We start from the raw sequence: 72,089 nt of genomic DNA on the forward strand, positions 1-72,089 counted from the left end.
CATGCGTCTTGACTTGATTACACTCACGTAACAGAGAAACACAAAAGCTTTTTTTTTTCTTCTAATTTTATAATAATAATGGGCATGAAAATAATGTGATTTGCTCTACTTTTTCTGTGCATCAATTTACTGTGACATTTTCAAAATGATATCACACATTAATGTATTTTTTTACATTCAAATAATCAATATGCACAGACAAGAGTCACAGCTGTGATCTTGAGTAAGATATTGTTTTCATATAATGATTAATATCATGTAGCTTGTGTTTCAAAATGTGACCAGGCTTGTTAATTTTTTTCTCCACCAAAGGAAAATAAATTAAAATAAAATCTCCATTGGGACCGCAATATTTAGTACAGCTTAAGACTAATCTAAAATGTATACAACATATACACTGATGATTTGTTTTGTAGTTTTTCCTCATTATATACTTTATATTCAATTCATACACAGAACTGCTGTGCATCCTCGGATATCCACTGATGTATTTCCATCGCAATGCTGCCCTCAACTGGATTGTAATTACACCTACAGCTCTAGCACTAAAACATCATTTGCAAATATTCTTATCAATCCTACAATAATACTATTATTCATTTTCGTTCGTTTAATTCCATAAACATAGATTCCATTAAATTTTTTAATGAATTTAAAGTTGCTGTTTTTTTTTTTGTTTTTGTTTTTTTTGATGAACTATGCACATTGACTTTATACATTTATTTAGTTTTTCTGCGTGCGTTTGTGCGTGGTTTGTGATTATAGAAGTGCTTCCTGATTGGACAGAAAGTGTCAATAAGTGTCACATCAATACTCTAACACATATCATTATTTATTAATTCGAGCAAAATCAGTCTGTCTCCATTTTCTATGAAAAATGTACATCTTAAAATGATTGTTTACATTAAAAGTTAGCAAAGAGGAAGTCGCAACAGGAAACAGAGAAACCATTTCAAACGGTCATAAAAATAAATAAATTGTGTGCCATTAGTCACGTAAAACACTTAGGGGAGAACGGGGTGGAAAGTAACGTGGGACGAAAGTAACAAAGCGATTTTCTCCGAGCCTATTACTACATTTGCATGCCAAGCTATGACAGCATGTTCAACACGCAACCCTTCAGAGAGGTGAGAAATATCACGTGATTTCGTCATCATTTCCCGCGGTTAGGTCCGTAAAACTGTTTTCGACAACAAAAAGTAAATTATTGAAGCGGTAATTTTTCTTAATTAGTTGTGTTGTTTTTCTTGTTTCATGTGTCACAGTAATGATCAATCTACAGGTTATTTAGTGCTTTAACACATCCTAAAGTTTGCATTATCAAAGTTTTTTTAGTAGCTATAAAAGTAAATCAGGTTTAAATGTCAGGAGTTTCTGGAGGGACGAAAGTAACAGTTGTTTAGAATTTATATAATGCTAATATAATTAAATTATTATATTGTTAATTCGAATGAAAAAATGTTTTATAAAAATACACAGAAAAAAAATCAAGTTTGTACAGCCGGGTTTTGAGACATTTGATGAAACTTAAATTTAAAATAAAAATATAAAAATGTAATTTAATATTTTTTTTGCAAAAATAAAGGTCAAAATATGTTTGAAGTTACATATTAACAGATTCAGATTCAGATTTATTCAGACATTTAAACATTTAACAAATAACATATTAACAAGGCCATAGTCAGGTTTACTTAATAAAAATAAGAGTAACAGAAAAAAATCTAGCTTATATTGTTGTCTTACTTTCGTCCCAACCGATGGGGTCGAAAGTAACAATGTGCAACGTATGTTCAAAGTGAAATTATACTGAAGTCTTTCTACACTTCAAGAAAATACTACCTGGTATTGTTAGACCACACTTATGAGTTACTGACCACAGCAGAAATATATCTCTGTCTACAACGTTATCTTTTAAAATTATGTTTTTCTGAAAAATGGTACTTTCGCCCCTGCTCTCCCCTAATCCTGTTTACCGTTTTCCAACTATAAAAGAGTCGATGGAGATGGACATCTTTTTGTTTGAGGAAAGCTCATGTTTGATTGAACATCAAAACATCAGCAAATATATAGAAATCTTAATATAACATAACATTTTACTTTGTTTTAGATTAGTGTTTTTGTCTCCAGAGTAAAAATAACTTGGGTCCTGGGTATATATTCTTTGAAATAAAAATAAGCTTCCGTTTCATAAACTGATAACAGCTTAACATTATTTACCTTGGCCTACATTTTGGGTCTTAGCCATTTTATTTTACTATCATTATACCTCCATTTTCTCACATTAATGATAGAATGACAATGACAGAATTTCTTACATTCACCGCATCCTCTTGAGTCAGGATGCGGTGAATGTGAGAAATTCTATCATTGGTGACACAAACTCACTTTACTAAGGTGCAGAACTCATCGCTGCAGTGACTAGAATTATAATATGCTTTCAGAGTCTCTGCTAATGAATCATCTCACCCATGACCAAATCTGGTTTTCATATGAATCTCACTGTTTCGACTCATGTCTGAATGTGACGACAAGGAACCAGCAGTTTAAGGCCCTGGAGAACTGGATATAACACAGTGTAATTAAAGCTTTTGTCTTCAAGAATCTCTGGAAGCATGACTCTGAAAAAGATCTTTCAAATTCAGTCCAAAGTTAAGCAGACTGTGTATCATGTTCCTCTCTTCTGCTGTGTGAGTGAGAATCAGTGTTATGCTTGTAAAGGGGAAGGAAACACTCCCATAATAAACACACTGTTTGTCTCCAAAAAAGATTAAAATTATTGTAACATTTGTGTGAGTTTTTTTTTTTAATTCAGTATAGATAGATGAACTACTAAAATGCGTTTAAAAATTAATCTTGAACAAACGAAATACTTCTGCTTGTTTTAGATTTACAATTATTCATTCAGCAGATGCTTTTATCCAAACTTACAAATGTGGATTTAAGTGACGTGTGCCCAAGTATGGTGTCCCATACTCAGAATTTGTGCTCTGCATTTAATCCATCAAACTGGACTCACACACACACACACACAGAGCAGCAGTTGGAGGTTCGGTGCCTTGCTCAATACCAGACAGCAAGCAGTTTTGGTCCAGATCCAGCCCACATTTGGCCTGGATGTAATCCGTGAAGGCCAGATGTGGGCTGGATCTGGGCCGAAACTGCTTGCTGTCTGGGATATGGTCTCATCTCAGTCGTGGAATTTAGGGTTGAGAGAACGCTGGTTATTAACTCCCCCACCTACAATCCCTGCCGGACCTGAGACTCGAACCTGCAACTTACAAGTCTGACTCTATCCATTAGGCCATGACTGCCCCTGATCTTGGAGAAATGGAGCAAAACTAACTTGGAAGTTTTTAGAATTGCATGGAAGTACAGTATGTCCAGCTATAGACAGGCTCTAAAAAATGCGAGGGCAGAGCATATCCACAAACTCATAGAAAATAACCAAAACAATCCAAGGTTTTTATTTAGCACAGTAGCTAAATTAACAAATTACCAGACGCCACCTGATTCAAATATTCCACCAACGTTAATTAGTAATGACTTTATGAATTTCTTCACTGATAAAATAGATAACATTAGAAATACAATAGCGAATGTAGATTCTACAGCGTCTAACACTTCAGTTTCATCCAAAGATAAACTGCAGTGCTTTACAAATATAGGACAGGAAGAGCTAAATAAACCTATCACTGTATCTAAACCAACAACATGTTTATTAGATCCTGTACACACTGAATTACTGAAAGAGTTGTTACCTGTAGCCGAAGAACCGCTTCTCAATATTATTAACTTGTCGTTATCTTTAGGTTACGTCCCAAAACCATTCAAGCTGGCGGTTATCAAGCCTCTTATTAAGAAACCAAAACTAGATCCTAGTGAACTGGCAAATTATAGGCCTATTTCAAATCTTCCATTTATGTCTAAAATTTTAGAAAAAGTTGTGTCTGCTCAATTGAGCAGCTTGCTGCATAAAAATGATCTGTATGAAGAATTTCAGTAAGGTTTCAGGCCCCACCATAGCACAGAAACAGCACTTGTTAAAATTACAAATGACCTGCTTCTTGCGTCAGAGCAAGGCTGCATCTCATTTCTAGTCTTACTTGATCTTAGTGCTGCGTTCGACACCATAGATCATGACATACTCATAGATCGATTACAAAACTATACAGGTATTCAAGGGCAGGCTCTAAGATGGTTTAGATCCTACCTGTCCGATCGCTACCATTTGGTTTACTTGAATGGGGAGTCATCTCATTAATCATCAGTAAAATATGGAGTGCCACAAGGATCCGTCCTAGGTCCCCTTCTATTTTCAATATACATGTTGCCCCTTGGTAATATTATTAGAAAATATGGAATTAGCTTCCACTGTTATGCTGATGACACTCAACTATATCTCAACAAGACCAGATGAAACTTCCCAATTATCTAAGCTAACAGAGTGTGTTAAAAATGTAAAAGATTGGATGACCAATAATTTTCTCCAATTAAATTCGGATAAGACGGAGATATTAATTATTGGGTGTTATATTAGACAGAAACTTGTCTTTTGAAAATCATATTTCCCATGTTACAAAAACGGCATTCTTCCATCTTAGAAACATTGCCAAGCTACGAAACATGTTATCTGTTTCTGATGCAGAAAAGCTAGTTCATGCATTCATGACCTCTAGACTGGACTATTGTAATGCACTTCTAGGTGGTTGTCCTGCTTCTTCAATAAACAAGCTACAGGTAGTCCAAAATGCAGCGGCTAGAGTCCTTACCAGGTCAAGAAAATATGATCATATTACCCCAATTTTACAGTCTCTGCACTGGCTACCTATTAAGTTCCGTATCAGTTACAAATTATCATTACTTACCTATAAGGCCCTAAATGGTTTAGCTCCTGCGTACCTAACTAGCCTTCTACCACGTTACAACCCATCACGCACCCTAAGGTCACAAAACGCTGGACTTTTGGTGGTTCCTAGGATAGCAAAGACCACTAAAGGAGGTAGAGCTTTTTCACATTTGGCTCCCAAACTCTGGAATAGCCTTCCTGATAATGTTCGGGGTTCAGACACACTCTCTCTGTTTAAATCTAGATTAAAAATCTCTTTCGCCAAGCATTCGAATAATGTATCTTAAATTGTGAGTATAGTTGTATCTGATCAAATGCACATTCTTATTCTTTAGTTTGGGTTAAACTGATTATTTTTACTTTGTTGGAACAGCAGCTATGCTAATCATGTCTCTATTTGTTTCTATGTTTTGCCACGGGATTTAGACAAGCTCCAGTCTGGATGCAGAAGACCTGAGAAGAGATGATGCTGACCCTCAGAGGACCTAACCCTGAATCAACAACAGAACTAACAAATATTGCTACAAGTGTGACTGCATCATTAATATTATCATCTGGCTGACTACGACTTGTATACATTTTTCTAAAAATCCTGTCATACGTGCACAAACTGACAGTCACCACTTACAAGCTACTACTAAATATTGTAGAAACATAATTTTCTGTAAAGTTGCTTTGTAACGATTTGTATTGTAAAAAGCGCTATACAAATAAACTTGATTGAATTGAATTGCATTGATCTTTTTAAGAATAGAGTATGCTCTGGGATGCAGTAATGCACATAAACAGTTCTCCTGAAAGTATTGAAGAGGAGGATATGTGAAAGCATGAGGTGTAACCTAGACGTCATGCTACATTCTTGCTAAATGACAAAGTCTGCACCCAGTTGCAGCAAACCCCTGAAGTTAAAAAGACCTTACGATTATAACTAAAGGGTTTCATCTTGCTAGCAGACCCTGGACCATAATGTGATTATTAAGACCGGAAGATGGTTATTTCAAAGGTTAACATATTTCACAGTGTGCCATAGCCAAGCCAGATATGGTTCCCAGTTGTGTGGTGATCTGAACCAACACCTCAGTACAGATAGTCATCAAGGACAAAGTTCTCTCTAAATCTAAAGCACTGACAAAACATAAAGTGTGAGTTTAGCCCATATGATCTAAGCCATGACATACAGGCCAAATGTAAAAGATATCTGTCACACTTGGCCCAACATTTCTTGTTATCTGGCAAGCCGCTGTCTTGCTAGTAATGTTTTGATGGATTAATCAAGTTAAAGTTGATTACAGTCAGGAGGATTCCTATATTAGGCATACACAAGTCTATTATCCTAGCAACAAACTAGGTGTGCACGCTCACTAATCTTTTTAAATTTTTTGAATGGACACATTATCTGTCCTGCAAGTGTTTTAGAATGGATGCTGGCAGAAGAAGATTGCTTTAGACTATGCAATGGTTAATGTATTTCTTTTCCCTTTCAAGGTTTTTGTTGTTGCATTATATAAATACATTGAGAATTGAGAAAACTTAAACCTTCATCCATATTTTAAAATTCATAAAAATGAGGTGTTGGAGGGTTGAATGACCAGGCACCATTGTGTTATGTTGTGTCAAATAGGAGGCCCACTATATTTGACTTTGAAAACCCCTTATATAGAAGAAAGACAAAGAGCAAAAAAAAAAAAAAAGTCATTAGCCTAAGAAGCTTTCTCTTCCTGACTCTGAGTGGAGGTTTTGTCAGTGTTGAGTTTTTCGCTGAAGTTTTCTTCACCAGAGCAAGCAGTAAATGATGTCATGCTGATGCACTTAGCAGCATTTACACTTTAAAGAGACATTAAAATAATGTAAATAATTAACTCATTCAATTTACTTTATCCTAACAGTGTGAATTCACATAGATTTGTAAATTTGTTTATTAAATAAAACTATCTAGGGAACCATCAATGTCTATTTTGAAGGTTTTAATCAGACCTGGATGTGTAAACTATAGCATGAGTCAGTGTTCTTGGAATTGATATGTATATTTTTTTAAAAGAGGGCTGGTCAAGACTCAGAATAAATCCTTTTCACTTCCTCTTTCACTCATATCACTCGTTCTTCTGTGGAGACTCACACGGCATCTCTGGACTTACAGATTTGGAACAGTGAACATGGTTAGTCAAATTAAAGACTTAAATTAAAGATTTAGACAGTGTTGTGAGACGTGCAGTTTTTGTGAAGGAGGTAGGAAGAGCTTTTCTGTTCTGATGAACTATGAATTAATTTGTTTCTGTGTGTGTGTGTGTTTTGTGATTTTAGAAGTTCGCAGTACTTCTGAGTGGACTCCTGCTGCTCTTTCTGCTTCCTAACTGGACAGAAAGTGTTGACACTGTGGACATCAGTATTCTCGCCCGTATTATAAACTTCTTTGAGCGGAAGTAAGCCTGTCTTCAGCACCTATTAAAAATTAAGAGTTTAAAGTACACTTTAAAACTTACATTACAAGTTAGGCAGTAGCTATTTGCACTAAATAATAAAATACAATAAAATACATTTTATTTACACTATGTAAAATAGCAGTAGTTTCTGCTATTTATACTACTTATTGCAAATAGTGGCAAAAATCTGCACCTTAGTATTTTAGTACATTATAAAACTGTACATAATAATAATGTAGCCATAACAATGAGTGTAAATTATAATTTTTATAAAAAAAAATTCAATGGATGCCACCGTATTGGGACAATAAAGCCTTCCATACACCTAGTCCTAACAATAACCATAGGTATTTTATTTTAAACTTTTCGATTATTTCCTTTATTTTTATTTAAATAAATGCCTTTCCGAAGTGATATGAGAAGTGAACAGGGAGAAGAACGAGTTCAGCAAAAGACAGATTCAAAGTTAGGTCGATCGCATCAAAAGAACTGCACTACACACTTAACAATCCACACCACTGGAGCTGTCTATGTTATCTAGCCCAACCACAAACCAAACGCCAGTAGGTAAAGTTAGTGTAAATAGACATTCAATAAAAGGGGGGCAATGTAAAAAAAATAGGAATAGAGCAATAAAAAGGAAGCAGAGAAATAAAAAGCCATTGGTCAAACTGTCATAGATTAATGGATGTGTGTCTTTAGCAATACTTGATCTTGTTTACTGTTTTCCAGCTATAAGAGAGTCGATGAAGATGGCCGTCCTCATCAGTATGCTGTAGCCATCAATGTGCCAAAGCGTCAATGTCGACAAAACTTCAAACCTGCACAGAACAACTTCCTGACTCGAGAGAATGCTACAATTGTGAAAAATAATATTAATAATGAAACAAACGGACTTTACCAAGGTGCAGAACTCATCGCTGCAGGACTTAGAAAGATTAAAAATAGTCAATTCTATTTGCACTCAGAGTTTCTCTTGCTGCATCGTCCTGGCAACTCACCCATGACCAATCTTTTGAAAAAACTAAAAAAAAACAGCTGCTCTATTTTCTACACGTTTAATTCTCCCTGTGTTGACTCATGTCTGAATGCGACAAGGAACCACAACATCTTAAATGCCCTCAGGATATGGCAAAAACATGATGGAATTAAAGCTTTTGTCTTTATGAATATCTGGAGGAATGACACTGGAAAAGATCTTCAGAATGAATTTAAGAAGATCGCGGCTCATGTTCCTCTCTACCGCTGTGTGAATGAGACTCAGTGTTACGCTTGTAACGGAGAAGGAAACACTTCCATAGATGCTCACTGTCTGCCTCCACCAGAAAACTAACATTTATGCAGTAAAATTCATTTGAAAAGAAATCTTGATTTCGAGTTGAACAAAAAAAATATTTCTGTCTGCTTTGCAAAATTTGTGTTTCGTTTTTATTTCAAGAACAAGCATTTACTGACTTTGATGATATTCTATATACCAAACCATTTAGCCAGCTGATAACGCTTAGCTGTGAGTGCTTGAGAGTGTTTTGGCAGCGCAGCATTTTTCTTTTCAGTTGAGATGCTTTGCTTGTTGTTATGTGGAATATCCGCGAAAGTGTTACTAGTTATCTCATTTCACAGATTGTTTGTTTCTGTGTTGTTTCTATACAAAATTGTCGATAGATTATAAAGTATTTGCTCTGGCTCTAGTTTAAAATTATTTTGTTCCATTATTATGTTTGTTGCTGTCATCTGTTGACTTTGTGCGAGCAGAGTGTGGCGGTTGTGTGTTATTAGTCCCGCGCCTCCTCAACTGTGATTGGACAGCTGGGTAAAAAGTGACAGTGATGAGCACTGCATTTGACCCAAAGTTGAACATTCTTCAACTCTTGGCGACCGGTAAAAAACCACGAATGCTCTTTGCATCAGCGTGAAAAAGAAACTCAGCTGCGTGTGCAAATATGCCAGTCGCGTGAAAAAATGCTTTTGTGGACACAGGTCCTTATTCATTGTAGAATCAAAAAGAATTTAAATATTAATAATGAGTGAGTGCGAGTACATTCATATAAAGCAAGAGCGTTGAAAATACTTTAGAAAGACAAACCTCTCTCACTCTTCTTTTCAAAACCTTGGAGTAGTCAAAGTTGTTTTGCCTCACTCTCCAACAGCATTCTGGACACTCATCTGAAAGATAGTCAATATAACATTGAAATAAGTATACCAATATACCAGTATAGACAATACCTAACTGTGATGGCAGAATCAATGTGTGGTTGATACATCATATCATTTTAAATAGAGAAAATGTACTTAACACTTTTTTTTTTGGCTTCATCTTGCTGGCTACCCTCTGTTGGACTGGATCTGTATTAAAAATACACAAGATACCAAATTTTATTAAACACTATTTCTGTCAAGGGCACTATCGTCAAATATGATTGACAGTTAGCATATAGTTTTGATTGGTGGTATGGTTCTGTTCTGGACAAGAACTCCCTACGCATACATGCAGCCTAGCATAGAATCATAAAAGCAGCAATAACCCCCCTTAGGGTAAACAAAACAGAACCAACATAAATGTATTGCAGATATCAGTAATTTATTTTAATGTACAATATATTTAAGAGAATTTAAGTCTGATTCAGGGGTAATCAGAATGCTATAATGACTGACGAGAGGTGGAGCTGGGGATGGAGCAGGATAATTCGCTCCTGAGAAACACGACAGCTGCTGATAATACTGAAGGAGCTTATATATGTACTGTATACAGTAATAGGCGTTGTATTCCTATGGGTAGACGTGGATCAGCTGATGCGAGCTTGACTAATGTGACCTGCCAGAACTGACGCTATGCTTAATATATAAATACAGTTATTACTAATTTAGAATGTACAATATCTGTCAAAGGTTTGGCAACGCTTTTCCATTCTCTTGGATGAGTAGGTGGGTTCAAACTTTTGACTGGTAGTGTATTAAAAAACATAGTTCTTTGATAACATACGTATTAACATAGTTCTAATAACACATTACTGACTATTAAAGAAATATCCTCCACTTTGTCTTTTTTAGCCTTCTGGCCCCGGGGTCTCAGTGGATCCTGGAGTGACGGTCTCAGTGGCTGAGTGTTGTGCAGGTAAACCTCACTTGAGATCGGGGAGTGAGGCTTTACCTGCACAGCACTACTCACTGGCCTCCGTTACACACACACACACACACACATATATATATATATATATAACAACAACAACAACAATAATAATAATAATTATTATTATTATTATTATTATTGTTGTTGTTTTATTTTTGGTTAATTCAATGCAGTCCTGTTTCTTTGTAAAAGAAAAAAAAAATGTCACTCTTTAGCGATCGCAGTGGACGTTTGTGTTTCAAAACTGTAGCAATACGTACCGGGTGGTACATATTTGTGGCGCTGCAAAGTGTGCAGAGGTACGTATTTCCCATGAGACCAGGTTGCACAAATACGATAGTCTTCTTTAGGCTATTAATTTATTTTATGTGACAAAGCAGTAGATTAGCTGATGCTAAGGATTAGACATAATACAAGGAATAAATACATTTATTTTATTTGTACAGATTGCAATGTAACTGTAAAAATAATGTAAACATGTAACTTCATAAGCGCTCATCTCGTTAAAGATCAATATAATTTATAAAGGTTTTTAAACGAAGAATCAGAATATCAGATAATTGACATGGTAAGCAAGTTTGTGTATATATTTTAATAAAAAATAAAAAATTAAAACGAATACCGATACATCTGTTAGTGACTACGGTATGTCACGTGACAATCATGATGCGTCGCCATGGAAACAAGGGGTCAATTAAAATATTTGTAATTTACGCGTGAAAGGGTTGATAAAAAAAACATTATATATATATATATATATATATATATATATATTCTAATTAAAAAACATTAGCCCAAGTTTAGTAAACATTTTTTTATTATATAAAAAATAATTCTGCATCTATTTTTAGGTGTGCCAGCTGCCACTGTGGTTGGCACAGGCACACCTTGGCACACCCGTGGCTACGCCACGCACGTATTGATTTTGCTGAGTTAGATGTGTTCCAGAGTCAACATATTTTGTTGACCCTGGAACAACATTTTACTCCAAAAATTTATTCTTGACCGTTTTCCTACACCTAAACCTAACCTTAACCATGAGTAATCCCTAAAATCAGAGGATATGATAGACTAATGACACTGATGTACAAGCACCAAACAGATTTTAAGCATAAACTTCACAAAATCTATAAACTGGTTCTTCAAATCTGATTGGTTAATCACAATGTTGTCCCAGGAACATGTCTCACTTGGTAAAATCAGGTTCTGCGCTACGCCACTGCATGAGGTGTGCGCTTATCTGCTCCGTCTAGCAGACAGAGGCGGGATCTAACAGATGTCAGCGTCACTAACACAACACACATGGATCAAGGAACGGGTCAGGGTTGCCAAGTCAGCAGTTTTACAACGGAACTGGTTTTACACTGTTGCCGCGGTTTTTTTATTTTATTATTATTAATATTTTTAATAGCAATTGGGCTGGTTTTGTTTCGCAACCCTGGCCCGCGCACAAAGCTCTGGTTATATTGTAGGCTACACACCTGCATATGAAGAGTAGTCTGTTAATCCAAACATAGTTTAATGATCAACTATTTTTAATATATACATACATATATATATATATATATAGACCAAACAAAATGCATGATGAATAATATTTAACTTAAATTAATGAGTGTGTGCACTGTTAACATGTAAAAAGCAAAACAACTTATCATGTTTAAGAAAGTGGATTGAAACTCAACTTAATTCATGCTTTATGTGGATTCAGTGGGAATAAATAGCTAATATATATTATATAATTATAAATAAATAACAGCACCACCTATCTTGTAGCCTAAATACTCTGTGTTTCTCATCACACTGTGATATTTTATTAGAAAGATATCAACTGCATAAAGCAGCATTATAGCAGAACTTTCAATTTAATTAGCTATATAGACCAAAATAATTTTTTTGAAACAGGCTGTAAACATTTAATTTCCTGCTGTACATTTGGGCATTTTAACATGGGGAGTCTATGGGATTGACTCCCTTTTGCAGTCAGCCTCAAGCGGCCAGTCGATGAATTGCAGTTTTGGTCACTTCCTTGTCGGCTTCAGGAGAGAGAGTGGGAGGTTGCCGCTTGGGGACTCACCTGATCTGTGGGTAGAGTTAACACTTTGGTTAGGTTAGGTAGGTGGAGAGTGTCTACGTTTCCACACAGACATTACTAACTACTAAAAAATATCCTACCTAATGAATCTTAATATTGATATTCCGTCTGGTGGTGCTGTTTACAGAACTGCTAAGGAGTGTAGCCGTAAATGTAGGAGAACTCTCGGACATCAGCATCCTTATTCTTGATTCACAGAAGACGATTCTGGAATTTACCACATATTAAATATTAAAAAAATTTGAAAGGCCATGGCAGACAATTTCCTTCTGTGGACTTAATTTGTGTTGACCACCCTGCAAGAAATTCCCCAAGGAAAGGGCTGTTTCTTGAAAGCATCTCTGTCTTAATAAAAGTAGTCTCACAAACGGTAGTTTAGACAGCTTGAAATCACTGCTTTTCTCAAGATAACAACAACATTTTAACATAAATTACACAATCTGATGACAATTACTGGCATTAAACAGAAAAGGAATAATCTCTAAAAATGCTGCAAGCAACTCATATACCCCCCCCCCCCAGAAGTTCCACATTTTTTGTAATTTTTTTTGTGAAAAATTAATGAGAAACATTTTATTAAAAACATCAATATCAAACACTGAGACTGACAAAAGTGATAAGAAATGACAGATGTCATATAATTTCAGTTTATTTCAGCAACAGGTTTTTTTCCCCAAAGTATCAGATGAGCTTCACATTCACAAAATAACAACAGATTGAAACATGCTACATAATCAGACGGAAAGCGTGCACTTATTGTCTAAACTGAACACAACAACAGGTAACAAGACAATTTCAGTACACGATAAAAATATTGCGGTTTACAAAGTAAGTGGAAACATTTTGTATGAAGGTGGCAAATTTGGCTGATGTGCCCTCAAAAGTATGTTTGTGTTTTTGAACATTTGACATTTGGGTGGAGGAGGATTGCTCATCTAAAGAGATGTTCAAACCCTGCCAAAGACTTCAGTGAAAGAGAGAGTGATCATGTAGCCTCCCTTGATCTTGTAAAGATGCTGATGACGAGGGCCAGGATATATATATATACTGTATAGCTTCTCCATCACTTCACATGCATCCTCACTCTTGCCTCTGAAGAAGACTCACACATCATCCCTAAACCTCCAAAATGGTAAGTAACTTTCATATGTTTTATATGTTTTTTTATTCGACTTACTATTTTAATTTGATTTGTTAGAAGTAGTCATTAACAGTTGCACTTTATTTTACAGTATGTGTAGTAAAATGTACTTATAGTGTACCTACAGTGTATTTATCTAAGAAAGTTCTGGTAATACAAGGCAGCTACATGGGGTAGGTTCAGGGTTAGTACCTAGTTAATATATAGTTATTGTAATTATTATAATATAAGTACATAGTATGTACATGAGGAACAGGACTGTAAAATAAAGTGCTACCTCATTAACTCTTTATTATTAAGGTTATTTATTGGCATTGATGGTTCCATGTAGATCTTTCTATTCAATGAAAGGCTCTTAAAAGCAAAAAAAAAAAAAAAAAAAAGTTAGGTTAGGAAAGGTTATAAAAATGTTCTTTACACTAAAAAACTTTGTCAAATGTCAAAGGTTATTAATAGTGTGTGTGTGCATGCTTTATCTCTTTAGAAGTGCATTGTGTTTCTGAATGGACTCGTGCCGCTCTTTCTGCTTCATCATTGGACAGAATGTATGGGAGAACCCAAGATGAACCTTACAACTCTTGCCCAAATAATAGACTTCTTTGAGCAAAAGTGAGTAAAGTGCATACATTTAAGGTTTTAAAAATAATATTTTACTATATGATACACAAAGAAGAAGTAAAGAAATAAAATGTCATTAGTAAACTGTGTTAATGCTGGTCATCACAAAACTTTTATTGTATTGCTCTATATTTGACAGCTATAATGACACCAGAGTGGACTCATATGCTGTAGCCATTAATGTACCGATGAATCAATGTCAAGGGAACTTTGATCCTTCAAATGAGCACTTCCTGGCTCTGAACAAGACTGCAACACATGTGAGAGATGCCATTTATATTAAACCAAATCGGTTTTACAAGGGTGAATACTTCATGGCATCAGGACTATGTAATTGCAAAACATCAGGAAATTGCACAAGTAAGTCAGTGTATGTCCTGCTCCAAAATGACTCATCCTTAACCTTTAAAAACTTCTTACAATGTAGAAAAAATGACAGCTGTGTTGTCATCTACACCGTCTACTCTCCCTGTCAAAATATATCAGACATTATACCAAACCTTGAAAACTTGAAAAATCATGCTGGAATTAAAGCTTTTGTCTTCAAAAAAAGTCTTGCTGAAAACTTTACAGAGATTGTGAGTCATGTTCCTCTCTATCACTTTGTGAATAACACTGTTATGCCTATAACAAATTAATGTTAACATGCACAACGGAAGAAAAACATTGTCAAGACTTCACGCTCCTGTCCCCATCAAGTATAATGGTCAAGTTCTCAAACATTTAATCAATTACTGTACTCTAAGTAAATGAAATGCAGCTCACTTTGGTTACTGTATTGTCTAACTTAGCTGAAGCCTGTCCTAGTGTTACAGGATGCAGAAATAAAGAAAAGAGAGAGGGTAAAATATTTAGAAAAGTTCTCAAAAGTCATTGTGCTTATACTGTATTCAGATGGCAGCTGTCTTGTATAATTACTGATATATTATGGCTTATTGCATGATCAAAAATAAACATTTGTTCAGCAATTCTTGTGTTTTGGTTTAATTTCAGAATAATTTATGCACAAATGCAAACACAAACCTTGAAGTGGGTAAATGCATTAAGTGTTAACTTAACAAAGTCTAACTTTGAGTTTTATTTCATTTTCTGTTCATTGTGGATAACTTACTTTTTCCACATATTACATATTCTACAAAGAACACAAAGTGACAACAGAGCAGCAAAGCATGCTGGATTTTCTGTGCTGCAAACTCAAATGAATATGTTAAATCATGCAATAATTTGATATGGCTGAAAATGTAATTGTCTTTATTATTGTATAAAAGTATTTACAGTTAATAATGTCTTATATTTCAGTCTCATGATTGTCATGCAAGAAAGGACATTAACTGAAATGAATTAAATTATATACAAAATGTCAAACAGTTTGTCAAACAGCCTTCTTTTGTTAAAGAGTATTTTTTTATCTATTTACTTATTTTTGCATATAGTTGATCCCAGAATTATCTTGGATCAAGTGGATCCGAAACATCATCTCTGAGGAGCTCAGAATTTCTGCCCATATCATCTGTGTATTAAAGGTCATTAGGAGACAGAGAACTTTTGATGACAAGTAAGTCATTATTTGCACAGTTTACAATAGGCTAAGTAAGTACAATCCTGAAATGTTAATTCTGAATATACAAAAGAGAGGGGAAAAAAGGTAATAACTCTGTGATTTGTCTTCTAGGTTAAAGCCAACATGATAAGACTTATTGGAATTCTGTACCATCAGGGTCCCATATCAACATTGCACAGATGAATTTAGTCTTGATTTGGTCTTTAACACAGACAAAGTATAAAATATATTTACAATTAATATATCTGCAAATACTATTTTAAAATACAGTATGCACACTTTAATTTGTATGCTCATTATTGTATGTATAATTCTGATTTAACCTTAATGCTGCTTACCAACCAAAAGTAAAAAGAAAATATCTTGCAGTGAAATGTGTTCAAGCTCTACTGTACTGTTGTATACTGCCTTGTGTGTTAACCATGGTATTACTTCCAGATGTATTTTTGTAACCAGCATACCTCATGTGAGCAAGGCTTGTGTTAATCAACCGAGAGTTCAGGTTATATGTGACGGTAAGTTCACCTTGCTTTCTGGAATACACCGCATCTAATGTCAAGCAAAGGTTAGCAAAAACAACTTCAGTGAAATGTGTGCTCTTCAGAAAACTGAAGGTAAATAAAGAGCTATAACATTCATCTTTGTGCTTATAGTCTCAAAGTCACATTCAGAGACAGGTTACATAAACTGCTTGACGAGCCTTAAAACTCAGGCAATTAAAAAAATAATCTTTAAGGCCTCACTGAGTCACAGATGAGTTGTGATAAACTAGAAACAAGGAAACTAAAACAAACTAGAAGTGCATGAATATTTTTAGCAGAACATAACTGTGACACACTGGACTAGTGTGACAATATGCATTCACTTAATGTCCAGCTCAACAATTATTCAAAATGTTAATTGCATATAAACAATTGTTTTTATTTTGCCTGTTAATGAATCCAAAATTAATTAAATAAAAAAATTTGCCCATTATGAGTTTCTCTCATATCATGAATTTTCCAGCTAGATGATATCCATCCATAAAAGGTACTCATTTATTTTATTTTATTTGTAATATAGTCATTATTTATTTATTAATCAATTCTATTATATTTTTATATCATACTTTAAATTTTTTTATATATATATATATATAATTCTTTCAGGTCTTTTTAGGTCTTGTTTAATGGCCCCATCATTTGATGAATAGACTATGTACAGTACTGTTTGTTCTAGTTACCACATTTTCCATGTTTACATTTATTCTACAGAATTTCCCGATATGGAAGATAATTCTGCTGGATTTCCCGATATGGAAGATAGGAATGTTGACAGATTCTATCTGGACCTTGTTATCGGATCTTAAACAAATGTGAGAAGCACACACACAAACACCCACAAATCCAATACACTCTAGTAAACACTAAGTGGGTTTGTAAATGATAAACCAGACAGGTATATGTCCCTTTTCCTATCAACCATCAAAATATCAAAAGAGAAAGAAAAGAACTTCAGCTCTGAAAATATAAGCATCTTCTTCATAATTCAAGCGGTCACAATGCTAAGTTTGAGTCAACTTTCTTTTCTGTTCTGTTTTCAACACTCTTGTCTTGTCCCTCATATGATCCCTTCATGAAGGTAACTCAAGTTTTCTGCTGAAATGAATGAAGTTTTCACTTTAGGCTTCACTGAAGTGTCTCATCGTCCTCTGCTTGCTTCATCTGTGTGTTCAAAACATTCAGGGGCAGGAGAACCCTGCTGTCCTTACTAAAATGATCCAATTTTTTGATAAAAAGTAAGTCAGTTTGTACAGATTTTAGTCAAATTAATTAATAATTCAGTTTTAAATTAGTAAAATTCATATAAATGTACATGCAGTTTGAATGTAAAAATGCACAAGGAATGTTTCTTGAGAATTGTTATAACCGTATGCACATTTTCTGTCTTCCAGTGTCCAGCCAAAGACCAAGACAGGAACTAATGCTCAGTATGCAATAGCAATCAGTGTCCTGTACTGACTAAGTCCTAAACGAAGTCTAGTAACGTTACTGGTTGCTAATAAAACGGATTAAGTTTAGACGTGTGCCCTTGCGTCCTCACACGATACAAACGGAGAATTCAGTTTGTTACTATTATCTAGCAGATTTATTTTCCTCCGTATACCATACAGCGGCAATATCTTGACTCATAATACATAACCAAAACAACAAACCGTATTCTTTCCTATCAAGGCAAGACACAAAAGCACAGTCGAAAACTGTTTGCTTCCCAAATCAGCAACACCTGTGTCTGCGTTTCCTCTGGGTTAAATGACATACCTGGCTGACCTAAGATCAGCTGGGCCACAAACACATCCAGCCCACTAGTGGCACAGGAATAAAACTACATACAATACCAAATTAATATGGCTCATACACTCCAGCCCCTAATTGCATCTGCCAGAGCAATTACACCAAATTCAAAAGAGCCATAAAACCCAAAAATATAGCTTATATGAATGGGAACCAATTACTCTTTAGCTTCATTAAGCAAGCATATCTTAGTTATGGGTCGTTCAATTATGTTTGTCCTGGTCTTCAAACGAACCACACGTACCAGACCTCTCTTATCAGGCAAAGTTTCCAAGACTCTTCCTAGCATCCATGACCCACGTGGTGCAGTGGAGTCTGCAACCATGACCAGGTCTCCAGGTACAAAATTCCTCTTCTCCTGGTTCCATTTTTGACGCTCCTGTAAAAGCGGTAAGTACTCGCGGATCCACCTCTTCCAAAAGAGATCAGAGATGTACTGGGTTTGTTTCCACCTTCTTCTTGCGTAAACATCCCTTTTGTCGAACAGTCCTGGTGGGAAAACTGGTTTTCCTTTAAGGAGGAGCAGATGATTTGGCGTCAAGGCTTCAAGATCGTTGGGATCATCTGACAGTCCTGTGATGGGGCGATCGTTGAGCATAGCTTCAGTTTCACAGAGCACGGTATGGAACCCTTCGTCATCCAAGGTTTGCTGACGGAGCACAGAGCACAAGATTTTCCTGATCATCCGTATCATACGCTCCCATGCGCCACCGTGATGTGATCCAGCTGGAGGGTTAAAGCTCCACTTGATTCCCTTCCTAGACAAGGCTCTATCAATTCGGTCATGATTCAAAGAGGCCAAGGCTTCTCGCAGCTCCCTTTCTGCACCCACAAAGTTGGTGCCATTGTCAGATCTCAAATGCGAGACTTGTCCTCTTCGACAGATGAACCGTCGCAAAGCATTGATGCATGAGTCGGTGTCAAGAGAATAGGCCACTTCCAGGTGCACAGCCCTGCTCGCCATGCAAGTGAATACTACTCCATATCTTTTCACGATGCTACGCCCTCTTTTAACATCAACTGGCCCAAAGTAATCTACACCAACATTAGTAAATGGCGGTAAATCAGGAACCACTCTCTCTTCTGGCAAGTCTGCCATTTTTTGCTCACCAGTTTTTCCACCATGGCGCTTACAAATGAGGCATCTTGATATGATCTTCCTTACTGCAGTAGGTCCACTTGTGATCCAGTATTTTCTCCTTGTAGCGGAAAGCAAATGATTTCTACCTGCATGTCCAAGCCGAAAATGGACATGACGAAGGATAAGATCGGAGATATGTTGGTCCTTTGACAAGATGAGGGGGTGTTTAATGTCCTCAGGGATTGCTGCCCTTTTCAGCCGTCCCCCAACTCGTAGAACTCCTCCTTCTAGAACCGGATCCAATTTGAGGATGCTGCTACTTCTTGGCACTTGTGCGTTGCCAGAGGTTAGTGCAGCAAATTCCGTAGGGAATCTCTCTTGCTGGCAAAAAGCGATTATGGAGGTCTCAGCCTCCAAGAGATCTTCCAGAGACACCTTCTGATTCCCAAGCGATCTTGAGAAAGCTTGCATCTCCTTTTGTACATCCAACCTTGCTGCTCCAATAGCACTGGTGTTTGCTTGCTCCAACTCTTTTCTTTTTTCTTTCAATTTGAGCAGAGTTCCTTTCAGCTTAATGAGCCACACAACTGCAACTTTCAATCTTTGCCAATCAGAGAAATGGGTCATCAGTTGAGATGTGGCGTTGGTGTCAACAAGTATCGCATTGACCGTCAGACATCTCTTTACTTCTGGATCATCAGCAGTGATACTTGTATCCCCAGGAAATGTTGGCCACTTTTCTTCTGGTTCCCATAAGAATTCCGGGCCTTCTATCCATCTTTGCTTTACAAGATTTTCTGCCTTCAATCCACGTGAAGCATCGTCAGCAGGGTTCAGGGATGTTGGAACGTATCTCCACTGCTCAATTTCCGAGTTTTCCCTGATGGTGGTTACCCTGTTTGCCACAAAAGTTTGAAATCTTCGGTTCTCATTCTTTATATACTTAAGAACTGATGTGCTATCAGTCCAAAAGCAAGTCTTCTTAAGTGGAAACTGGAGCTCCGATTGAAGCATCTTGTCCACTCGTACTGCAACAACGGCAGCGGTGAGCTCTAAACGGGGAATGGTGACAGTCTTTAGGGGGGCCACTCGGGCTTTACCAAATAAGAAAGTAACATGAACCCTCTCATCCATGTTCTGCAACCTCAGATAAGTAGCCATACCATAGCCGTTCTCGCTCCCATCGGCAAAGTGATGCAATTGGGCACTGATAGTCCTCCCAAATCCTGCAGGCTTCACACATCTGTGGACTTTGAAATATGCCACCTTTTCAAGATCTATCAGCCATTTGTTCCACTTCTGCTGAAAAGCTGGAGGTATTGGATCATCCCAATCACACTTCATCCTGCATAACCCCTGCAACAACAGCTTGGCAGGGAGTACTACGGGTGCGAGGAACCCCAATGGATCATAGACAGAACTGATGATGGATAACATGCCTCGTTTTGTTGCCGGCTTCTCCTTGACTTTCAGCTTGAATTTGAAAGTATCCGTCTCGATACACCACTGCAAACCCAAAGCTCTGTCCAACGGCAGCTTATCCCTGTCCAGATCAAGCTCATACAGGTTCTTGGACTTGAGATCCGCTGGAAGGCTTTGCAGTACTTTTCGACTATTACTAATCCATTGAGTGAGGGTAAACCCTCCTCTGCCGCAAATGGTTATAAGGTTTTTAACCATGGTGACTGCATCTTCTTCAGAGGGTAAACTCTTCAGTAAATCATCCATATAGAAGTTTCGGTTGACCGTTTCAATTACTTCTGTTGGAAAGTTGACCTGATTGTCTTCAGCAGTTTTTCTAAGAGCAAGGCAGGCAACACTGGGTGATGAAACAGCTCCAAATAAATGGACAGTCATGCGATGCTCTACAAGACCTTGCTCCAGGTTACCTTGTGGCCACCATAAAAATCTTAAGTAGTCCCTGTGTTTCTCTGCCACCTTAACCTGGTGGAACATAGCTTTTATATCCGCCATTATGGCCACCTGTTCCTGTCTAAACCTCATAAGAACTCCAACCAATGAGCTGGTGAGGTTTGGTCCTTGCAAGAGCTGACTGTTGAGCGAGATCCCTTTGTACTCTGCTCCACAGTCAAACACCACTCGTAACTTTCCTTTCCGTGGATGGTACACGCCGTGGTGCGGAATATACCACACCTTCCCTGTTGGCGTTTCCAACTGATGCTTCGGCACTTCTTCAGCATAGCCATTGCTAATGACATCAGCAAGAAAGTTGTTGTACTCTTCATGAAAGCCTGCGTCTTTCTGAAGTCTTCTTTTTAGACCACGAACACGTTGCATGGCAACACCAAGGTTGTTTGGCATCGAAACATCTTTCCCTTTGAAAGGCATTTGAAATGTGTAGTGTCCATTTTGAAGTTGAGCAGAGCTTTCCATTATCTTCACAAACTTCTTTTCTTCCCTTGACATTTCTTCCTGTTCTGCAGAAGCTTGCTCATTGAAATCATAGATGTACTGGTTAGTTAACAGTTCTTCGATTCTGTCAATGGCAATTCTGTTGGCACAAACTGAAGGGTGGTCACTTACACAGTCGCTACATCCCCGTAACGGACCATTTATCACCCATCCCAATAGGGTTCTGATCGCGTAGGGTCCTTCCCCTTCACAACTGTTAATCACCTCCCAAGGCTCCATCAACTTGGAGGCGTTTGTGCCAATTAACAGGTCAACATCAGCATTTATATGGGGAATTTTTACATCCTCTAAATAAGGCCATTTTCTCAGCTCCCTTTCACGGATTATGTTTGCTGTGGAGACAGGCATCTCTTTCTGGGTACACACTTTGGGAAGTGGATAGAAGCACTCACCAAAAAATCCAGAAATTTCCAAGCCATCAACAATGGAACTTTCTACTGCGTTATTATGGCCCAAGGTGCGAATATGAATCTTGCATTTGCGTCCTTCCATGTTTAACTTGTCAATGAGCTTCCTGGTGCAGAAAGTTCCTGTACTCCCTGGGTCCAGAAAAGCATAGGTTTCAATAACCTTGTTTCCCTTTAAGCACTTTACCTTAACAGGCAAAATGGGAAGAATTCCATTGCAGTGGCCAACCCCTGTAAGACAACAAGCAGAGGATGCTGTATAGCTGTCAGAAGTATTTGACTGCTCAGTAACTTTCTGCTCACCATCTTTCTGAACCTTTTGAATAAACCTTTCCTTCTCTCCTATGTGCAAAACACTGGGGTGCGTTCGGTTGCACTTGTTGCAAATGATGCGCCTGTCGCAATTCTTACTCAAGTGTCCTGTACACAAACAACTAAAACACAAACCTTTCTCCTTTAGGTAGTCCAGTTTCTCCCTGTGTGTCTTTCTTCCTAGTTTAAAACATTGTTCCAAAACATGATTACCAGCAGCACAATACAGACAGGAAATAGAATCAGTCTTGGTAAAAGATGTCACTTTGTTCTGAGCCTTTTCCTTCTTGTTACTATCTGGTTTGCTGTATCCATCTTCAATTACCACCTGTGTTGCAAAGCTGTTTCTTCCCAGCTGAGGTTTCACCTGTGACTTACTTACTTTTATAGCTCCTTTGATAAAAGGTGAAGTGTCCTGTATGTCACCAAAGACGGGATCTGAAGTGATTCTGACCTGGCGCTCAATGTACTCCACAATGTCTGAAAACCGTGCTCTTCGACCAGTTTTCTCGAGTATCTCACATGCCTTTGCTCTCCACTTGTCTCTGAGTTTATACGGAAGCTTCTGACTCAGACTCTTAATGTTTGCTGGCATGTTAAGCTCTTCCAAGTACTGAAGATCATCCATAGCATTGGAACACTCACGCAGGAAAAGTCCATAAGCTTTGAGCGCTTTGGGGTCCTCAGCTTTGATACTTGGCCATCCTATGACCTTCTCCATGTAGGCCTCGGTTATCTTAAACTCATTTCCAAAGTGCTCCTTTAGCAATTTTTTAGCAACAGCAAATCCTTTATCTGCAGTCATATGAAGGCAGCTGCGCACAATATCCCTTGGTTGTCCCCTAGTAAATTGCTCAAGATAGTATAAACAGTCTCCTTTACAGCTGGTGTTTGCTTCCACGCAATGTTCAAATGCTTTTATAAATGTGTTGAACCTTAGAGGATCTCCATCATAAATTGGAATTTCTCGGCTCGGCAGCAAATGTAACGTTTGCATTTTAACAAGGAGAGCTGTTATGTCATTCTGTTGTTGCAGCAAATTGAGGAGACCTGCTGTCTGATATTGGTCTTGCAGGGGTTGAAATACTTGTTGGTCTAGAGTGGGCTGAAAGCTTTGACTGAAAGCTGTCTTTGATTGTAACCGAGAAGGTTGAGAGCCTTGAATGACAGTTGGCTTTTGCAAGATAATTGGCGTGGCTGATGGTGAAGCATTGCTTTGTAGTGGTAGAGATACATGTTGCTGTGATTGCAGAGGAACAAATATTGAGGCCTGTGGATTTAGAGAGGTGGGCAGGAGCTCAGATCTAGCCCCCTCTCCAATATAGGAAGCCATTCCAGCAGATCGCCTTGAATGGACGCTGCTACCACCCTGTAGCACTTCTAGCTTAGCAGAAGTGGCAGCTATCTCAATGTCCAGCTCAAGCTGCTCCTTTTTTCTCCTCAAGATGAGCTCCTGCTCCTCCAATGCATGCTTATCCTTTAAGGCAGCAGCTCGAGCCAAGAGTGCGGCCTGTTCCGCCTTTGCCATGCGTCTGGCTGAAGAAGTGGAAGATCTGCTACTGGAGGATCTGCTACTTGAGCCATGGTGCCTTGACTGCACATTTGAAATGCTGTCTTGAGGTTGAATCTGATCATCCTCTTCTTCATTCCTTCCACCAGCAGCACTCCTTCCATTGCTGCCATCAACCTCATTTCCATTTACAACATTGGCATCAACAGTTTGAATTTCAATTTGACCCAGCAAATCATCATGATCATCATCCACTTTAGTAATTGAACAAGCTTTAGTGTCATACAACCATTGTTTTGTACCCACAAAAAAATCATTAAAATTCAACATTTTAGCTTGGTACCATATTTCATGTTTGTTTGCTTCCTCAGTAGGCAATAAACCCAATAAAGATGTATGTACATGATTTATCTCGTCACACAACTTATTGAACATGTTAAATTCATTTTCAACCTCACTTACATGCTCTTTATCTTCCATCAGTTTAGCAATAGATGTTTTTGCGTTCGACAGTTTACTAAATTTAGACTTTCTTTCCTTTTCTAAAGCGCTTATTTTTTCCAACAAAGCTTTGGGTGTTAATTTAACCACACGTTTTTCAGTTACAGATTTTACCCCTACATCCACACAAAGTTCAGTCTCAAGTCCAAGTTGACCTTTTTCCTTTTCGGCCATAATGACCACGCAAAAGTTGGCTTATTATTCAATAAGCCCGCAAATAGTTTTGTGTTGCACAACAACTCGTCTAGATGCGCAGTTATTTTTAGATGGTTGCGAGCTTGCTACCAATGCATTGGTTTATACGCGAATGTGTGCACACAAATTACCATGGCCATTCATAATATCAGCGCTGATCACCACATACCCCAATAGAGCGTTGGCCGGCTTTATGAATGATGTCCCGTTGTGATGATGCTGGTATTCCGGTGACCCTTTTCTCCTCCGGTACAGCTCCTTTCAGCAATCGGCAACTCCAAACATTTGCCCACCTCACATCCGTGATTTCCAAACGAACACCGTTAATCCACAATATAACAGGTTCTCACGAGTAACGATTATCCAAGCTGAAGCAGTTTTCGACCTATTGTACTGACTAAGTCCTAAACGAAGTCTAGTAACGTTACTGGTTGCTAATAAAACGGATTAAGTTTAGACGTGTGCCCTTGCGTCCTCACACGATACAAACGGAGAATTCAGTTTGTTACTATTATCTAGCAGATTTATTTTCCTCCGTATACCATACAGCGGCAATATCTTGACTCATAATACATAACCAAAACAACAAACCGTATTCTTTCCTATCAAGGCAAGACACAAAAGCACAGTCGAAAACTGTTTGCTTCCCAAATCAGCAACACCTGTGTCTGCGTTTCCTCTGGGTTAAATGACATACCTGGCTGACCTAAGATCAGCTGGGCCACAAACACATCCAGCCCACTAGTGGCACAGGAATAAAACTACATACAATACCAAATGAATATGGCTCATACAGTCCCATGATATCTGTGTACAAACGAACAATCTCAAATTGAGAATGTGTTCAGCAGGGAAGAGGCAGAATATGTCAAAGATATTATCACTGAAGGAAAAACGTATGTGCTCTGCTCAGCGTCACGTAATGTGATTGCTGCGGGGCCAAATGTAGTAACAGGTGAAGATTCTGAGCACATTCTGCTCTTTCCTCCAGTGATTCCCCCATGAACACACTTCTGAAGAATACAGATCCAAACGTGTGGCTTTCTATTCTTCCAACTCACCTTGTGTGGAAACGTGCGTTAAGAGCGCTGATAATATTTTTCCTGGCCTTGGAAACTGAACAAATGTTCGAAAAGAGGGAATGAATGTTTTCGTCTTTGGAAATGTCAGGAAGTAAGTCGGGAAGGAAACTGGCAACGATTTCCTAATTATTAATGTGTTATTGCCTCTTTATCGGTGCACGAGCACAAATGTGATGGAATGTCAGAATTGTTTGAAAGACGATGCTGTGAATCCGTTTTGTCTTTCTGGAACGAAATCCACATTTTTGTATTTCCAAGAACTGCTTTTGTCAATAACTGAGTTGTTTCTTTCATACGCTCTTTTTTGCGCAGCATAAACTGGGCTATGAAATCATTGAATTGTATTAAACAAACACACACTTGTTTGAACTATTATTTTTGAACACCTGTTCTTTGAATAATAATAAAATAACAATGCACGTGTCCTTTGCCGACTGCCATAATTACAGATTTGTGTGCAGACCAGGGGTGGATCTAGAAAAATATTGATGGGGTGGCGAGAAGGGGGCAGGAATTTTTGAGGGGTGGCAACATATGGCAGACGTATATATACTGAATTTAGTCACAGTTATCACAGTTTGATGATAAATATATGTGCACACTTCAAAAGGCACAGGCTATCATTTACAAACTTAATCTCATGCAATCAATGTGTTGCATTTGAAACAGTTCATATAAGGAATAAGTGACCATACCCCATAAGCACCACTAATGCATGCAGTATGCATCGACGTAATTAAGAGCATTATAAAAGGTTCAGTGTTATCAATATGTCAATTTATTATAAGAAACACAAGATTTTAACAGCCAATGACATTTACAGCTGGGGAGACTCAACTGATTTTCTACAATTTAGTGTTAATCATCATCTAACTCAACCAGTTAAGAGCTACATTTAGCCTTAGATGATATATGAATATGGTCCCTGAAGCATAGGTTTTATTAGCTGACAATAGTAATAAATAAATAAGCATTATAGGCACAAATACAAATGTACTTTTAGAAATTGTTTTTGAAAAATATGGTGTTATTGTTTTTAAGTTTAAATTCAAACATCTAGGAAAACTTCTGTGATGTTCTTTTAAAATAACGTTTTAGTAGATCTTTAAGTATAATTTACTAAGCAATTTCTTACATAATTTCTTTGAGTTAGACCAAACGTTTATTTTGGTGGGTTGTAACCAGAGTTTCTGTGTTTTTTAATTAACTATTTTTATTAGCTAATAGGTCTACTTGAAGTATAGAATATTCTACTGTGCAATAGTACTATAGTTCTGTTTGAATTTCTTCAAGTTATAACGAAATTTTATTTTGACAGGTTGTCATAAAAACATTGCCGTTTCTGTCAGTCTGTGTATACGATACGAATGAATGACGATAGTTTTATCAAATGAAAAAAATATTACAGTATATTAATACATTGTAAATTATTATTTGAAGTAACAAAACCATGGTTAATTTGCAGTTACCATGGCTACAAGAACAATGATTTGTGGTTTTATTGTTAAAACCATGGGTAATGTTCGTAAGGGAACCTGAACAAAAAAAACTTTCACAGGAATTTGCCTGAAAGTGATAAACGGGCCTGTTTTTTACCTAAATGTTTTATACTTTATTTTAATATATATTAAAATGTATAAGGTGTGCATTGTAGCTGACACCAGATGAACAGATTACAGTTGTTTTATGACTGCAAGTCTTTCTCCTCAAATGCTATTGAGCTTCAAATTTGCGTTTGAGCCCATGTGAAAGAGTAGCATAATTTACATATGATTTACAGATTATTTTAATACATATCAAACATTATATTCAATTGTACATTATAGCTGACACCTACATGAACAATTACAGTTGTTTTTATGACTGTTAGTCATTCTCCTCAAATGCTACTGACGTTAGAAAAGTGTATACCAATATCGCATGTAACTTTAGAGACGGTCCCTAAATTTGAGACCCGTCCAACGTCCAACGTCAAGCTAACTTTATGTATGTTTTTTTTAATTTATTTTTAAATTTATTTTTTTTTGCTTTTACTTTCCTTTTCTCTTCGCTGGATTGCTGATGTACTCTACCCAGGCATAGATGTTCATTCATCAATCATGAACATTCAGCCTCAAATATGAGGTGCGAGCGGTCGCGAGCGTGGATGGGAGAATGGAGAAAGTTTTTTTTTTTTGAGCAACTGGGATGGTGCCCCCTCTGGGAGTTGGTGCCCTACGCAGAGTGCGTACTCTGCGTGTAGGGAGCGACGGTACTGAACACCTTCCATTTCTGCAATTCCCTGATCCCTGTCGCTTTTCAAACACAAACGGGGAGAATTTATGAATGAAAGTGTGAAAGTTCTGACACAAAACGAAGTTGTTACGTATCCTCACGCTTTTTAAAAGTGGGTAACGTATCACGTAGTAGACTAAACCACTGTAACGTTAGTCATTTATCATCTCAAAGTCTGTGCTTTCATTAAAGCTTCATTTATTGATAGATAGATAATAAATTTTTACCTAACTTTTCCTCCTGTCTCAGTCCGGTGACACACTGGCTGCGTGTCGTGAGCGTGGCAGTTCTGCTGTGGGGCGGCTGTGGTTTTCTGTGTCTTTACACACCAGAATCATGCCTGACGCGGTGCTGGCGCGCTGCTGCTACTGTAGGTGATGTAGAGGGAGACCGCTGAAAGAAAAAGCTTTTGTCTTCATGACAAAAATATCTATACTTCATGTTGAGCATAAATATAAAGCCTTCTGATAAAGGACACCGTCAACAGTATTGACAACAAAATAGACTATGTTTGACAGGTGCAATATTTGAAAATCGATAATTAATAATTAATTTTTTTAATTAGTTAATTTTATATCTGAATATATGTCAGAGTTCGGAGCGGGATCGCGAATCATTTGAGTCAGTTTGGGAGTTCGGAGCGGGTTCGCAAATAATTTGAATCAGTTCGGGAGTTCGTAGCGGGATCGCGAATCACTTGAGTCAGTTCGGGAGTTCAGAGCGGGTTCGCAAATCATTTGAGTCAGTTTGGGGATCGCGAATCATTTGAATCATTTCTCAAGATGTATATATTTAGTCATTACTTGCAAATGTTCGTTCAAATTTACTTTTAGAACGATTGGTTTGAGCACGTTAAACAACACGGCATTAACCATAAACACGTACCACTGCACAGCATTAACCCAACAAATCATTTAACAAATAGCTGTAAGTTGTAACGGGATAATAAATGTAACGGAGGCCAGCGAGTAGTGCTGTGCAGGTAAACGCACTAGAGACAGACGTTAGTGGCTGTAGCCATTTAGCCTCCTTGTTAGTGCGTCCGCCTCCCATGCCGAAGACCTGGGTTCGAGCCCCACTCGGAGCGAGTGCGAGGAGCGCCAGAGAGGACCCGGGAGAGAGGGGTATTGCATAAAATAATATGATCAGATATACAGGTAATACAAAAACGAATAAATTACCTCATCTGTGATAATGATTCGTTTATCCAATTTAGATACATTGCTATGGTGAAAACGCATTAAAAACGACATCTCCCATCGTCACCTGCTTCATAGCGTCATCAAGCTTCGCCTTTGTTATTGTTGGAAATGCGCCCTCTTGTGGTCAATTACAAAAATCACATATTGCAGCTTTAATCTCATTAACTGACATTACAGTCATCAGAATTTTATGATTTTGATAGGGTAAACTCCAGAATCTACACAAATTGTATATTTTTGCTCAGTTTGGGCTTCTGAATAAAATTTTGCTGTTTTCATTCTTGAATACGACCCCCGTATTCTTATTATCATAATATATGAGCCATATAAAAGCCTGGTGTATGAAACATGATAATCAAAAAAATAATAATTTAATTTAATTTCTTTATATATATTTTATCAAAACATTCAATAAATTGCTCTACTAAAAGATAGATGTTTCTGACTATTATTTGATATTTCAGTCTATACAGAGCTAAAGGAGTCAATTTTTAAGTGTGAACTAAGTGTGAAGGTGCTGAAGAAGAAAGTTGGTCAAGTTTGTGAAGAATCATAGTGTGCTAAAAGTCTGTTGATAAACAGGTTCGAAGTGCATTCCAAACCTAATTTGAAATGAACTTCAACCTAAACAGATGTGTGAAATAGACTTAACACATCACCAACAATTTAGTAGGCACATTTATAAAGATATAAAGTATAAAGGTTAATGTATAAAGATTAAAAGCCTATAGTGCATTGCATACTGTTCTTCTTGTTTGGAAAACTGGTCTCGTTGAAAAAGTGGTCTTAAAATACTTATTTTTTTAACAGACAAAATAAATCTGTGTATACTTTGAATATGAGTGTTTGTTTTGTGTGTGTTTGCTTCAGGGTTTTACTGTACCACAGAGGATCATCCTGATCGGCCTGCTTCATTTTTGCACTTGTTCAGTCAATCAGACTGTGAACCTAATAACTCATGAGTATTGTAGAGATCTTTGAGAATGTTCAGTAAGTGATTCAGCATTAAAAGTAATCTTGAAATGTTAGAAGAAAAAAAAAATTGGTGTATAGTTTTAATTGCAGTTAACATTCAAATTTGCAAATAAAATATGCATAAAATGTAATATTCCATGCTTGATAACACAGCAATTTTTGCTAGAGTAAACCAATAACAGATTTATAGCTACTGTTTTTTTTCTTAAAAACCCTTGCAACAGAACAAATAGTGGCTGCTTCTGCAACCTTGCTCACACATTCAGTGAAAGAGACGTGTTTTTTCACTCATTTGACCCTTTGACACAGAAGCTGAATGTGACTGAATGCTTGCGCTGTATGTCTCTTCTCATCTGTGGTCACACATGACTCTAATAACGGGTTAAAAAAACCTGCCAGGACATTTGAATAAACAGAGCTGAATGTCAAACAGCCCGCAAGATGCTGCAACACATTGAAAAATTGATCACACTTGCTGCATGCACAAGGCTAAACCGATCATGCTGAAAAATATCATGTGCATCTGTTTGTAAATACAGATAGAGTAGTAGATGTTGAAGGATGTTGTAGGAACATCCTTTATTCTTTGGAATCTAAGAGAAAGCCATAAGAGTGTGGAAACAAAAACCATTTAAGAGAGAATAAGTTGCTTTATTTCTAACCTGAAAATGGGATGTTAAAGTCACCAGGGTGAAATGGTCACTGGGTGGAGATAGAAGGGCAGTATAAATGTGATGCGTTTGCTTCACCAGTTCACATCTCTCGCTCCAGAGCAGATTCACACATCAACTCTGAGCAGCTCAGTGCACTGCATCTTCTCCAGAATCTACGACAGTCAGCATGGTAAGCAGCATTACAATTAATTGTTAGTCCACATTAAATTTTCATTTTACTCTCTTTTAATAATTTTAGTGATAGCAATTGACAGGACAGTAGAAGTGACAGAGGAGAATGAGAACGACACAATACAGACAGTGACTATGCTGCTACATGGAGGAAAATTATGACTGTTGATTTTTTATATGTTTTTGCTCATTTAAGGTTTTCACTGTGTGTATGAGGGTCCTCCTCGGGATTATTCTACTTTCTTGTATTCAGAGTGTGGTGAATGAAAATGTGGACATTAATACCCTTTCCAGGATTCAAACATTTTTTCATCGAAGGTACGTTTTCATAATGCTGAATAAATTAACACTGTTACAGTAAGACTGTATTTGTCAACATTAGTGTATGCATTATGTAGCCACAAATTAGTATATTATAATCTCACAAGGATTAATAGGTATTCATTCCTAAAATGTGTTCCTAGCACAAATACATTTTTGTACACTTGCATTATAGACAGATAAAATGTTATCACAATGACCCACATTTATTTTTTATTCTTACCATTAAAGTTTGCACGGTTGCACACAGTCCCAGCATACATGTTTGATTTCTCAATAATTTTGCTTTTGTAAATGTTGATCATTCTTTTCTTTTTTTCAACCAGTTATGCAACCAGTAGTGGCCAGTATGCAGTGGCCTTAAATGTCCCAAAGGTGCAGTGTCGAAGTGGTTTCTATCCATCAGCAAGAAACTTTCTGCGGAATGATAAATCAGAAGACGTTAGACCTAACATAAATCGTGACTGCAAGTATGTCTACAGAGGCACTGAACTCATCGCTGCAGGAGTTCATAGACGTGCACATTCAGAGGATTTACTGATGAATCCTCCAAACAATTCTCCTCTGACACACTTAATGAATAAAACCAATGATGGATGTGTGGTTTTCTACACCTTAAACTCTCCCTGTATAAACAGATGTCTTAATGATCGTGTTAATAATAATATTATACCAGGTCTTGATGAATTAAGGGCATACCAGGGAATTAAAGCATTTGTTTACACATATATCTATAATATTGACCAAAGCAAAATAATTCTGCGTGAGGAACTACAGAAGATTGCTGATCGTGTGCCACTTTACCGCTGTAACAGACGAGGTTGTATCTTTTGTGGAGAACCAGGTTCAAATATAGTGGATAACCGATGTTTGAGGTCTCACTTTCTCACTTGAGTTTCTTGTGTGACAGAAATGCTTTAGATTACCTGATGTGCTAGTAAGATGCTAAGTCTTTTGAAGGTATGCTTCATTGCTCAATTGGAGTCTTTCATATGTTGCCTTTTGCTTTTTCTTTCATAAAGTCGACCTATATTTCTTACACATATAAATTCTGACAGGAGAGCAAAAATGTTCATTCAAAATTGCTATTTTATGAAAAAAAGTACCAGTAAATTAAAGCCATTATGACCATATGGGTTGGACCACAATGTTTTTCAATACTCTTTGTATTAAATTGCTCATTGGTTTATGCTTGGATAACAATATTTGTAATGCTTCCATAAACGCTGCTTGGAAAAATAAATGCATTTGTAAGCATCATCTGTTTTATTTATTTTTACTTTTACATAATGCATGTCAGTGCATGTTCTTGTTTATTTTTAAAACATTTCAAGTTTAATCTTTTTTATATAAAGCTCTTTGAATTACCGTTGTGAATGAAATGAGGTAATGTGGTAAAAATGAACTTACTTTACTCACTTCACTGATTAAACATTGGGCTGTTATTGAATGACTTGCAGCTCATAAAACTATAAAAATGACTCGCAACTTTCATAAAACTCTTTTTGCCCAGCATACTGTACATTGGATTATGAAATTAATTACATGATTATGAATTAGAATTCTTACTCTCCAGACACATTTCTTTGAGGCATTATCTTTGAAAACCAGTTCAGTGCCAAAAAAGAGTGATTTCAATCATTTGTTCTCTGTATTCTGTCACATTATTTATTATAAATGTGTAATATTATTATTTATATAAATGTGACTTTGACAAGTTCAGTTTATTAAAAATACTTAAGTATATTTATACTTCATAAGGCAAGGCAAGGCAAGTTTATTTATATAGCACATTTCGTACACAATGGTAATTTTCTAAGTGCTGTACATAAAAGAAAGTAAAAATCATGAAGAAAAATAATTACAAAAATAAAACAAGCAATTTAAAAACTTTGACAATTATTTAAAAATTACTTATTTAAAATTAATTTAAAAAATGTAAAAATATAAAATGATTTGACATAAAATACAGTGAATATGTAAAAAAAACAGTGCAATCAGTTCAGACATCGCACAGTGCTCATTCAATAAATGCACAGCTAAAAAGATGAGTTTTGGGACTAATGTTTATGCACATCTTATCTCTTCTAGAAAGCTGAGTCCAACTGCGGGCGGCAAAGTAACTAAAGGCGGACTCCCCTTGTTTTGTGTGAACCCTTTTTATTTCTAACTGACTCGATCCTAATGATCTGAGTGGTCTGTTGGGTTTATATTCAGTGAGCATATCTGCAATATATTTCGGTCCTAGGTCATTTAGTGACTTATATATGAGTAAAAGTACTTTAAAATCAATCCTAAATGTAACTGGAAGCCAGTGTAAGGACCTGAGGACTGGTGTGATATGCTCAGATTTTCTGGTTCTAGTCAGAATCCTGGCAGCAGTGTTCTGGATGAGATGCAGCTGTCTAATGGTCTTTTTGGGAAGGCCGGTGTGGAGCCTTTACAATAGTCCACCCTGCTGGTGATACAGGCATGAACAAGTTTCTCCAAGTCTTGACTGGAAACAAAACATTTTATTCTTCCAATGTTTTTTAGATGATAGTATGCTGATTTAGTTACTGCTTTGACATGACTGCTAAAATAAGGTCTGTCTCCAGAATCACACCAAGATTCCTGACTTGATTTTTAGACCCCTAGAGTCAAGGTATGAATTCACCTTAAAAACTTCATCTTTGTTTCCAAATGCAATGACTGCAATTTGTTCCTTGTTTAACTAGGGTTGGGTATCGTTTGAATTTCGATTCTACTTATCGATTCCGAATCTTATCAATTCCTAGTTTCGATTCCAATATGATAAAAAATCCAATATAAAAAAAAAAAATAAGTCAAATACAGCTGAATAACACAGTAAGATTAACATAATTTTCAAATATTAAAGTGTTAAAGACAAGAAAACAGTCAGTATAGGAACAAACAAATCAATTAGCAATATCATAAATAATTACAACTAAACAAAATTTCAGGTAGGTAATTAAAAGTTTAAAAATACTGCTTAGTTTTCTTTTTATAAATGAAATAAAGATTAATCGATTAAAGTTATTGAATATATTCAGTCAAGATCAGTGAATGATTTTCTTTTGTTCTTTGATTAACATTAATGACAGGCAGCGCACTTTCATTAATTAGCCTGTAATTTCATTTATTAGCCTGTTGTATCTTTAAGCAAAAATACTGTACATGTGTGTTTTATTCTTCATCTGTTTATGTTCACGTAAGACAAAAATGGCTTTGTTTATGATTATATATTGATGTAGTTTTCTGTATATTGGTCAACAAATAAGAAAGAAGTCAGTTTTGGCTCGGAACAACTTTTTCTACAGTGGAAATACACAGAACAGTTCGAGAACAAAACAAATGGGCGCAAATTCTTTCCGTTCCTGCACTTATTCATTTTTAATCAAATTGAAATGCAAACGCAGGAATCGATAAGCAGAATCAAAATGCACATGTCTTATCGAATACGCGGTTCTTGGAAATTTGGAACCAGTTCTAAAATGGAACCGGTTTTCGATACCCAAACCTTTGTTTAACTGAAGAAAGTTATGGCACATCCAACTAATAATTTCATCAATACATTGGCAGAGGGAGTCAATGGGTCTGTATTTGGAGTTAAGGCTAGGTAAATCTGGCTAAATCATCAGCATAGCTGTGATTGGCAATTAGGTTCATCTCATTATTTGACTTACTGGGAGCATATACTGGCTAAACAAGAGTGGTGCAAGAATTGAGCCTTGTGGGACTTCGCATGTCTTGGACATCCAGTTAGACTTATGCTCTCCTAGACTCACATAATAGCCTCTTCCTTCTAAGTTTGACCTGAACCATTTGAGTACCATCCCAGAAAGCCAGACCCAGTTTTCCAGTCTCTCTAGTAGTATGTTATAATCGACAGTGTCAAACACAGCACTGAGATATGAAAGCTTTAGCATAAATTCTGCCGGCAAGACTCAATTGTTAGCGTTACTTATTACCTTCTCAATTGTCCAATCATGTTCTAAAAATAGAAGTATAAAGGACCTGTGCTTGCACTTGTCTGAGTTTGCAGATGCTGAACGATTCACAATATCTTCTCCGAGTCTTTCTGGTATATAGTAAAAAGACATAGTATCTTTTTGATATTGCGGCCGAATCTGTCTTACCTCTGCATTACTTGAGGATGTGCTAATCGCCTTCCTGATATTGATGATCTTCTCAGAAAAGAAAGAAGCAAACTCATTGCATTTGCTGTCTGAGAGCATTTCACTGGGAATCTGACTTGGGGGGTTTGTCAGTCTCTCAACAGTGGCAAAAAGAGTACGAGTGTTATTTAAGTTACTGTTTATAAGGTTTGAGAAGAAATTCTGTTTAGCTGTGACTAGTTTCACATTAAAATCATGGAGGCTGTCTTTATAGATGCTATAGTGAATTTCAAGTTTCATCTTCCGCCACATCCGCTCTGCTTTTCTGCATTGTCTTTTCATAGTCTGAACTGCTGTTGATCTTCTCCAAACTGATTTCTGTCTATTTGTTTTCTTACTTACTATTATTGAAGCAATATCATCAATAACATTCTTAACATTTGAGTTCAAGGAATTGTCAGAGTTTTTTTGATGAACTATGTACATTGAATTTATAAATTTATTAAGTTTTTGTGCATGCGTTTGTGCATGGTTTGTGATTTTAAAAGTTCACTGTGTTTCTGAGTGGACTCCTGCTGCTCTTTCTGCTTCCTGATTGGACAGAAAGCTTTGGTGTCGATATGTGAACATCAATACTCTCGCACATATCATTAATGATTTCTTGGAACAAAAGTCAGTCTGTCTCCATTTTCTATAAAAAAATAACATCTCAAAATTATTGTTTTCATTAAAAGTTAACAGAGAGGAAGTCGCAACAGGAAACAGAGAAACCATGTCAAACGGTCAGAAATTAAAAAAATTGGGAGTGTGTCATTAGTCACCTAAAACACTTGATCCTGTTTACTGTTTTCCAACTATAAAAGAGTCGATGGAGATAGACATCTTTTTGTCACCACCTGGAAAATTGTCCAGGTATTCATTTAAGTTTAAGTATTTGTTCAGCTGTTTAAAAACTACCTTTTCTATAATTTTGCCTATTAAAGGAAGATTCGATATTGGTCTATAATTGCTCAAAATGGTGTTATCAAGATTGCTCTTTTTCAGGAGGGGCCTAACAACTGCAGTTTTCAGGGAGTTTGGAAATGTCCCAGAAAGAAGTGAGGCATTCACCACTTCTAAGAGATCTGCTTCTAAACAGTTAAACTTAACAGTTTATAACAGTTATTTTGCTATCAATTTCTTCAAAAATAGACATAGTATCTGGTGCATCGAAATTCTGATGTCTGCCACGTGTAAACTTGCCACGTGCTCAAAAGCACAAGACAGTCTTTTCCAAAGGCCTTAACTGGTTGCTGCAGACCTTAGAAGACTTCTGCAGCAATATAAAAATAGAAATAGATAATGCAGTAGCTTTCCATCTAGTTCCACAAAACATTTAACGTTTATATTTTGAGCTTTATGATTCTGTTTGTCTGGGTTTTAGTTCCACATGTCTGCATCTTATAAATCCTTTTGGGTTTTGATAAGGGAGACATAAAGTCTGCACCCAGTTGAAGAAAACCCCTGAAGTTAAAAAGACCTTACGATTATAAATAAGGGGTTTCTTAACTTAAGTTATTGTTGCTAGCAGACCCTGGACCATAATGTGATTATTAAGACCAGAAGATGGCTGTTTCAAAGGTTAACATTTCACACAGTGCCATAGCCAAGCCAGATATAGTTCTCAGTTGTGTGGTGATCTAAACCAACACCTCAGAACAGATAGTCATCAAAGACAAAGTTCTCTCTAAATCTAAAGCCATGAAAAAATATAAAGTGTGAGTTTAGCCCGTATGTGCTAAGCCATGCCATACAGGCCAAATGTAAAAGATATCTGTCACACTTGGCCCAACATTTCTTGTTATCTGGCAAGCCGCTGTCTTGCTAGTAAAGTTTTGATGGATTAATCAAGTTAAAGTTGAATACAGTGAGGAGGAGTCCTACATTGGGCATGCACAAGTCTATTATCCTAGCCACAAACTAGGTGTGTGCGCTCACTAATCGATTTCAATTTTTTGAATGGACACATTATCTGTCCTGCGAGTGTTTTAGAATTGATGCTGGCAGAAGAAGATTGCTTTAGACTATGCAAGGGTTAATGTATTTCTTTTCCCTTTCAAGGTTTTTGTTGTTGCATTATATAAATACATTGATAATTGAGAAAACTAAAACCTTCATCCATATTAAAAAATCATAAAAATGAGGTGTTGGAGGGTTGAATGACCAGGCACCATTGTGTTATGTTGTGTCAAATAGGAGGCCCACTATCTTTGACTTTGAAAACCCCTTATATACAAGAAAGACAAAGAGCAAAAAAATAAATAAATAAATAAAAAAATATCATTAGACTAAGAAGCTTTCTCTTCCTGACTCTGAGTGGAGGTTATTTTAGTGTTGAGTTTTTTGCTGAAGTTTTCTTCACCAGAGCAAACAGTAAATGATGTCATGCTGATGCACTTAGCGGCATTTACACTTTAAAGAGACATTAAAATAATGTAAATAATTACTTTATCCTAACAGTGTGAATTCACATAGATTTGTAAATTTGTTTATTAAATAAAACTATCTAGGGAACCATCAATGTCTATTTTGAAGGTTTTAATCAGACATCTGGATGTGTGAACTATAGCGTGAGTCAGTGTTCTTGGAATTGATATATATATATTTTTTTTTAAGAAGAGGGCTGGTCAAGACTCAGAATAAATCCTTTTCACTTCCTCTTTCACTCATATCACTCGTTCTTCTGCGGAGACTCACACAGCATCTCTGGACTTACAGATTTGGAACAGCAAACATGGTTAGTCAAATTAAAGACTTAAATTAAAGATTTAGACAGTGTTGTGAGACGTGTAGTTTTTGTGAAGGAGGTAGGAGGAGTATTTCTGTTCTGATGAACTATGAATTAATTAGTTTTTCTGTGTGTGTTTTGTGATTTTAGAAGTTCGCAGTACTTCTGAGTGGACTCCTGCTGCTCTTTCTGCTTCCTAACTGGACAGAAAGTGTTGACACTGTGGACATCAGTACTCTCGCCCGTATTATAAACTTCTTTGAGCGGAAGTAAGCCAGTCTTCTGCACCTATTAAAAATTAAGAATTTAAAGTTCACTTTAAAGCTTACATAACAAGTTAGGCAGTAGCTATTTGCACTAAATAATAAAATACAATACAATATATAAAATTTACACTATGTAAATATAGCAGTAGGTTCTGCTATTTATACAACTTATTGCAAATAGTGGCAAATATCTGCACCTTAGTATTTTAGTACATTATAAAACTGTACGTAATAATAATGTAGCCTACTAGAGTGTAAATTATAATTTTTATGAATTTTTTTCAATGGATACCACCTTATTGGGACAATAAAGCCCTCCATACACCTAGCCCTAACAATAACCAATATTTTATTTTCAACATTTCGATTATTTCCTTTATTTTTATTTAAAATAAATGCCTTTCTGATGTGATATGAGAAGTGAACAGGGAGAAGAAAGAGTTCAGCAAAAGACAGATTCAAAGTTAGTCGATCGCATCAAAAGAACTGCATTACACACTTAACAATCTACACCACTGGAGCTGTCTATGTTATCTAGCTCAACCACAAACCACACGCCGGTAGGCAAAGTTAGTGTATATAGACATTCAATAAAGGGGGGCAATGTAAAAAATTTGGAATAGAGCAATAAAAAGGAAGCAGAGAAATAGGAAGCCATTGGTCAAACTGTCATAGATTAATGGATGTGTGTCTCTAGCAATACTTGATCCTGTTTACTGTTTTCCAGCTATAAGAGAGTTGATACAGATGGCCATCCTCGTCAGTATGCTGTAGCCATCAACGTGCCAAAGGATCAGTGTCAACCGGACTTCTATCCTGAACAGAACAACTTCCTGACTCGAGAGAATGCAGAGAGTGTGAGAAATGCTATTAATGATGAAACAAATGGACTTTACCAAGGTGAAGAACTCATCGCTGCAGGACTTAAAAAGATTGTAATTAGTAGAAAGAAGCAATACTATTTGCATTCAGAGTCTCTATTGCTGAATCCTCCTGACAACTCACCCATGACCAATCTTTTGAATAAAATAAAAGACGGCTGTTCTGTTTTCTATACGTTTAATTCTCCCTGTGTTGACTCATGTCTGAATGCATCAAGGAACCACAACATCTTAGAAGCCCTGAGGAAATGGCAAGAACATGATGGAATTAAAGCTTTCGTCTTTAGGAATATCTGGGGGAATGACCTTGGAAAAGATCTTCAGACTGCATTTAAGAAGATCGCGGCTCATGTTCCTCTCTTCCGTTGTGTGAGTGAGAATCAGTGTTATGCTTGTAACAGAGAAGGAAACCTTCCCATAAATGCTCACTGTCTGACTTGACCAGAAAACTTACATTTATGCAGTAAAATTCATTTGAAAAGAAATCTTGTTTTCTGGTTGAACAAATAAAATATTTCTGCCTGCTTTGCAAACTTTGTGTTTGGTTTTCATTTCAAGAACAAAAGCATTTACTGACTTTGATGATATTCTAATTTCATTCAGCTTTCTAAAGATTGTTTATTGACATAGTTCCTATATGTGTTCACATACAAAACTAAAAACTACATAAATACAAATCTGCATACATATTAAAATCTATTATTTAGGATTTTAGATAAATTGATGAATGTTGTTAGGGATATTCTGTTTCCCAGCCACAGGTTTCAAATAGCTCTATTTCAAAGGAGGAGGAGCATACGGAGAATAGAGATCTAACAGAATCCCCTCAGATAAGAAAATGCATTTGTATCAGGCTGGTTTACTTACACATACCAGCTAACTCATTACACTCCAACACATCATCTCAGAAAAACTCGAAAGCATCTCTAAATCTTCACTAAGATCCACAACAATCATGGTAGGTAAAACTATATTTGTTCGTCTAGTCTGAATGTTTATTTGTCACTCTCAGTCTTAAGACTGCACCAGTGACAAATAGATTGTGATCAATTGGTGTTTTCCATGAAAGGAATCATTAATGCAATCATCTAGCAACTGGAATCATTTTGTTGGAAGCATATAGGCATAGCAAATTCTCTTAATTAAGGTAAATGAGATAACCATGACTAGAAATGTATACTTATATATAAAATATATGACACTAATCTACAGTATTTCTCACAGGTCTTGTCCAAACAGTGTTTTAAGCATCAAAAGAAGTTCCTAAATAGTGTGCATGCAATAAGACCTCAAAGAATATTCAATTCCTAACAGACAGAATGTTATTTTGAATCTCTATGCACTTTGCTGTGTGTATATGAGCGTTTGTATTTGTGTGTGTTTTCTTCAGGTTTTTGCTGGACCATTGAGGATCCTCCTGATCTGCCTGCTTCATTTTTGTACTTGTGCAGTCAGTGAGACTGTGGTCCCAAAAACTCTCATGATTATTGTAAACAACTTTGAGAAAAAGTATTTTTATTATAATACTTTTATTATTTATTTATTTATTTTATATAAGTAGAATTTACAATAAAATTATGACTACACATACACAATTAAAATTGTAACAAGAAAGGAAAACTAGCAATAGTGGATTGATTACTGTCAAATGTTCCTCATTTTGTGTTTTTGGACTTATTTTGAAGTTTATCATTGTTCCTTTGTTCACATTTTCTTTATTAATTTCCTGTTTACTTGATTGCTATGGTGTCTGATTAAGCTCATCTGTCTCTAGCTCTAATTACCTTGTTAACCCTTGAATTTATTGTTCCTTTTTAATTACAACAAAACGTTCACTCTAAAAAATGCAAAATTGGTCTTGATCATAACCCAGCAGCCTGGGTTAGGAATGCGGACGTGAAAGAGAGCATGCACGTCACGTAACAAAAAAAAAAAAAAAGTTTACCAACCCACTCAAGTGGAAAAACGTCTCGGTTTACTTGCATAACCCATGTTCTCTAAGTAGGAAATGAGACACTGCAAAGCTATAACGCAAGAGGTGCCCTGTCTGAAGCCCACATAGAATCATGCTTATCCACTAACTGATAACACGGGTGCCACTTTGACACTCTTACATTGCCATTCCTACACTGGCAAACACACTTGACAAGATCCAAATTATAGAACCTAATAAAAGGGTGCGGAGAGGACCATACTGCCACTACAAAAATATCCCCAAGGGGGACTCCAAAAAGAGCTAAAGGGGAAGCCACACTTCTGGCCGAATGTGCCCGAACGGTGAAAGGTTAAGAAAAACCACGCACCTCCTATCTCCTGCCTGTTTACTTCACATTTTGATGCAACAGTGTGATTACATGCTCATATTTCATGAAAACTATTGATGTCTGTGTCATCACTCTTGGTCATCCTTCTTAAAGGAATAATTCACACAAAAAATCTTTAACTTGCCCTCAAGTCATTTCAAACCTATAATACTTTTGTCTGTCCTTACAACACAAATGAATATATTTAAAAATGTCTCATAATTTTTAGTTAATCCATTGAGAGTCTAGAATCAGTATTTTCAAGACTCATATATACAGAGTTATTGTAGAAGTAATCCATTCCGATATTTTTTAACTATCTTAAATTATATGATAGCGAACATTTATGTTCAGAAGAAAATATTGGTCTCCCAGACTAGCAATGGAGGACAAAGAGAATATTAAATATTTAATAGTTTTCATTTTTTGGTGAACTAACCCTTTGAAGAGGAGCCCTCCATGTACATGAAGTTTTTTTGACTCAGTGCTGGGTTGCCAAAATAACCCAAAATAATTCTCAAATTCGATTGTTTTCAACCCAGCAGTTTTTAGAGTGCATTTTTTGCATGAATTATTAGATGAAATTACTGCACAATGATTGTTGAGCAAATATTTATTTTTCACCATTTAATAAGCCTTTATATATAAGTAATTATTACAAGACAGCTGCCATCTAAATACAGTATGAGCACAATGACTTTCAATCACTTTTCTTGTTTCTTCATTTCTGCATCCTGAAACAGTACAGACTTGATGCAGGATCAAATCCACATCACACGGTTTGGTTGTAAGAATATGCAAATCTATTCAAAAGAGTTAGAAGAATAGAAACTGTAAATCACACCTAGAAAATGAAACATTTATTTTTATTAATCGCCTTTGAAGTTGGATTATTAGTATAGTTTTAGTAACAATCCATTTATGAAAGATTAAACACCATCTACAGTTAATTAAAACAATGTGTAATGACTAATTATCCCATCTGAATTGAATAAAAACCTTTATAAAGTTTTGAGTCTGAGTCTTTAAAGTTTAAGGTGCAGCCCAAATAGTCTAGAGAGTGAAGCCGAAAAAGAGGAAGTTTAACGAGAGTGATGAGAGGAGAAGTAAAGATGGGTGCGAGACATAACCTTTTTATAACCCTACAGATACAAAGAACATTGTGATCAACAAACTCATCATTGCATTAAGAAACAGAAGCGCTATTTCTAAATCAAACATAACAAGTTCCAAAGTTCAGTATCAAGCACGTATATCATGACCATCAAAATAATCTTAGTCTATGGTTAAGAGACCAAAATTATATCTATTACTGAAACCTAATACTCAGTTATATAATAATGTTAATAACATTGTTAATATTGAAATTACATTTGAAAATGTATAAAATATTGCATAATGCATACGGTACATTTCATAATGCATAAGACGCACCACCATAACCTTCTTTCCTTAATCAAAGAAAAATACATCATAAATATAAGTCAAAGATAACTCCAAAAAGAAAAAGATGAATGCTCTTATGTATAAATGTATATACTTAAATGATGCAGAAGAGTAAATGAAAATAAATTCAGGTAGGACTGCATATACCTCTCTAACCCCAGCAACTTACAAGAAATTGAGAGGAAATCTTCACCAGGCTGGTCAGACGAGGACCACTAGAGGAATCCGACCCATAACTTCCCCTGGACTTTTGCTGGGTTGAGGAATGACTACAGCTTACCATTAACTTTTTCTCTTTCTAGGCATAGCATACATTGGGAAATTAAACATCCTGCATTTTAATCAATAACCTTACAAAGCATCATAATCATACGTACACAAACATACACCAGGAGGAGGGCGGTAACAATTAAAGCAAAACAAGTAACTAAATTATCGAGAAGCCCCCCAAAAGATCCTTCAAGAGCATTTTTAATCCATGAAAAGGCATCAGTTCCCTCAGAAACAGTACTACTCTTCTCTATCTCGTCTCGTAGCTGTTTCATGTGTTGAATCACATCAGTCATACTGTTTTGTGCATTAGGAATATACGTACAACATTGATCTCCAATTACAGCACAAACTCCACCCTCTCGCGCAAGAATATAATCAAGAGCTGCATGATTTTGTAAAGCAACCAATTTAAGATCTTTCATCTCATCTGTTAATAAATGGAATCCTTCTAAAGCATAATTAGCAAATGATTCCAGTTCTAGACTTATATTATCGATTAGATATGCATTATGTACAGTACCATACCATGGGAAGAATCCCTCCAGGATTTTAATGCCTGAAGAAATACGGAGATTGGGTCTGTAATCTGGACGTCTAACTAGTGGTGCTCCTGTTTTAGACACGAAGGTCAGGTGAGTGTTAAGTAAGCCAATATAACAACATCCTGACCATTGCTTAGGAAGCCACCGATAAGCATTATTACCGCAAATCCAATATCTTTCTTTTAACGGTAAATACACAGTTTCAGAGGTCGGGATTACAGAATCAGGATAAACTTGAAGTATTTGTAGGCCATTATTAGTCATTAGCTGGTATGGAGTGGGATTTGCCATGGACCACAGATTCCCAGAAGAGTTGGACGGCCCCCAAATCAGTCCTATATTTACATATCTATGAGAACAGTCAGAATATCCTAACCATCTATCTCCGAGTCCAGCGTTCTGACAAATGCACATAGGTGCTACGTCTCCTACTTTACCTTGTACCTGTAGGGAAGCAGGCATAGAGTCTGACGGGGTCTCGTTGGAGGGTCTCGTAAGGAGCATCCAAGGAATCGAGTCTTGAGCATGCATATAGGTGCACACAGATGCACATTCATCAGCTAATCTAACATCTATTCCCATCCGAGAAAAGTGTTTGCTCAACATTGACAACCAAACAGTACAAGAGGATTCAGGTGAAGCCACAATCATGGCTTGTAACCATATCAAACATTTAGTTTTGATTTCAGGAAGAGGTACAGGCTGTAATTGAAAAGGCTTATCTGTTGAATGTGGAGTATTAGCACACACATAACAATCAGAGAGTCCCTCAGTTTTAGCTGTATAATTAAGAAGCCTCCACCATAGATTATCCTGATGGGGAGGGCGATCAGCCGTCATGGGATGTGAGTGTTGGAACAATTGCTTCAGTCCTGGATCCGTTGTTTCTCCCACAACGATAAAGATCCCGCCGAAGAGTATTATGACAGTGGTGATGTAATAACTCATTTTCCTATTTGATTGAAACAAATACATAAAGGAACCTATCACAGAACCAATATCAACTGAATGGCTTTAGCATGGGACGCTCTGTCAGTGAAGCATTTAGGAGTGAAGCATTTAGGAGTAACGTGATGAAGATGTGTCTGATCCCTGGGACCAAGCACTGGTGTTTGAAGAACCAGAATCCTATAGTAGTGGATGATGAACCTGGTTTGATGTCTGTCAGTGATGGAGTCACGATGGACAGCAGTCACCCCCAGATTGTTCTGGATCGTCTGATGAGCCACGCCACGTCAGAAACCACTCCAAGGAGTCACCCTCAGAACCAGTCGTGTGGTAAATATACTCAGAGTATCTCTGCGACAGCATACACTCGTACCTATTAAAGATATAGAATGGTAGGAGCAGAGAAATAAAATAAAAAACATAAACATAACAAAAACACAAACATCACAAGGGAGGAAAGACAAAAAAGACAACATATATAACAATCAACATACAGTATGTGAACATCATCACTCTCATCCTTTTCCACAAGGTTAAAACACTCAGCTCTTGGTGGACTTATCATTGGTAAAAATCTTTGATCGTTCTCGTCAGCCAAATTCAAGGTGTAAAGTACAGTATAGCAGCGCCCGTTGGACTAATTTGTATTAAAGGGGTTGTATATATAGCGCCATTGACTTTAGACTGCACCAGGCCCGGTGACAGGGAGGGGCCAGGGGGACATCCCTGTAAAAACCCACTTCAGACCGAGAGGGACGGTCGGACTTGAGTTTAGTGTGTATTATAGTAAAACTATAACTAATACTATAATCAAGGAAATTCACACATTCACCGCTCCACTCACCGTTTTTTGTCCAGTGCTCAGTTCTATCATGCTCGTAACCTTTTTCTAACAAATACATGTAAAAGTTTAATCGTGTAGTCACGTTCATAGTGTTTTATTTCATTTTTTTTTTTTTTTACTTTGTTAGGTCGTGATGAATGAGTGACATTAATAAATTTAAAGGGAGCAGTCTTTGCATGCTGTATAGCCTACAGTGTTTTATACAGAATTTTAATAAAACTTCATTGCTGACAAGTAGGCATGTATGACACAGAGAAAGCTAAACACTACACTATATAGAAAAAACATAATGATTTCAGAAGCACGTGATACTGCAACCGATCTGGTCCAAACGCAGGACTTAGGTAAGAAAACAGTTATTGTTTGTATTGGCTGCCACGCCAAATCATGCTCACCAGTTTGCTTTTCTGTTTAATTTAACAGTGTTTTTGTGAACATATATATACTTTATTAACAAGTAATTGTAACACTTTACAATAAGGTTTGATTAGTTAATGTTAGTTCATGTATTAAAGTCTATTATTATTGTAAAGTACTACCTAAAGAATGTATTTCGAGCTTTCACTTAAAAAATATTGACAACAACCACCCCGATTTGGCCCCCCTGAAAAAAACATAAAAGCCCCCCCCAAGTTATGTGTCCTGGCACTGGGACAGGCCTGAACACACCTCTTTTTTAGACCAGCACGCCCATTGGCGCACACATTGGTGCAAATACATTTGCTATTTAAACAACACCCACAGGACGGGAAAATGAGAGCTGAAACTAGCAAAATTAGCACCAAGTTTTGCGCTGGGTGTATGATAAGGCCCATAGGTTTTAATTAATGAGAGATTTTTCAGGTTTTCAGGGTTTGGTGTCATGTTATATACTCTTTTACATATTATTCCAGGGAGTGTAGGGAACTTTATGGGAAGTTTTTAAAGTTTAATCATGAGTCATTTTGGACCAGGACAGACATTGACTTACTTTTGCAATTTTCTAACTCTTTTCTTCAATTACAAGGACAAGATCCTACAGCCATGAGGTCATAATCACCCTTAAAACTGTTTTTCTGATTTAAAAATGTCTTTAAATGAGTCAAGAAGAACTCATTTAAAGTTCCCTTGACATAGATTCCTTATAGTTATGGCTTACTTTGACTCTTCAATCTTTTCATACAGTAGCCAAAAAACATTAAATAAAGCTTTATGATCACCAGCAGACTAAACAAGCTTTATTAGTGACATTAATTTCTTTACTTCCTCTTTGTGCTGTATCATGTAGTAAAAAGTTATTTTTAAAATCATGATTTTATACACTATACTCTCTTCTGCTCTCAGAAGTCTATTATTGAGGCAAGAAATGTAAGGTTAATCTCTTGTTCTTCCTTACTTTCTGTCCAGCGCTGAAGCAGAAAGAGCAGCTGGAGTCCATTCAGAAACACCAAGAACTTCTAAAGAGATAAAACATGTGCACACACTATAATTAATAACTAAATGTAACATCTGACACTTACATTTCCTTCCTTTTGTCTTAGTGTAAAGAACCTTAATAACCTAAAGACCCTTTCTTCGCTATAAAGAGACTTTTGTGGAATAGAAATATCTACATGGAACCATCACTGCCAATAAAGAACCTTCATGATTAAGAGTAAATTATTACCTCTAACAAATTGAATGAAAAATAAATTGAATGTTTAAAAAAAACCTACCATTAATGCTGAAGATTCAGGGATGATGTGTGTGTCTTCTTCAGAGGGAAGAGTGAAGGAGAGGCTATATATGATCCTGGACCCCTGAGTGGCCCTCTTCATCAGCATCACTACAAAATCAATAGAAGATGCCAAAAGCTACATGTTTACTCACTCTTTCATGGAGGTCTTTGGCAGGGTTTAAACATCTCCAGTAAAAATTACCTTACACACCCAAATGTCAAATGTCCAAAAACACAAACACAAACATATACTTTTGAAGGGGACATCTGTTAAATTTGCCACCTTCATACTAAAGAATGCTTTCACTTACTTTGTAAACCACAAACTTTTTGTTATTTATTGAAAGTGTCTTAAATGTGACCTGCTGTTGTCTTCAGTTTAGACGACAAACAATTGCACGATGTCATCAGTGTCATCATAGATGTTTCATTTGTTGTTCTTTTGTGAATGTGCATATATGTTATAATAAATCATATTCATTGTAATCTTAGAGTCGAAGATACAAAAGCTCATATGGCATTATATGACACTATCTGATGAAATAAACAGAAATAATATATTGTCTGTCATTTCTTATCACTTTTGTTAATTGTAAAATGTTTTTGTGTCATTTATTTTCCAAAATTCAAAAGTTCCCTCAAAAACATGGAACTTCTGGATTGTTTTTTTCTTGAGGAAACCAGTGATTTCAAACTGTCTAAAAATGTAAAGAGCCAGACGTCTGTGTTCAGTGTCTATTTATGCAACATGTAAATCAAAAGCAAAGCTGCACCTTCACAAATAAGCAAATGATGAAAACTTAACTTGTGCCAAATTTAAAACTGAGTAACACACATTTGTATGCCACATTAATCAAGTCATAGAGATCTGGAAACACAGCCCTGGGGTTCGTTCTCTGTACGTTGCTTACTCCGTTAGCTGGATTTGATTGTTGACAATTTGGCATGACCTTGGATTATTTGGTTTCGAAGCTCATCCCGGAGTTGCTGTCATAGCAACAGGTCCGCTTTTAAAATTATATGATGTCATTACGTTACCTTCTTGCCACAAGCCAATCGCTGCATAAACCAACCCATGAAAGCGCATTTATCTCAGATAACTTAATCCAGTCATTCAATTTATCAACAAAAGTTTCTTTCGAAGAACCGAATTAGCCAGATCCTGATTAGTGCGATGATATCATCGTGGGTCAGGTTACATTCTGGAAAACTGTTTACCAATCACGTTTCACAATCGGCAAAGCAAACTGTGGTACACGCCACTTCCAACATGTGATGGGCAAATGGCAAAGCATAATGTTTTTAAGTAAATAAATTTAACACGCTTAAATTTATATATGTCTAATAAATATTATATATATATGTATATTTGTACACACACACACATTTTTTGGAAGGGTTGCCTTGGTAAAATTAGCATTTTAGGAGCTAAATATCACGTTATTGGCATTGGGGTGGTTTCAAACCGTGGATATGAAAAACAATCGCAGACTTGGCAACACTGGTACAGGTGGAGCGGCAGTTACTATACAGACCCGTAGTCTACCGACAACTAACACAAAATCGTTTTCAAAAGTAAGTAGTAAATGCCAACCAGTGTTGCCAAGTCTGAGGTTGTTTTTCATGTCCGCAGATCGAATCGGCCGATATTTGGCATTTGTCAAATATCGGCATCAGCCAATAAGTTTTTCTGCTTGGCCGATGTGTTAGAGGCGGGACTTTTATTTTGACAGCGCTGAGAGCGGCGGTGTCTGAGCGCACACAGTGCTCACTCTCTCTCTTTGTTTGTCGTCATTGTTAACAGTTCTGTCTAAAACGGTCTAAAACGGATAGAAGTCTGTCTAATAATCAGAAAGAACGGTCAAACAAAGGAATTCATATATAGGGTACAGAAAGTATTATAACGATTGCTTTTATATTGTATTAGTATTAGAAAGGCAAACTTCATAATACTTTCTAATTTGCCTTCAGCATTAAGCAAATACGCATTTATATAATTTAAACAAATCTTTGAATGACTAAAACAGGGCTCACACTACAGGAGTTTTAAAATCATAACCGAAAACATTTAATTTCACAAACCTCGCAAACTTCGAATCCAGCAGTTCGATCTTGTGAAGTGTGTATCCAGCATGATCACGTTATCTCTGTGACTTGAATGCTTTAAACTTTAAACTCGTAATTTCAAATTATACCGCGCTTTATGCATTCGCTCACTGACATATTCATGTCATTTTCACTGTGTGCTGTGTAATTATATTTTTTATTAGCTAAATATTGATTTCTTTGTGAAAAATACGATTATTTTAAACATTTATTTTTTTATTCATTGTCAAATGATTTCAAATTTCTTAAATATTAATAATAGTAATGTAAAAAATCATATCGGCTTTATATTGGCTATTAGCTCCCATGCTTTTCAAAATATCTGAATCGGCTGTCAAAAAACACTTATCGGAAAGCAAGTGGTTTTTTTTAAATGAAAAACAAGTAGCCTAGTTAGAAAACGAAAAGAGAGCATGTGGTGCCACCTAGTGACACATTGATTTCATAAGTATAAATTAGGCCTATCATTTCATTTTGTCATTACATATTTCTGTGTTAATTATATTGCATAAAACATTAATCTCGTTTCATTATACAGTTGTAATAAAGGCATGTACTGCCCTCTGATCAGCATTAAACTGTAAATAGGCCTACATCTATGCAACTTCAGACGCAGCTTCTATCTCTGAAGGCTTGATTAATACTGATATAATTGGAAACAGCCTGTTGTCATATCACATGTATTCTAATTTAACATTAACATTTAAGAATTTAACATTAAGGATGACACACATTTAGGCCTAATATGAAATTCTGTTTAAATGGTTCATTAAAATCGGTTGCCCCTAACGGGAAAGTACATTTCTGACACTGATTTAATTAACTCTGGTTTATTTCTAATAAGTGAGTGCAGGTATGAAATAAATTCATAAGGTAAACAGATATTTCATTTTTCAGATTTCAATATTAAATAAAAAAAACGACTGGAATGAAATTATTATATGCTGATACATCACAAAGACGATAGTCTTCTTTAGGCTATTCATTTATTTTATGTGACAAAGCAGTAGATTAGCTGATGCTAAGGATTAGACATAATACAAGGAATAAATACATTTGTTTTATTTGTACAGATTGCAATGTAACTGTAAAAATAATGTAAACATGTAACTTCATAGTTCTATGCGTATTTGTTTACATGTGCATTCAAATTTTTTGTGTGTATTGCTACTAGATTTTACATTTCAATGTACAGCTGTGGAATAAAGATGTTCAATATATTAAGTATAACGAAAATGTGTAATATATTTAACTGATACAGTAATTGTATAATACAGTATGTCAACCATTGCCTTTTTAATTACATAATTACCTTTAAAATTGTTACACTGCAGAGCAAAATATATTTTACATGCAGTAATGCACACGCATCTTCAAGAAACATCTAAAAACACATCTCTTCCATCTTTATTTGAACCTCAAACTCTAGCACTCTCTATTCTAAGTAAATTTTATCTATTTTTTTTATTTATTTATTTTATTTAAAAAACCCTCGGTCACTTGCACTCTTCATTCATTTTCTAACTGCTTGTTTTTCTAAAAAAAAAAAAAAAAAAAAAAAGAAGAAAAAAACTCCAACACTAGCTTTCTGTATTTTTTTCAATTCTATCTACTTGTCTTCTTTGTGTGTGTGTGTGTCATGTGTATATGTATGTAGCCTATAAAAATAAAGTAAAAAAACTATGTGTGTGTGTGTGTGTGTGTGTGTAAATGTAATAATTAATGATCTACTTGTTTGACTGAAACTAAATTAATATCTGTTTGCATGAACTTTAACTTTGAAATGTTTTAACTGTTGCCCCGCCTTCTACTTCTCAAACCTGTTACTTTCTATAGTATCGTGCTGAAAAACACGAAGGAACATTGTGCTTTGCCAGTTACCCATCGCGTGTTGCACAGTTTACTTTGCCGACTGCGAAACGTTTTTGGTAAACAGTATGACATAATATACCCGGAGCTGGATGTGTGGAGTGGAAGGTGTTTCCATGGCTTTTCAGACTGATTTTGAGGCCAAAAAAATAAAAAACCGTAAACATTTGTAAAAGTAAATGAGGATGCTGATACTTCTCCTACATTTACATTTAGGCTACTAATGCATTCCTCAGCAGTTGTGTAAACAGCACCGCCAAATGGAATATAAACATTTGGATTTATTAGAATATTTTTAGTAGCTAGTAATGCCTGTGTCGAAGTGCAGCCACTCCACCTATTTAACCAATGTCTTTTTTCACTCTTTCACAGATCATCGTCACATGAGGTGAGCTCTCATCTGCTCCGTCTAGCAGACAGAGGCGGGAACAGATGTCACTAACACACCACACATGGATCAAGGAACGTCAGGGTTGCCAAGTCAGCAGTTTTACAACGGAACTGGGCTGCTTTTAAACTGTTGCCGCGGGTTTTATTTTTTTTTATTATTATGTTGCTGGTTAAATCGATGTCTCCCCTTCCCTTAGAAAACAATTTCAATGGAGGGTACAACTGCGGAAAAACTTGATTGAGAGAGTTTTTAATAGCAATTGGGCTGGTTTTGTTTCGCAGTCCTGGCAACCCTCGCACAAAGCTCTGGTTGTATTGTAGGCTACACACCTGCATATGAAGAGTAGTCTGTTAATCCAAACATAGTTTAATGATCAACTATTTTTAATAAAAAATATATATAGACCAAACAAAATGCATAATGAATAATATTTAACTTAACTAATGAGTGTGGCACTGTTTTTGTTTTTAGGTTTTGGGAATCCTGTTAACATGTAAAAAGCAAAACAACTTATCGTGTTTAAGAAAGTGGATTGAAAATCAACTTAATTCATGCTTTATTTGGATTCAATGGGCATAAATAGCTAATATATCTTATATAATTATAAATAAATAACAGCACCACCTTTCTCGTAGCCTAAATATTCCGTGTTTCTCATCACACTGTGAAATAACAGCCTGTCAATTACATATTTACCAAGGTGGCTAATTCGTATGTCCACACTCGTACAAATTCATATGACTTTTGTCAAATGGTAAGTATTTTACAAGCTGCACAATTCGCTAGAATTTTTACGAATGACTTACATCAAAGCCTGCCCCTAAACCTACCTGAAACTGAGGTTTAGACAAATCGTATAAAATCATATGATTGAGGTTGACATACAGTGACATACAGGAGTCGTAACATTAAAGGCACAATATATCAGATTTTTTAATTAAAATATTCAAAACCACTAGGACAGTGTTACACATTTTAATGACTTTTGTACTTGCATTACTCCGAAATGTTTAGAAAAATGTTTAAATCCAAGGAAATGTCTATTTTAATAGTGTGGCGTACTGTGTCGTTGCATCACCTGCCAATGACGTCATGCGCCCCCGATTTCCAAAGATATGATATTTTATTAGATAGGTATCAACTGCATAAAGTAGCATTATAGCAGAGCTTTCAAATCCAGTGATAAAACAGCACTGCTTTTCCCTGCTTTTAATTAGCTATATAGACCAAAATAATTTTTTGAAACAGGCTGTAAACATTTAATTTCCTGCTGTACATTTGGGCATTTTAACATGGGGAGTCTATGGGATTGACTCCCTTTTGCAGTCAGCCTCAAGCGGCCAGTCGATGAATTGCAGTTTTAGTCACTTCCTTGTAGGCTTCAGGAGAGAGTGGGAGGTTGCCGCTTGGGGACTCACCTGATCTGTGGGTAGAGTTAACACTTTGGATAGGTGGAGAGTGTCTACGTTTCCACACAGACATTACTAACTACTAAAAAATATCCTACCTAATGAATCTTAATATTGATATTCCGTCTGGTGGTGCTGTTTACAGAACTGCTAAGGAGTGTAGCCGTAAATGTAGGAGAACTCTCGGACATCAGCATCCTTATTCTTGATTCACAGAAGACGATTCTGGAATTTACCACATATTAAATATAAAAAAAATTTGAAAGGCCATGGCAGACAATTTCCTTCTGTGGACTTAATTTGTGTTGACCACCCTGAAAGAAAGTCCCCAAGGAAAGGGCTGTTTCTTGAAAGCATCTCTGTCTTAATAAAAGTAGTCTCACAAACGGTAGTTTAGACAGCTTGAAATCACTGCTTTTCTCAAGATAACAACAACATTTTAACATACATTACACAATCTGATGACAATTACTGGCATTAAACAGAAAAGGAATAATCTCTAAAAATGCTGCCAGCAACTCATACACCCCCCCCCCCCCACCCCCCAGAAGTTCCACATTTTTTGTGGACCCTTTGGAATTTTGAAAAATGAATGAGAAACATTTTATTAAAAACATCAATATCAAACACTGAGACTGACAAAAATGATAAGAAATGACAGATGTCATATCATTTCAGTTTATTTCAGCAACAGGTTTTTTTCCCCAAAGTATCAGATGAGCTTTTAAGAGATTAGAATGATTGCAACAGACCTGCACATTCACAAAATAACAACAAATTGAAACATGCTACATAATCAGACAGAAACCGTGCACTTGTTTGTTGTCTAAACTGAACACAACAACAGGTAACAAGACAATTTCAGTAAACTATAAAAATATTGCGGTTTACAAAGTAAGTGGAAACATTTTGTATGAAGGTGGCAAATTTGGCTGATGTGCCCTCAAAAGTATGTTTGTGTTTTTGAACTTTTGACATTTGGGTGGAGGAGGATTGCTCATCTAAGGAGATGTTCAAACCCTGCCAAAGACTTCAGTGAAAGAGAGAGTGATCATGTAGCCTCCATTGATCTTGTAAAGATGCTGATGACGAGGACCAGGATCATATATATAGCTTCTCCATCACTTCACATGCATCTTCACTCTTGCCTCTGAAGAAGACTGACACATCATCCCTAAACCTCCAAAATGGTAAGTAACTTTCATATGTTTATATGTTTTTTTATTCGACTTACTATTTTAATTTGATTTGTTAGAAGTAGTCATTAACAGTTGCACTTTATTTTACAGTATGTGTAGTAAAATGTACTTATAGTGTACCTACAGTGTATTTATATAAGAAAGTTCTGGTAATACAAGGCAGCTACATGGGGTAGGTTCAGGGTTAGTACCTAGTTAATATATAGTTATTGTAATTATTATAATATAAGTACATAGTATGTACATGAGGAACAGGACTGTAAAATAAAGTGCTACCTCATTAACTCTTTATTATTAAGGTTATTTATTGGCATTGATGGTTCCATGTAGATCTTTCTATTCAATGAAAGGCTCTTAAAAGCAAAAAAAAAAAAAAAAAAAGTTAGGTTAGGAAAGGTTATAAAAATGTTCTTTACACTAAAAAACTTTGTCAAATGTCAAAGGTTATTAATAGTGTGTGTGTGCATGCTTTATCTCTTTAGAAGTTCATTGTGTTTCTGAATGGACTCGTGCCGCTCTTTCTGCTTCATCATTGGACAGAATGTATGGGAGAACCGAAGATGAACCTTACAACTCTTGCCCAAATAATAGACTTCTTTGAGCAAAAGTGAGTAAAGTGCATACATTTAAGGTTTTAAAAATAATATTTTACTATATGATACACAAAGAAGAAGTAAAGAAATAAAATGTCATTAGTAAACTGTGTTAATGCTGGTCATCACAAAACTTTTATTGTATTGCTCTATATTTGACAGCTATAATGACACCAGAGTGGACTCATATGCTGTAGCCATTAATGTACCGATGAATCAATGTCAAGGGAACTTTGATCCTTCAAATGAGCACTTCCTGGCTCTGAACGAGACTGCAACACATGTGATAGATGCCATTTATATTAAACCAAATCGGTTTTACAAGGGTGAATACTTCATGGCATCAGGACTATGTAATTGCAAAACATCAGGAAATTGCACAAGTAAGTCAGTGTATGTCCTGCTCCAAAATGACTCATCCTTAACCTTTAAAAACTTCTTACAATGTAGAAAAAATGACAGCTGTGTTGTCATCTACACCGTCTACTCTCCCTGTCAAAATATATCAGACATTATACCAAACCTTGAAAACTTGAAAAATCATGCTGGAATTAAAGCTTTTGTCTTCAAAAAAAGTCTTGCTGAAAACTTTACGGAGATTGTGAGTCATGTTCCTCTCTATCACTTTGTGAATAACACTGTTATGCCTATAACAAATTAATGTTAACATGCACCATGGAAGAAAAAACATTGTCAAGACTTCACGCTCCTGTCCCCATCAAGTATAATGGTCAAGTTCTCAAACATTTAATCAATTACTGTACTCTAAGTAAATGAAATGCAGCTCATTTTGGTTACTGTAGTGTCTAACTTAACTGAAGTCTGTATTAGTGTTACAGGATGCAGAAATAAAGAAAAGAGAGAGGGTAAAATATTTAGAAAAGTTCTCAAAAGTCATTGTGCTTATACTGTATTTAGATGGCAGCTGTCTTGTATAATTACTGATGTATAATGGCTTATTATTGCATGATGAAAAATAAACATTTGTTTAGCAATTCTTGTGTGGTGGTTTAATTTCAGAATAATTTATGCACAAATGCAGTCTTACTCTGAGTTTTATTTCATGTTCTGTTCATTGTAGATAACTAACTTTTTCCAAATATTACATATTCTACAAAGAACACAAAGAGCAGCAAAACATGCATGGATTTTCTGTGCTGCAAACTCAAATGAATATGTTAAATCATGCAATAATTTGATATGGCTGAAAATGTAATTGTCTTTATTATTGTATAAAAGTATTTACAGTTAATAATGTCTTATATTTCAGTCTCATGACAACACAGCCATTCACTGCTATCATTACCTCAGTTTGTGTGGCTCTGTGATTACTTTCTGTACCTTTTATAACAAAATCTAAAAAAGAGGTAGCAGTTCGGTCAATTAAGTCTCAGAGAAATTACAGTCATTTACTCATAATAGTCCACCTGAAGGGAATCATGTTGCATGTGGATTTGTTGCTTGATGCACAGCTATATGTTATTGGAGGATTATTCTCTCTCAAGCATTAGTTTCTGAAAGCTCTTTTCGGAAGAGAGCAGTGTTAAGCAGAAAGAGCCAGCTGAGAGCCAGTCAGATTGTCATGCAAGAAAGGACATTAACTGAAATGAATTAAATTATATGCAAAATGTCAAACAGATTGTCAAACAGCCTTCTTTGTTAAAGAGTATTTTTTTTATCTATTTACTTATTTTTGCATATAGTTGATCCCAGAATTATCTTGGATCAAGTGGATCCGAAACATCATCTCTGAGGAGCTCAGAATTTCTGCCCATATCATCTGTGTATTAAAGGTCAATAGGAGACAGAGAACTTTTGATTAAAAGTAAGTCATTATTTGCACAGTTTACAATACGCTAAGTAAGTACAATCCTGAAATGTTAATTCTGAATATACAAAAGAGAGGGGAAAAAAGGTAATAACTCTGTGATTTGTCTTCTAGGTTAAAGCCAAGACATTGCACAGATGAATTAAGTCTTGATTTGGTCTTTAACACAGACAAAGTATAAAATATATTTACAAATAATATATCTGCAAATAATATTTTAAAATACAGTATGCACACATTAATTTGTATGCTCATTATTGTATGTATAATTCTGATTTAACCTTAAAGCTGCTTACCAACCAAAAGTAAAAAGAAAATATCTTGCAGTGAAATGTGTTCAAGCTCTACTGTACTGTAGTATAATGCCTTGTGTGTTAACCATGAACTTACTCCCAGGTGCGCTTTTGTAACCAGCATGCCTCAAGTGAGCAAGGCTTGGGTTAATCAACCGAGAGTTCAGGTTATATGTGACGGTAAGTTCACCTTATAGTGTCAAAGTCACATTCAGTGACAGGTTACATAAACTGCTTGATGAGCCTTAAAACTCAGGCAATTAAAAAAATTATCTTTAAGGCCTCACTGTGTCACAGATGAGTTGTGATAAACTAGAAATAAGGAAACTAAAAGAAACTAGAAGTGCATGAATATTTTTAGCAGAACACACTGGACTAGTGTGACAATATGAATTCAGCTCAACAATTAATACATTTTTTTATAATGTTGCATATAAACAATTGCTTTTATTTTGCCTGTTAATGAATCCAAAATTAATTAAATAAACAAATGTGCCCATTATTAATTTTTCCAGCTAGATGATACCATCCATAAAACGTACTATTTTATTTTATTTGTCATATAGTCATTATTTATCTATTATATTTTTATATCATACTTTTAATTTTATATCACCTTTATTTATATAGTGCTTTAAACAAAATACATTGCGCCAAAGCACTGAACAACATTCATTTGGAAAACAGTGTCTCAATAATGCAAAATGATAGTTAAAGGCAGTTCATCATTGAATTCATTGATGTCATCTCTGTTCAGTTGAAATAGTGTCTGTTTTAATTTGCAATCAAGTCAACGATATCGCTGTAGATGAAGTGACCCCAACTAAGCAAGCCAGAGGCGACAGCGGCAAGGAACCGAAACTCCATCGGTGACAGAATGGAGAAAAAAACCTTGGGAGAAACCAGGCTCAGTTGGGGGGCCAGTTCTCCTCTGACCAGACGAAACCAGTAGTTCAATTCCAGGCTGCAGCAAAGTCAGATTGTGCAGAAGAATCATCTGTTTCCTGTGGTCTTGTCCTGGTGCTCCTCTGAGACAAGGTCTTTACAGGGGATCTGTATCTGGGGCTCTAGTTGTCCTGGTCTCCGCTGTCTTTCAGGGCAGTAGAGGTCCTTTCTAGGTGCTGATCCACCATCTTGTCTGGATACGTACTGGATCCGGGTGACTGCAGTGACCCTCTGATCTGGACACAGACTGGATCTGGTGGCCACGGTGACCTCGGAACAAGAGAGAAACGGACAAATATTAGCGTAGATGCCATTCTTCTAATGATGTAGAAAGTACGGTGTTATGTGAAGTGTTCCGGTTCCAGTTTACCTAATTAATGCAGCCTAAAAATCCTTTAACGGATTTGGATATTAAAAGCATATTAGTATGTTATGTGTATGCCAGGTTAAAGAGATGGGTCTTTAATCTAGATTTAAACTGCAAGAGTGTGTCTGCCTCCCGAACAATGTTAGGTAGGTTATTCCAGAGTTTAGGCGCCAAATAGGAAAAGGATCTGCCGCCCGCAGTTGATTTTGATATTCTAGGTATTATCAAATTGCCTGAGTTTTGAGAGCGTAGCGGACGTAGAGGAGTATAATGTAAAAGGAGCTCATTCAAATACTGAGGTGCTAAACCATTCAGGGCTTTATAAGTAATAAGCAATATTTTAAAATCTATACGATGTTTGATAGGGAGCCAGTGCAGTGTGGACAGGACCGGGCTAATATGGTCATACTTCCTGGTTCTAGTAAGAACTCTTGCTGCTGCATTTTGGACTAGCTGTAGTTTGTTTACCAAGCGTGCAGAACAACCACCCAATAAAGCATTACAGTAGTCTAACCTTGAAGTCATAAATGCATGGATTAACATTTCTGCATTTGACATTGAGAGCATAGGCCGTAATTTAGATATATTTTTGAGATGGAAAAATGCAGTTTTACAAATGCTAGAAACGTGGCTTTCTAAGGAAAGATTGCGATCAAGTAGCACACCTAGGTTCCTAACTGATGACGAAGAATTGACAGAGCAACCATCAAGTCTTAGACAGTGTTCTAGGTTATTACAAGTAGAGTTTTTAGGCCCTATGATTAACACCTCTGTTTTTTCTGAATTTAGCAGTAAGAAATTACTCGTCATCCAATTTTTTATATCGACTATGCATTCCATTAGTTTTTCAAATTGGTGTGTTTCACCGGGCTGCGAGGAAATATAGAGCTGCGTATCATCAGCATAACAGTGAAAGCTAACACCATGTTTCCTGATGATATCTCCCAAGGGTAACATATAAAGCGTGAAGAGTAGCGGCCCTAGAACTGAGCCTTGAGGTATATATATATATATAATTCTTTCAGGTCTTTTTAGGTCTTGTTTAATGGCACCATCATTTGATGAATAGACTATGTACAGTACTGTTTGTTCTGGTTACCACATTTTCCATGTTTACATTTATTCTACAGAATTTCCCGATATGGAAGATAATTCTGCTGGATTTCCCGATATGGAAGATAGGAATGTTGACAGATTCTATCTGGACCTGGTTATCGGATCTTAAACAAATGTGAGAAGCACACACACAAACACCAAAATCCAATACACTCTAGTTAAACACTAAGTGGGTTTGTAAATGATAAACCAGTCAGGTCTTTATAAATGTCTCTTTCCCTATCAACCATCAGTATATCAAAAGAGAAAGAAAAGAACTTCAGCTCTGCAACTATAAGCATCTTCTTCATAATTCAAGCGGTCACAATGGTAAGTTTGAGTCAACTTTCTTTTCTGTTCTGTTTTCAACACTCTTGTCCTGTCCCTCATATGATCCCTTCATGAAGGTATTTCAAGTTTTCTGTTGAAATGAATGACGTTTTCACTTTAGGCTTCACTGAAATGTCTCATCGTCCTCGTGAACCCTGTCCTTACTAAAATGATCCAATATTTTGATAAAAAGTCAGTCAGTTTGTACAGATTTTAGTCAAATGAATTAATACTTCAGTTTTAAATGAGTAAAATTAATGTAAATGTACATACAGTTTGAATGAAAAATGCACAAGGAATGTTTCTTGAGAATTGTTACAACCGTATACATATTTTCTGTCTTCCAGTGTCCAGCCAAAGACCATGATAGGAACTAATGCTCAGTATGAAATAGCAATCAGTGTCCCACGATATCTGTCTGTGTACAAACAAACAATCTGAAATTGAGAATGTGTTCATCAGGGAAGAGGCAGAATATGTCAAAGATATTATCACTGAAGGAAAAACGTGTGTGCTCTGCTCAGCGTCACGTAATGTGATTGCTGCGAGGCCAAATAACAGGTGAAAATTCTGAGCACATCCTGCTCTTTCCTCCAGTGATTCTCCCATGAACACACTTCTGAAGAATACAGATCCAAACATGTGTGGTTTTCTACTCTTCCAACTCACCTTGTGTGGAAACGTGCATTAAGAGCGCTGACAATATTTTTCTGGGCCTTGGAAACTGGACAAATGTTCGAAAAGAGGGAATGAATGTTTTTGTCTTTGGAAATCTCAGGAAGTATGTCGGGAAGGAAACTGGCAATGATTTCCTAATTATTCATCTGTTATTGTCTCTTTATCGGTGCACGGGTACAAATGTGATGGAATGTCAGAATTGTTTGAAAGACGATGCTGTGAATCCGTTTTGTCTGCCTGGAAATGAAATCCACATTTTTGTATTTCCAAGAACTGCTTTTGTCAATAACTGAGTTGTTTCTTTCATACGCTCTTTTTGCGCAGCATAAACTGGGCTATGAAATCATTGAATTGTATTAAACAAACACACACTTGTTTGAATTATTATTTTTGAACACCTGTTCTTTGAATAATAATAAAATAACAATACACGTGTCCTTTGCCGACTGCCATAATTAAAGATTTGTGTGCAGACCAGGGTTGGATCTAGAAAAATATTGATGGGGTGGCGAGAAGGGGGCAGGAATTTTTGAGGGGTGGCAACATATGGCAGACGTATATATACTGAATTTAGTCACAGTTATCACAGTTTGATGATAAATATATGTGCAAAAGGACACAGGCTGCCATTTACAAACTTAATCTCATGCAATCAATGTCTTGCATTTGAAACAGTTCATATAAGGAATAAGTGACCATACCCCATAAGCACCACCACACTCACTAATGCATACAGTATGCATCGACATGTAATTAAGAGCATTATAAAAGGTTCAGTGTTATCAATATGTCAATTTATTATAAGAAACACAAGATTTTAACAGCCAATGACATTTCCAGCTGGGGAGACTCAACTGATTTTCTACAGTTTAGTGTTAATCATCATCTAACTCAAGCAGTCAAGACTACATTTAGCCTTAGATGTTATATGAATATGGTCCCTGAAGTATAGGTTTTATTAGCTGACAATAATAATAAATAAATAAGCATTATAGGCACAAATACAAATGTACTTTTAGAAATTGTTTTTGAAAAATATGGTGTTATTGTTTTGGCAAGCTTAAATTCAAACATCTAGGAAAACTTCTGTGATATTCCTTTAAAATAACGTTTTAGTAGATCTTTAAGTATATTTTACTAAGCAATTTCTTACATAATACCTTTGAGTTAGACCAAACTTTTATTTTGGTGGGTTGTAACCAGAGTTTCTGTGTTTTTAATTAACTATTATTATTAGCTAATAGGCCTACTTGAAGTATAGCATACTCTACTGTGCAATAGTACTATATTTCTTTTTGAATTTCTTCAAAGTTATACCGAAATTTTATTTTGACAGGTTGTCATAAAAACATTGCCGTTTCTGTCAGTCTGTGTATACGATACGAATGAATGACGATAGTTTTATCAAATGAAATGGTGAAATCCTCTCATAGCGCGCTGACGTGCACATGTGTAGCTTAAATCATGTGTCAATATAGTGAAGAGCTGAAAACACCACGCGCGCTTCAGTGTGTGTGTGTGTGTGTGTGTGTGTGTGTGTCTGTGTGTGTAGTAGAGCACACATTCCCAGAGATGTGCATAACAACACCTTCAGGGCCGCTGCTTGCCAAATGGGTGCCCTGAGCAGGACTGTATTGTTGTGCCCCCCTTCCTCAAATATGATGATGAAAAAAACACCTACTATAGGGGTGAAAATATAACTTTAATCAAATAAAAAAATAAATTAATAAATTTTATTATTTACAAATCAGAATTGTAGCTCTCGACATTTACCTGTGGCTATAACTTTATTATGACTCTAATTTATTTTATAGTCTCAAGCATTCAGAAATCATGCAAAAGGAAACTAAGCAGTTTTACTATGATAAAACCATGGTTTATTTTTGTAAGTGTTGTGATATGCTCATTTTTGTTGAAGAAATTATATAGGCTGTGTCATCTATAGCAAAAAGGTGTCCAAAATGAAAGATTAAGTGAATTAAATGTTTGGTCAGTATCCTAAACAAGGATTTGATTGTCCTGTAAGTGTAACAGCAGCAATCACATGGCATTTGTAATAACATGTACATAAATTGTTTATTTTGTATTTGCCTACATTATGTATTGTAACAGTGTTATTATTAAGCAATCATTATTGCCTCATTATTTTTGTATATAATGCATTTTAAGTCATTTTAAAGGCTATTGATGGCTTAGGTCTGTTTTTATAGCAAAAAAATATATATATATTACAGTATATTAATACTTTATAAATTATTATTTGAAGTAACAAAACCATGGTTAATTTGCAGTTACCATGGCTAATGTTCGTAAGGGAACCTGAAAAAAAAAAAAAACTTTCACAGGAAATGTGCCTGAAAGTGATAAACGGGCCTGGTTTTTACCTAAATGTTTTATACTTTATTTTAATATATATTAAAATGTATAAGGTGTGCATTGTAGCTGACACCTAGATGAACAGATTACAGTTGTTTTATGACTGCAAGTCTTTCTCCTCAAATGCTATTGAGCTTCAAATTTGCGTTTGAGCCCATGTGAAAGAGTAGCATAATTTACATATGATTTACAGATTATTTTAATACATATCAAACATTATATTCAATTGTACATTATAGCTGACACCTAGATGAACAATTGCAGTTGTTTTTATGACTGTTAGTCATTCTCCTCAAATGCTACTGACGTTAGAAAAGTGTATACCAAGATCGCATGTAACTTTAGAGACGGTCCCTAAATTTGAGACCCGTCCAACGTCCAACCTCAAGCTAACTTTATGTATGTTTTTTTTATTTATTTTTAAATTTAATTTTTTTTTTGCTTTTACTTTTCTTTTCTCTTCGCTGGATTGATGATGTACTCTACCCAGGCATAGATGTTCATCCATCAATCATGAACATTCAGCCGCAAACATGAGGTGCGAGCGGTCGCGAGCGCGGATGGGAGAATGGAGAAAGTTTTTTTTTTTTTTTTAAGCAACTGGGATGGTGCCCCCTCTGGGAGTTGGTGCCCTACGCAGTGCGTACTCTGCATGTAGGGAGCGACGGTACTGAACACCTTTATTGCAGACACTTGTCCATATCGAGATTTGATTAAATGTACAGCTCTACTTTTGATTTATTCATTCAAAAATGGCCGAATTCCGTGACGTTCTGCTTCATACAGCAAGTTCCATTTCTGCAATTCCCTGATCCCTGTCGCTTTTCAAACACAAAAGAGGAGAATTTATGAATGAAAGTGTGAAAGTTCTGACACAAAACGAAGTTGTTACGTATCCTCACGCTTTTTAAAAGTGGGTAACGTATCACGTAGTAGACTAAACCACTGTAACGTTAGTTATTTATCATCTCAAAGTCTGTGCTTTCATTAAAGCTTCATTTATTGATAGATAGATAATACATTTTTACCTAACTTTTCCTCCTGTCTCAGTCCGGTGACACACTGGCTGCGTGTCGTGAGCATGGCAGTTCTGCTGTGTGGCGGCTGCTTCGCGTTTTCTGTGTCTTTACACACCAGAATCGTGCCTGACGCGGTGCTGGCGCGCTGCTGCTACTGTAGGTGATGTAGAGGGAGACCACCGAAAGAAAAAGCTCTTGTCTTCATGACAACAATATCTATACTTCATGTTGAGCATAAATATAAAGCCTTCTGATAAAGGACACCGTCAACAGTATTGACGACAAAATAGACTATGTTTGACAGGTGCAATATTTGAAAATCGATAATTAATAATTTATTTTTTAAATGAGTTACATTTATATCTGAATATATGTGAGAGTTCGGAGTGGGATCGCGAATCAATTGAGTCAGTTCGGGAGTTCGGAGCGGGATCGCGAATCATTTGAGTCAGTTCGGGATTTCAGATCGGGTTCGCGAATCAATTGAGTCAGTTTGGGGATCGCAAATAATTTGAATCAGTTCGGGAGTTCGTAGCGGGATCGCGAATCATTTGAGTCAGTCATAGGGATCGCGAATCATTTGAGTCAGTTCGGGAGTTCGGAGCGGGATCGCGAATCATTTGAGTCAGTTCGGGAGTTCGGAGCGGGTTCGCGAATCATTTGAGTCAGTTTGGGGATCGCAAATCATTTGAATCATTTCGGGAGTTCGGAGCGGGATCGCGAATCATTTGAATCAGTTCGGGAGTTCGTAGCAGTTTCGCGAATCATTTGAGTCAGTTCGGGAGTTCAAATCGGGTTCGCGAGTCAGTTTGGTGATCGCAAATAATTTGAATCAGTTTGGGAGTTCGTAGCGGGATCGCGAATCATTTGAGTCAGTTATGGGGATCGCGATCATTTGAGTCAACTTGGGAGTTCGGAGCGGGTTCGCGAATCATTTTAGTCAGTTCGGGAGTTCAAAGTGGATTCGCGAATCATTTGAGTCAGTTTGGGGATCGCAAATCATTTGAATCAGTTCGTGAGTTCGGAGCGGGATCACGAATCACGAAAGATTTGCGCTCATAAATTTTCTAATTGGCCATAACCTTTAATTCGTTGCTGCCAACTGGGGCAGCAGGTAGATCCGCCCCTGGTGCAGACATATTCAGCTCATGGATATCTAGTTTAGTTTTTATCCAGTGTTCCAAACTCTTAACACAACAGTTTGTTCCTGATCATTTTAATGTGCTATTCCTTAAAAAACTATTTAATCTCTAGCTAAAGTTATTTGACCAAAGCTTATATTTTGCACAGTAGGTTTTTGTAAAGCATCATGAAAGATGGAGCTAAAAGTGTGTTGATAAATAGATTTATAGTGCATTTTGAGTATATTTGTTAGCATGAAATATGTGTGAAAGACTTTATACATCACCAACTATTTAGTGGGAGATAAATATAAATGCTTTTTTAGACATTTGATCTTAAATAGAAAAGTTTAGTCTGACTAAATATGTGCATCAGCGCTATAATTTCCATAATCTTACTGAGTGTGTCTAGCATTCATGGAGGCTACTCATTACATACTTTTAGTGTAAGACTCTTCAGACCAAACGATCAGTCTTTAGACATGTTTTAAAACACAAAAATATATAAATGCAACAGCATAGTCAAAGGCACACAGCTGAAAAATTGTGGGAATGGCAGATTAATCGTGTGTTTTACTGACTGTGAGAACCCTGTGCCTCAAATGACTGTAAGGACTTGTTCAAACTGCCTGATCATTCAGTGTCCTCTAGATGGTGTCATAAGAGCAGTCTGTAATTAATCTCCACTTCAGTGATTAAAATTATATTACAACTACAGTAGTGTTATGCACAAGACTCATACAGTAGCACCATTTAAAAAAAAAATTGTTTTACAGTCAGCAGCAATTGCCATGTATTTACCAAAAATAAACAAATAAATAAATAGACAAATGTTGAAATGAAAGTGAATCCATATGTTTCTCTTGTGCAGTTACTGCTGGAACCCATGAGAGTCTTTGCAGGAAGTTAGAGGTTCTTGACCATCTTGAGAAAGTACAACATGGCAAGATAAATAAAGGTGTTCAGTGGTATTATTAATCCTATAAAGCTGTATCATATTGGATTTTTTTTTCTGTATCATATGTGATACTGACGCAAATATCTAAACCCTATAAAATATAACACGATCAAAATGTTAAAAAGCTAAAAAAAAAAAAAAACAACAACCCCGTTGTACACATTTCACTATATGGCATCTGATTAGTTCATATTGTTTTAGCAATAAAAGGCCTTTTGATATAATTGTAGAAACATCCACCATTGGGTTGTGGTTCTTGTGCTTCTGTGAAATCTGTATTCATTTTTATAAAGTAAACATAATAAGATGAATACTTAATTAAACTATTCATTTAAATAGCATTTTACTAAGGCATATTATTGGGAAATATAGAGTGATGACTGATATTCATATCATTGTATGTAAGTGATGCTATACTAATTAATCTCATTAACTGACATTACAGTCATCAGAGTTTTATAGGGTAAGCTCCACAATCTACACAAATTGTATATTTTTGCTCAGTTTGGGCTTCTGAATAAAATTTTGCTGTTTTCATTCTTGTCTTTGACCCCGATATTCTTACTATCATAATATATGAGCCATATAAAAGCCTGGTGTATGAAATATGATAATAAAAAAAATAATTATTTAATTTAATTTCTTTATACATATTTTATCAAAACATTCAATAAATTGCTCTACTAAAAGATAGATGTTTCTGACTATTATTTGATATTTCAGTCAAATATCTAAACTAAAGGAGTAATATCTAATATCTAGTAATATCAAGACTAAAGGAGTCAATTTTTAAGTGTGAACTAAGTGTGAAGGTGCTGAAGAAGAAAGCTGGTCAAGTTTATGAAGCATCTTGACATTAAAGAGTGTGCTAAAATTGCAGTAAACATTACAATTTGCAAATAAAATATGCATAAAATTTAATAGTGCATGCTTGATAACACAACTATTTTTGCTAGAGTAAACCAATGACAGATTTATAGCTACTGTTTTTTTTCTTTTTCTTAAAAAACCTTGCAACACAACAAATAGTCACTGCTTCTGCAACCTTGCTCACAGATTCAGTGAAAGAAACATTATTTTCACACATTTGACCCTTTGACACAGAAACTGAATGTGACTGAATGCTTGCGCTGCATGTCTCTTCTCATCTGTGATCACACATGACTCTAATAACTGGTTAAAAACTGCAAGGTCATTTGAATAAACAGAGCTAAATGTCAAACAGCCCGCAAGATGCTGCAACACATTGAAAAATTGATCACACTTGTTGCATGCACAAGGCCAAACCGATCATGCTGAAAAATATCATGTGCATCTGTTTGTAAATACAGATAGAGTAGATGTTGAAGGATGTTCCTACAACTTGATTCTTTGTAATCTAAGAGAAAGCCATGAGAGTGTGGACACAAAAACCATTTGAGAAAGAATAAGTTGCTTTATTTCTAACCTGAAAATGGGATGTTAGTCACCAGGGTGGGTATGCTGGATGGGTGTGCTGAAATGGTCACTAGATGGAGATAGAAGGGCAGTATAAATGTGATGCGTTTGCTTCACCAGTTCACATCTCTCACTCCAGAGCAGATTCACACATCAACTCTGAGCAGCTCAGTGCACTGCATCTTCTCCAGAATCTACGACAGTCAGCATGGTAAGCAGCATTACAATTAATTGTTAGTCCACATTAAATTTTCATTTTACTCTTTCCTTGTAATTTTAGTGATAGCAATTGACAGGACAGTAGAAGTGACAGAGAGGAGAATGAGAACGACATATAATACAGATTGTGAATATGCTGCTACATGGAGGAAAATTATGACTATTTTTTTTATTTTATGTTTTTACTCATTTAAGGTTTTCACTGTGTGTATGAGGGTCCTCCTTGGGATTATTCTGCTTTCTTGTATTCAGAGTGTGATGAATGAAAATGTGGACATTAACACCCTTTCCAGGATTCAAAAGTTTTTTCATCGAAGGTACGTTTTCATAATGCTGAATAAAATGAGGGGGTAACACTGTTACAGTAAGACTGTATTTGTCAACATTAGTTTATGCATTATGTAGCCACAAATTATATTATAATCTCACAAGGATTAATAGGTATTCATTCCTAAAATGTGTTCCAAGCACAAATACATTTTTGTACATTTGCATTATAGACAGATAAAATGTTATCACAATGACCCACAATTTTTTTTTTATTATTACCATTAAAGTTTGCACGGTTGCACACAGTCCCAGCATACATGTTTGATTTCTCAATAATTTTGCTTTTGTAAATGTTGATAATTCTTTTCTTTTTTCAACCAGCTATGCAAGCAGTACTGGCCAGTATGCAGTGGCCATAAATGTCCCAAAGGTGCAGTGTCGAAGTGGTTTCTATCCATCAGCAAGAAACTTTCTGCGGAATGATAGATCAGAAGACGTTAGACCTTACATAAATCCTGACAGCATGGATGTCTATGAAGGCACTGAACTCATCGCTGCAGGGCATCATATAAATGCACATTCAGAGGATTTACTGATGAATCCTCAAAACAATTCTCCTCTGACAGACTTAATGAGAAACAATGATGGATGTGTGGTTTTCTACACCTTAAACTCTCCCTGTATAAACAGATGTCTTAATAATGTTAATAACAATATTATACCAGGTCTTGAGAAATTAAGGGCATACCGGGGAATTAAAGCCTTTGTTTACACATATATCTATTATAATGACCAAAACAATGCAAATCTGCGCGCGGGACTACAGAAGATTGCTGATCGTGTGCCACTTTACCGCTGTAACAGACGAGGTTGTATCTTTTGTGGAGAACCAGGTTCAAATATAGTGGATAACCGATGTTTGAGGTCTCACTTTCTCACTTGAGTTTCTTGTGTGACAGAAATGCTTTAGATTACCTGATGTGCTAGTAAGCTGCTAAGTCTTTTGAAGATATGCTTCATTGCTCATTTGGAGTCTTTCATATGTTGCCTTTTGCTTTTTCTTTCATAAAGTCGACCTATATTTCTTACACATGAGTAAATTCTGACAGGAGAGCAAAAACGTTCATTCGAAATTGCTGTTTTATGAAAAAAGTACCAGTAAATTAAAGCCATTATGACCATATGGGTTGGACCACAATGTTTTTCAATAATCTTTGTATTAAATTGCTCATTTGTTTATGCTTGGATAACAATATTTGTAATGCTTCCATAAACGCTTCTTGGAAAAATAAATACTTTTTTAAGCACCATCTATTTTATTTATTTTTATTTTTACACAATGCTAATCAGTGCATGTTCTTACATATTTTTAATACATTTCAAGTTTAATCTTTTTTATATAAAGCTCTTTGAATTACCATTGTGAATAAAATAAGGTAATTTGATATAAATGAACTAACTTTACTCACTTCACTGATTAAACATTGGGCTGTTATTGAATGACTTGCAGCTAAAAAAAACTATAAAAATGACTTGCAACTTTCATAAAAATCTTTTTGCCCATCATACATTGGATTATGAAAGTAAATACTTAATTATGAATTAGAATTCTTACTCCCCAGACACATTTCTTTGAGGCATTATCTTTGAAAACCAGTTAAAAAAGAATGATTTCAATCATTTGTTCTCTGTATACTGTCACATTATTTATTATAAATGTGTTATATTATTATTTATATAAATGTGACTTTGACAAGTTCAGTTTATTAAGAATACTTAAGTATATTTATACTTCATAAGGGAAGGCAAGTTTATTTATATAGCACATTTCGTACACAAAATTTCGTACTTATTTAAAATGAATTTAAAATATTTAAAAATATAAAATGATTTGACATAAAATACAGTGAATATGTAAAAAAACAGTATAATCAGTTCAGACATCGCACAGTGCTCATTCAATAAATGCACAGCTAAACAGATGAGTTTTGAGACTAATGTTTATGCACATCTTATCTCTTCTGGAAGCTGATTCCAACTGCAGGCAGCATAGTATCTAAAGGCGGACTCCCCTTGTTTTGTGTGAACCCTTTTTATTTCTAACTGACTCGATCCTAATGATCTGAGTGGTCTGTTAGGTTTATATTCAGTGAACATTTCTGCAATATATTTCGGTCCTAGGTCATTGAGTGATTTATAGACGAGTAAATCAATCCTAAATGTAACTGGAAGCCAGTGTAAGGACCTGAGGACTGGTGTGATATGCTCAGATTTTTGGTTATAGTCAGAATCCTGGCAGCAGTGTTCTGGATGAGATGCAGCTGTCTAATGGTCTTTTTGGGAAGGCCGGTGAGGAGCCCATTACAATAGTCCACCCTGCTGGTGATGAAGGAATGAACAAGTTTCTCCAAGTCTTGGCTGGAAACAAAACATCTAATTCTTGCAATGTTTTTTAAATGATAGTATGCTGATTTAGTTACTGATTTAACATGACTACTGAAACTAAGGTCTGTCTCCAGAATCACACCAAGATTCCTGACTTGATTTTTAGTTGTTTGACCCCTAGAGCCAAGGAATGCATTCACCTTGAAAATTTCATCTTTGTTTCCAAATGCAATGACTTCAGTTTTTTCATTGTTTAATTAGGGTTGGGTATCTTTTGAAATTTATCGATTCCGATTCCGATTCCTATTCTGATTCCGATACTGCTTATCGATTCCGAACCAACAAAAAAATGTTGGTTTAAAAATAACCCAACCTGTAACCCAACTATGGGTTGGTATAGCACCTTCCCATCTGTGGGTTATTTCAACACAACCCATGGGGTTAAAATCCTGTTGGGTTAAAAGTTACCCAGAAGTTGAGTTAATTATTTATATTAATTAACATCAGTATTTTTATTAAAAATGACTTAATACAGCCATATTTTGAAACTACTTTGCTGTAAATTACAGATTTTATTTTAATATGCAAATAACACATTTACAAATATATTTTAAAATATTTTATTTAAATGTACAAGAATGTGTAAAAATACAACTGACATTTTCAAGATGTACAAATGTGTCAATTCATATTCACATCAAAACACACAAATGTGCAAATACAGTTCACAGCTGTGGCCTAATGGTTAGAGAGTTGGACCTGTAACCCGAAGGTCACAGGTTTGAGCTTGGTGTTGGCAGGAGTTGTAGGTGGTAGGGAGTGAATGAACAGTTGTCTCTCCCATCCTCAATACCCATGGTTAAAGTGCCCTTAAGCAAGGCACTGAACCCCCAGTTGCTCTCCTGGATCTATAGCTGCCACTGCTCCAGGTGTGTGTTCACTTCTCACTGTTGTGTGTGTGCACTTGGATGGGTTAAATGCAGAGCACCAATTCCGTATATGGGTTACCACACTTGGCAAATGTTACGACTTTCAAATAAAATGAACATAACATATAATAATAAAACAAAAAATAATCATAAAATCAAGTAATAATAATAAAAACTATACTGATTTTGATGATAACTAAATACAAAGTTTTTAAGTAGGAGACAGTGTGCAGAAGAAACTATTAAAGACTGTGTGTTCCAAAATCTCTCGAATATGAGCAGAGGGCTTTGGGTAGTAGATGTCATATACAAAGAAAAGTTTGAAACACAGATCGACTGCTTGTAGTATTGTCTGTCTTCTGTTCCATTGCCTCCCGTTTACAATAAATTCACTTTACAAATGAGTGAATTTAATTGAGTTAAATAGGTTAAAGTAATAATTCAACCAAAATCTTTTTTTTTTTTATATGTTCTTGGAACCATTTGTAATGTACAACGTGTCTTATACAAAATAAATAAAGGTGACTTGACTACACAGGGCACTTTCCTTCACGAAAAAGTCCATTATCTAAAACATAAGTATAAACACATTTAGTACAACACTTTTAAAAAACATGTCAATCAATCTAGCTTCATAAGAGAAATTGCTGTAATTATAGGGTATTCTAATAGATGCATAACAATATTCACTATGAATAAACCATTAAAACACTTTTACTGTACAATTAATTAGTGCTGGTGTGCTGAGATGAATGTGGCTTCTGTTTTACGCTCCCCTCTTAAAGGTTTGTTGTAGAAGTAATGTTATGTCAATTTGGGGCACTGGTATAAATTTCCGCTGAAAGACCGTATTGCCTCGTGACTGCGCGATTTTCTTTCGTCTTGAACTTTTATAACAGAAAATTACAG

The 72,089-nt window shown here is 36.0% G+C and overlaps 1 protein-coding gene, 2 long non-coding RNA genes and 2 pseudogenes across 3 annotated transcripts; all 5 read left to right on the forward strand.

The window, feature by feature from the left end:
* Positions 1-6,912: 6,912 nt before the first annotated feature.
* On the forward strand, positions 6,913-8,114 carry LOC127972993 (uncharacterized). Its single transcript, XR_008157239.1, has 3 exons — positions 6,913-7,002; positions 7,148-7,266; positions 7,999-8,114. It is a non-coding gene; the product is annotated as an uncharacterized LOC127972993 (long non-coding RNA).
* A 6,321-nt stretch (positions 8,115-14,435) lies between these two features.
* On the forward strand, positions 14,436-25,979 carry LOC127973015 (uncharacterized; annotated as a pseudogene).
* Positions 25,980-38,089: 12,110 nt separating this feature from the next.
* LOC127972980 (uncharacterized) lies at positions 38,090-39,838 on the forward strand. Its single transcript, XM_052577026.1, has 3 exons — positions 38,090-38,173; positions 38,315-38,433; positions 39,158-39,838. Exons 1-3 carry the CDS (start codon positions 38,171-38,173, stop codon positions 39,750-39,752), a joined length of 717 nt encoding a protein of 238 aa, XP_052432986.1. The 5' UTR covers positions 38,090-38,170; the 3' UTR covers positions 39,753-39,838.
* A 19,848-nt stretch (positions 39,839-59,686) lies between these two features.
* Positions 59,687-60,826, forward strand: LOC127973017 (uncharacterized; annotated as a pseudogene).
* Positions 60,827-67,475: 6,649 nt separating this feature from the next.
* LOC127972990 (uncharacterized) lies at positions 67,476-69,178 on the forward strand. Its single transcript, XR_008157235.1, has 3 exons — positions 67,476-67,588; positions 67,792-67,913; positions 68,248-69,178. It is a non-coding gene; the product is annotated as an uncharacterized LOC127972990 (long non-coding RNA).
* The last annotated feature ends 2,911 nt before the right edge of the window (positions 69,179-72,089 follow it).

This window comes from Carassius gibelio, chromosome B15, assembly GCF_023724105.1.
Source record: "Carassius gibelio isolate Cgi1373 ecotype wild population from Czech Republic chromosome B15, carGib1.2-hapl.c, whole genome shotgun sequence".
In the NCBI taxonomy this organism is placed as follows: domain Eukaryota; kingdom Metazoa; phylum Chordata; class Actinopteri; order Cypriniformes; family Cyprinidae; genus Carassius; species Carassius gibelio.

Bases quoted from the DNA above. Each gene is read 5' to 3' on its own strand.
- LOC127972980 (XM_052577026.1), top strand. The intron at 38,434-39,157 runs GTAAGCCAGTCT...ACTGTTTTCCAG, and splicing joins ATAAACTTCTTTGAGCGGAA to CTATAAGAGAGTTGATACAG.